The following is a 72,089-nucleotide window of genomic DNA, read 5'->3' as shown; positions in this document are numbered from 1 at the left end:
TTTAATTTCAGAGTTTACCCGGGTCCACTCGCTGCAGCACTGGACTCCAGACTGGGGGTCTGTCCTTCGCATGGCTCTCTACCAACTGCCGAGCACCTGCAGGGGTTTTGCAAGTCAAGATCCTGACAGACTGTGTATACAGGAGCTAATAGGGCCTTGATGGGCTTCCTGTGGACTAGGGATGTGGAAGTGAGATGTCATGGGTGTGTGGTGCTGAGTCTTCCACCTCTCAGGGTAGATGTGTGGTGTTTTCAGACCTAGAGGCACCTCCTCAGGATCTTGCTGTGCCACAGCTTGGCCCATCTGAGCTTTGATGACACGTGGTTAGTGACTGACCCTCTGCCACAGGTGCACAGTACAGGGTACAGACTGTCCTGTAGTGCATCCTTATGCGATGCACATGGTTCATTTCCTGACTTTTCAACCTGTATATTTTGGTCTAACCCTTGTTATGGCACGATCAGCAATACTAGTTCTGGGTGTGGGTGGGTGGAGCCAATAGAGGACGTGGGTGGAGTCAGTGGGTGGAGCCATGATGGGTGGGTGTGGCCTCCTTAAAAAATTTGAGCACCTGCACTTAATATTTTACAAATTAAGCACTGGCAATAACGTAGAACATAACAAAGAGCATTAAGTAAAGTAGAATTATACAACTATAGAAAAAACATGATAAAAATATGCAACATATTACCTATTAACCTACAATTTTATATTTTTTATTTTTGTGCATAAAGAAAAGGAAAGAAAAGAAAAGAGAGAGACTGAAAAAAAAGAAAGAAAAGAACAAGAGTGAGAAAACCATATAAGCCTTACTGTACAAAAGATATATAACTGACCACCAATATAACTCAGTAAAAGAAATCATATAAACAAGGTTACATAATAACAAGTAAAATGTATAATTCATGGAGTCTGGAAGGTAGTACTTGCATTCAATAAATGGTCAGGTTTACAATATAATTATGTAGAAAGAGGCAGCCAAAATAAGTTCTCCTTAATTAAAGTTGTTTTGTAAAAGCAGCGCATGCTCTATCAAGTCTGTGGTGATGAATGGTAATTTTCACCATCTAGTAGAATTGACCATATTTGCAACCTTCCAACCAGATGTAATAATTTCTATAGGAATGGGGATGAGTAAGTCCACAAATTTACCCATTCTATGATTGCCATTCTGTGTTTGAAAAGAGCTGCCTAAGAAGATATGTAGGATATCAATAGAAAGAGTAATGGAACAAATTGTTGAAATTTTTGTCCAAACTTTCAGCCAAAGGGTTAAATTGATGAACAATAAAAAATATGTATAAGAATGCCATTGCTGTTTAAGAAGTCCAGCATTTATTATCTATCGTGTGGCTGTATTTGAGAAGGGAAGTAGGAGTTAGAAATAACACAAGGTTTGTGTACTGCTAGCCATGCAAGAAGTGTAATGAACTTTTGAGCAAATAATATTCCAGGTTTGCAGTGGAAAGGAACAATTTAAAAAGGATTTCCACGTTAGTTCCACTTTAGATTTGGAGCAGGTGGGAGGTGTGTGTTCAAGGTGTTTATATATACTAGAAGCCTTGACAGCAAGGGTAAAAATGGATATTTCATGGAATGTGTTAGGAATGGAAGTAAGTGTATTTGGAAGAGTAGACATGTATTGTGAAATAGTCATCTTCAATAACTCATATTTGATTGTGGAGAAGGAGTTGAGACTCTATTTATATTGAATTTAAATCGAGGAAATGTAAACATTGCCCCGCAATAGCTGTTTACCTTGAATTATATCTTTGCTTAATCCTTGCAGAAAATTATCTGGCTAAAGAATTTAATATTTTTGTCGTACCATATAAAGGATTCTAGAAATGTCTGTAGTGGTAACAATCATGAACGTCATTCGAAGGTAGTTAGGAGTCGCAGCTGAGGCCTCTAGCTTGTTCCCTGCTACTCCTGCCACTTCCTTTGCAACCCTTGGCCTCAGAGGGGGATAATTCTGCCTTTATTGGGGCCAGGGGTCACAAAGTAAGTGCCAGGAGTAGCAGGGTGCAAGCTAGAGGTCTCAGCTGCGACCCCTGACTATCTCCAAATGACGTCCATGGTGCCAATGACTGGGTGAAAAGGGATGTGCAAGGTGGATTTAATTATTGATAGTAGGAAATGAAAATGATTTTGGAGGGTAGGAAGTATGAACCGCAGTCTTAAAACAAAAAGGTGAAATCAATGAATCTTTCAATTTACACCATTCAGTGATAGGAGTATCCTTATCCCTGTCCAGATAAGGCAAGATGTGTTTCAAAACAAAAGTGGAGTGATACTTCTGAAAGTCTGGAAAATGTTCCCCACCCAAGTCTTTTTATCTACACAATGTATGAAATTAAATATGTGCTTTCTGTCCATTCCATAAAAAGTTGCAGACCAGACTGTTAAGAGTGTTAGAAAATGTCTGCGGAGGTTGTATGGGTAGCATTGATAAATAGAAATTAATGAAGTTTGATACAATTCTGTAAAGCAATTTAAGATTACACCATCTATAAAATACTTCATACCATTTTTATTTGTAATGGTATAAATTTTAGTTTACTGGTCTTCAAGTAATTGACTAGAATTTTACTAGCTTTTTGTGTGCCCCACTGTAATATTTAGCATTTATTTTTAGCAGTCCGCCAGATGCATCTTTAACCAATCTTTTATTAAACTCCTGCTTGGCCTGAATAACATGTTTTAATGCAGTATCCCTGTTGGTAGTGTATGTTCAAGTTGTGCAGTAGGTTGAAATCAGCACAGTCCTTAAGGCCAACAATTTTAGGACTATGTATTTTAAGAGATTTTAGCATATCAGAGCCTTCGGCACCCTCAGGAATTCCCTGAATATGTTAGTTGTTGCGTCTATTGCAATTTTCCAAATCTGCTGTTTGTTATTTGAGAAGAGAGATTTCTTTGGAAATCACCTCAATCTTATTCGATATATATCCTGGACATCAATTAGTCGCTGATCCACCTCATTTACCCTGGATTCGAGGTTTGACCATTTCTCTTCAATCCTCTGATGCATGGTATTTGTTTCCATTACAAAATGTTTTGAGTGTCTTATTTTGTCCATTATGCAAAGATAGAGGAGATTTTGCCAGTGAGGAAGGGTCTTTCTTTTGTCTTTTATTAATATTACTTGTAGAATCTTTATGTGAAAATGGCATTGCCATTGCCTTTCGATTGGAAGAGGTAGATATGCTGCATTACGCAGCATACTTTGCCTCTTCTTGCTGCATAATTTAGTCAACTCGTCACATAATTTGGTCCTCCCCTGCTGCATAATCCAGTGGCCTGGAGTTTAACCTCATAAGGTGACTTTTACCTACTAATTGCGGTTACTAAGCACTGTTTCTGCTACCACAAGCTCAGCATGATACGTTTTTTCAGACCTAAGTACCAAGACCTACTGTTATGTTTTGTAATGTATTCCAATATAGGCCTGGGTAGTCACCCAACCTTTCACCTACATTTTCCCTGCCATTGCACTACATAACGGTTTTTGGTGCTGACCTTTTACTTAATTAGGTGCTGCATAAATGTTGTGTGGTTTTCCCAGAAAACTAGCCCGATTTATTAGTCATGAGGATTCTCAGAATCACAGCAGGATTACCATCTTCTGCATAATAACTATGTATAAGGGTCAACCCTTTCGTCATCCTCGGACGTCATGACACAGCAAGTTAGAACCCCTGAGGGTACCGCCTTCGGTATGTAAACACCATATCTTTGCTGGGGCAAGCAGAGGAGAAAAGCTTCCATGCTGACACACTGTCGCTAGACGCTGAGGTTCCTGCTCGCAGACACTCCAGCTCACAGTGGTCTGACATCCCTCGCAGGGTGTCCATCTCGAGACCAAGACGGGGTCCCACAGTCTCTCACTTCTGGTAATGGGGTTGGCTTCAGCCTAGGGGGTTTCTTGACTCTACATTAAGCATGGACGTAACATCTGTTCCGCTCGCGGATTTTGCGGATTTTTGGCAAATTTGGGATCCGCGAATTCCCGCGAATTTGCCGTAAATTCGCAAATCCGCGAGCGGAACGGATCCGGGGGGCAAAAGTTCAAGCTCAGTGTTTGTAACTATTTTAGAATGGCGCCGGCAAGTTGCCAGCGCCATTCTAAAATAGTTACTAAGTTAGCTTCAACAGGAACCACTAATAGATAAAATGAAGCAGGTGCTCGAGTTTAACTGAATTTGAGCTCCAACTCGAGCACCTGCTTTATTTTATCTATTAGTGCTTCCTGATGAAGCTAACTTACTATTTTAGAATGGCGCTGGCAGCTTGCCGGCGCCATTCTAAAATAAAAGGCAAGGAGTGGGGCAGAGGGCAGAAGGGCACAACAACGACTGTGGCAGAGTTCAGAAGGGCACAACAACGAGTGGGGCAGAGGGCAGAAGGGCAAAACAATGAGTGGGGCAGAGGGCAGAATGGCACAACAACGAGTGGGGTGGAGGGCAGAAGGGCACAACAACGAGTGGGGCAGAGGGCAGAATGGCCCAATAACGAGTGGGGCAGAGGGCAGAAGGGCACAACAACGAGTGGGGCAGAGGGCAGAATGGCACAACAACGAGTGGGGCAGAGGGCAGAAGGGCACAAAAACGAGTGGGGTAGTGGGCAGAAGAGCACAACAACAAGTGGGGCTGGGGGCAGAATGGAACAAAAACGAGTGGGGCAGAGGGCAGAATGGCACAAAATCGAGTGGGGCAGAGGGAAGAAGGGTACAAACACGAGTGGGGCATAGGGCAGAATGGCACAACAATGAGTGGGGCAGAGGGCAGAAGGGCACAACAACGAGGGGGCAGAGGGCAGAATGGCACAAAAACGAGTGGGGCAGAGGGCAGTAGGGCACAACAACGAGTGGGGCAGAGGGCAGAAGGGCACAACAACGAGTGGGGCAGAGGGAAGAATGGCACAATAACGAGTGGGGCAGAGGGCAGAAGGGCACAACAACGAGTGGGGCAGAGGGCAGAATGGCACAATAACAAGTGGGGCAGAGGGCAGAAGGGCACAACAACGAGTGGGGCAGAGGGCAGAATGGCACAACAACGAGTGGGGCAGAGGGCAGAAGGGCACAAAAACGAGTGGGGCAGAGGGCAGAAGAGCACAACAACGAGTGTGGCTGGGGGCAGAATGGCACAAAAACCAGTGGGGCAGAGGGCAGAATGGCAAAAAATCGAGTGGGGCAGAGGGAAGAAGGGCACAAACACGAGTGGGGCATAGGGCAGAATGGCACAACAACGAGTGGGGCAGAGGGCAGAAGGGCACAAAAACAAGTGGGGCAGAGGGCAGAATGACACAAAAACGAGTGGGGCAGAGGGCAGAATGGCAAAAAATCGAGTGGGGCAGAGGGAAGAAGGGCACAAACACGAGTGGGGCATAGGGCAGAATGGCACAACAACGAGTGGGGCAGAGGGCAGAAGGGCACAAAAACAAGTGGGGCAGAGGGCAGAATGACACAAAAACGAGTGGGGCAGAGGGCAGAAGGACACAACAACGAGTGGGGCAGAGGGCAGAATGGTACAACAACGAGTGGGGTAGAGGGCAGAAGGGCACAACAACGAGTGGGGCAGAGGGCAGAATGGCACAAAAACGAGTGGGGCAGAGGGCAGAAGGGCACAACAACGAGTGGGGCAGAGGGCAGAAGGGCACAAACACAAGTGGGGCAGAGGGCAGAATGGCACAACAACGAGTGGGGCAGAGGGCAGAAGGGCACACAAGGAGTGGGGCAGAGGGCAGAATGGCACAACAACGAGTGGGGCAGAGGGCAGAATGGCACAAAAGCGAGTGGGGCAGAGGGCAGAAGGGCACAAATACGAGTGGTTCAGAATGGCACAAAAACGAGTGGGGCAGAGGGCAGAAGACCACAAAAATGAGTAGGGCGGAGGGCAGAAGAGCACAAAAACGAGTGGGGCAGAGGGCAAAAGGGCACAAACACGAGTCGGGCAGAGGGCAGAAAAGCACAAAAACGAGTGGTACAGAGGGCAGAAGGGCACAAAAAATGAGAGGGTGGCAGTGATGAACCAGAGGGCGTATCGTGGTCTCGCACAAAAAAAACCAGCGAACACGCAAATTGCCCCGCGAACACGCAAAGCGCCTCGCAAACACGCAAAAATAAAAAAATCTACAAATTCGCACAAATTCGTGAATTTCGCGGATCGCGAATTCGCAAATCCGCAAATTTGCGAATTCGCAAATTTCACCCATGCTTACTCTACACCAGGGGTACTCATAGTACGGCCCGCGGGCCGGTGGCGGCCCGGCAAGCCTTCCTTGGCGGCCCGCCGGACCTTGCAGACATGTACCAATTAAAAAAAAAAATTCAAGAGTTTTAGTAAACACCGGCGGTTGATGCAGCCTGACTCGGAGAGGCTCTGCTCTAGGGGGGCTGGGAAATTCCAGCCATAGAGTGGAGCTGCAGGGGCCTCAGAAGAGGTGAAACAGAACAAAGCCTCATTAACGATTTAATGGATCTTTTAAAGAACTGTGAAGTGCTCCGGCTGTGTGCACGCCAGGCAAGCTGACTCATCCCGGGCTGCCACAGAGGAGGAGGGGGGGGGAAGAGGGGGGATTATAGTGATCAGGACAAACCCCGTGGCTGATTGAACCGAGCCACTTGGAGATCACTCTGCACAGCCTCGAGTAGCATTTGTTTTATCGACACTGAGGGGATGAAAGTCTGAATCAGCCCAGCCTTATTTGGAATCTCTGCCCTCCGGATTACACCTGATCTCTGCTGCAGTGGTCCAGCCAGCTCTCGTGCACCCTCTACATTAGGGAGTCACTAATAATGTGCTGCAGATTTTGGGAAGGCTGGGGAAGGTGGTTCGATGTGTGCAGCAAATAGCTCTTGCTTTTCGTGATATATCTAATAGAATTAATACACCTTGCCTAGACAGAGATAGGGAGACAGAGATGGAGAGAGAGGGCGAGGGAGGGAGAGACAGAGGGAGGGAGAGTCAGGGGAGGTTGAGGGAGTGAGAGAGTCAGGGGAGGGCGAGGGAGGGAGTGAGAGAGAGAGGGGGAGAGTCAGGGGAGGGTGAGACAGAGGGAGGGAGAGACAGGGGAGGTTGAGGAAGGGAGAGTGAGGGCGAGAGAGGGAGAGTCAGGGAAGGGAGACAGAGGAAGAGCCAGGGGGTGAGGGAGGTAGAGAGAGGGAGAGTCAGGGGAGGGAGAGAGAGGGAGAGTCAGGGGAGAGGGAGGGAGGGAGGGAGAGCCAGGGCAGGGTGAGGGAGAGGGAAAGTGAGAGTCAGAGGAGGGCGAGGGATGGAGAGACAGAGGGAGGGAGTGTGAGGGGAGGGAGGTAGAGAGAGGGAGAGTCAGGGGAGAGGGAGGGAGGGAGGGAGGGAGAGCCAGAGCAGGGTGAGGGAGAGGGAGAGTGAGAGTCAGAGGAGGGCGAGGGAGGGAGAGACAGAGGGAGGGAGAGTGAGGGGAGGGCGAGGGAGGGAGGGAGAGGGAGAGACAGAGGGAGGGAGTGTGAGGGGAGAGAGGGAGAGTGAGGGGAGGGAGGTAGAGAGAGGGAGAGTCAGGGGAGGTAGAGAGAGGGAGAGTCAGAAGAGAGGGAGGGAGGGAGGGAGAGGCAGGGTGAGGGAGAGGGAGAGTGAGAGTCAGGGGAGGGCGAGGGAGGGAGAGACAGAGGGAGGGAGAGTGAGGGGAGGGCGAGGGAGGGAGAGACAGAGGGAGGGAGTGTGAGGGGAGGGCGAGGGAGGGAGAGACAGAGGGAGGGAGTGTGGGGGAGGGAGGAAGAGAGTCAGGGGAGGGAGAGGGAGGGAGAGAGAGAGAGTCAGGTGAGGGCGAGGGAGAGAGGGAGAGAGGGTGAGTCAGGGGAAGGCGAGGGAGGGAAAGAGAGTCTGGGAGGGAGAGAGAGGGAGAGACAGGGGAGGGGAGGGAGGCAGAGGCATAAGGAGGGAGGGAGACAAAGGGAGGGAGGGAGAAAGAGGGTGAGGGAGAGAGAGAAGAAGACAGGGAGAGAGAGGGAGGGAGACAGTTAGAGAAAGGGAGGGAGACAGTTAGAGAAAGGGAGAGAAAGGGAGACGGAGAGAGGGAGGGAGACAAAGAAAGGGAGGGAGACCAAGAGAGGGAGGGATACAGAGAGAGGGAGGGAGACAGAGAGAGGGAGGGAGATGGAGGGAGGGAGGGAGATGGAGGGAGGGAGGGAGGGAGGGAGGAAGTGGGAGGGAGTGAAGGAGACAGAGAGAGAGGGAGAGAAAAAGAGAGGGAGGGAGAAAAAGAGAGGGATGGAGAGAAAGAGAGGGAAAGAGACAGAGAGGGGAGGTAGAGAAAGAGAGAGGGAGGAAGACAGAGAGAGGGAGGGAGGGAGACAGAGATAGGGAGGGAGGGAGACAGAGAGAGGGAGGGAGACAGAGACGGAGGGAGGGAGACAGAGAGGGAGGGAGGGAGACAGAGAGAGGGAGGAAGACAGAGAGAGGGAAGGAGACAGAGAGAAGGAGGGAGACAGAGAGAGGGAGGGAGACAGAGAGAGTGAGGGAGACAGAGAGAGTGAGGGAGACAGAGTGAGGGAGACAGAGAGAGTGAGGGAGACAGAGGGAGTGAGGGAGATGAGAGAGGGAGGGACGGAGAGAGAGAGAGAGTGAGAGGGAGGTAGAGAAATAGAGAGAGGGAGGGAGGAAGAGAAAGAGAGAGAGGGAGGGAGACAGAGAGAGAGATATGTGTGTATGCTCGGTCTGGTGGCTCAGTGGACAAAGACATCCGCTGCCAGGGCCTGTGTTCAACCTCATGGTCACAGTTTTTTTTTTGTCTCTAGCCCCGCCCCCTCTCTCACTGACCACGCCCCACCGGTGCGGCCCTCGGCCACAAACTACACTGTAAATTTGGCCCCTTAGAGAAAGTTTGTGAGTACCCATGCTCTACACCTACATACATACATGCTAGGTGCACTTAGGTACATTTAGTTAGGGTTGCATGGTAGGAGTACCCATTTTTATTGTCATGTATTTATATACCTGCCTGTATTCATTGTTTTAACTCTATGGTAGGAATCTACCATCCATTTACTCTGTTGGTGCTTATAATCGTTTATATCTGTTTCAGTCTTATGGTTGTTTCAGCACACCTATTTTACACTAGAATGATGCCGGTTCAATAAATACTTATTGAAAACGTCCCCACCGTTTAATCCGTGTATTTCTCTGAAACAAAGTAAGCACACATGACTGAGTGAAAAGTACTGTACTGTTTCCATGATCCCTGATGGGACAGAGTTGTCATGTTCGATAGTTGCCAAGAACTATTCTAATTGGTAAGAGGAGTGTACAGTGGCACTGTGAGCTATCTGGTATACAGGCAAACATACCCGGTTGGGGTGTCTGGAATCAGTCTGGACACCAATCCCATAGTTATGTCATGTTATGTTATGTTATGTTAATAGGGTCTTTTATAGCGCTCGGCTACTCAAAAGAGTGTCCCGGCGCTTTATTGACAGCCTGAAAAGACAAACACAACACATATATTTTAAAAGAGAGACTGAAACAACAGAGAAGAAAAGTCTAGCGGGCAAAAAGCCAAGTTTTGAGGCTCTTCCTGAAGGTCGGCAGGTTTGAAGTACTACGCAATGACAAAGGCAGGGAGTTCCAAAGCTGTGAAGCCCGGGATATAAAAGAGCGGCCTCCAATACGGGCCTTTCTCACTCGAGGCACAGTAGCGAGAAACAGCTAATCGGATCTCAAGGATCGTGATGGACGATAGAAAACAAGCCTCCTCTGAACGTATTTAGCCCCTGCGGCATAAAGAGTCTTGTGTGCCAGAGTTAGAGTTTTAAAAACTATCCGCTTCCGGATAGGCAGCCAATGAAGGGACTGCAGCACGCCAGAGACTCTGACTCGCCTATGCAGGCCAAAAATAGCCCTCGCTGCCGCATTCTGGACCACCTGCATCCGTTGCAGGAGATATTCCGGCAGGCCAAGATAAAGGACGTTAGAATAGTCCAGTCTTGAACCGATCAAGGCCTGTACCGTAGTCCTCCTGTGGTCCTCAGATAGCATAGGGAGAAACTTCCTAAGCATACAAAGGAGACCAAAACAGGTGCCAGTGAGGGCAAGGACCTGAGATTTTAAGGTTAGGCCGTTGTCTATTTTGATCCCCAAATTCTTAGCCAGCTGAGACGAGCACTTCGGCGGAGACATGTCAGCGGGCCACCATACCCGCCAGTCTGTGTTGTCTAAATGCGCAGCTCCGATATAGATTAATAGGAACTATACGACATGGCGCCGCCAACGTTAATGGTCAAATCTGAGTAGTTCAGTTGTGCTTTTCTCAGAGACCTCTACACACATTTACCCAGAGACGTCTGGAGTGGGAAAGGAAAAATCATCTGCAGCTGAGTAGGCATATCCTATGTATTGGCTTCATTCAAGCTTGAAGGATAAATAGTTCTCTGTTGTGCATAAAACCTAATCTCAGTATCCTTGTAATGAAGCCCATTTTCCTTAAATGAAAACCGGATGCATTTCAAAAATAAAAATGAAAAGCTACCTTTTCCTTTTTTAAGTGCAGGTAGTTGTCTATGGTACCACTGCCTGCTCTTAACAAATGTTGACGCCTTCCGGTTTGCGAATGGGTTACCACCAACATGAAGTTGGTGGTAACTGCGAATGTTTTGCAACCGCATTTCCAGTCGCAAAACATTCTTCCATACCAGTGCAACTTGCTATTAGGAACGGACACCCTAAACACGCCCTCTCCTAATATAGACTCTGCAAAATAAGGTTGGTACATGCCAAAAAGCATTTTGCCGGTCGCAAACGGCCGAGCGGTCAAATGCTTCTTACATCTGGCCCATAATGAGGTAGGTCAATCTGCGACCCACTGTGAATCGCAAACTGTGTTAAACACACATTTGTACATGGGTGTTTATGATTACCAAATACTGAATCGTAAAAATTTGCAATTCGGTAACCGCAATCCATATCCTACATACATCTGGCCCATAGCCACAAGGTAACATGTTTGTAAAAGGTAAAATGTTGGAAAAAGATATTTAACAAGTAAGTATTTAAATAATTAACCTAAACAATACAGAAATACATAGATAAATAAATACCTTAATTGCTTAATACAGTAATTAATTATTAGCAAAGTGGAGGGTATTGCACTGTGCTGTGGGGTACGGAGGCGCCTCACTCCACCACCTTCATTCACTCAAGCACGGATTCACTCATTCATGCATTAATGCCCTTCTGCGTTTCTGGCCCCTGCTTCCCGGCTTCGAGGTGCATTTCCGATCGCCCCTGACTGCTGCCACTGTGCGCCAATCTGTGCTCTGCTCCCAAGCCGCGGAAACCTTTGACACCGTGTCTTTTAATTAAAATGACATTAGATGTAATCAGCCGGAAGGAGAGGAGCTGCGGCGGCGGGGCGGGTTTGATTGCACTCGGGCTCCCAAGCCACTGAAACTGTGCCTGGCACAGCACCTGCCAAGCTGCCCCCGAAAACTCTTAGCTGCAGAGACTGGTGCATGGGGTGGGAGGGGGTGGGGGTGTTCTTGCCACTGCACGCTCATAGAAATGTATTTGGGCAACTAATTTGTTAAAAATATAGGGCACGATTTAAAAACAGGATTCCCCGGTGTTGACTTTTCATGGAAAAGGTCTTTATACTTGATTCTCAAAGAGTGAAACAGGTGTAAAGGCATGATGTACATGACTGCGTAAAGTATTACCCCTGAGGAGACCATGGGGCTGTATTACAAATCGGGTGCAGTGACCCTGTTTGCGCGCGGCACACCAGGGAGAGTGCACCCTACTACTGACATTGGGGTGTCCCCAGGGCAGCCCTGAGGTTGTGCTGCCCTGTGGGTATCTCAGTGGTGAAACTTAAGACTGATTGAAGCAGCCGGTCCGCCTTTCACAATGCAGGCGGGATCCGGCCTGCACTTTGAAGTGGACAGTGAGTGACTGTACCCACCTGCAGAGGGATATCTGGATGGGGGGTGTATGTGACCCCATTTCACACCCTGAGAGCTGAGCTGCGGGGGTATCAGTGTATGCCCCCTCTTTGTGGCGCAGTCAGTGCGACTCCCGGAGGCCTTTTCATCTCTGCGCTGACATCCATAATATGGCATGGGCGCAGAGACAGAGTGTTTCTCGTTTGTGTGGGGCCACGCCCCCATGTGAATGAGGGAATACCCTTTTAGTATAGGGACTGCCCTACATCTGCCCCGGCGCTATCTATAGTACAGAAGGGTATGCGCAAACGTCTGTGCCTCCTCCTGCACTGCCAAAGTTCCCTGGGGCGGAGAAAGAGGGCACATTGCCTATTGTGGCCCAAGGGCATTTTAATAGAGCCCATGAGGCCAGAGAGCCTGTTTTGTTATGGAGGTAACACCATATCTGACAAAAAAAAAAGTCCTGTCCTCCCACCTCTGCCTTCCCTTCTCCAGTTTAAAAATGCGTATGGCGCTGTCCCATTAGAAGAACCGCGCTGTCCCTGCCATCAAGAAGTAACCCACTTGGGGGCATAACACAGGCCACCACAGGCCACTGCAACCACTACGATGCGGGGACTGGGGGCCACAATTCCAGATGCACCGTTTGATCTAAGGCCTATGAATGAATGAATGAAGGAACATTTATAAAGCGCGTGGTTACCCAGGGGCATCCCAGTGCTAATAGCTATAAGATACAAGAGTGTTAGGGGCCCCTAAGGGGAGGGGCATCATGTTGTGTTATGCCAAATGATTCTGGACGGGTCACCCAATATGGTGGCAGTTTGTACCATTATTTACAGTGAACCTCTGTTATTCCAGATCCATAGAGGTCTCCCACTGAAAACCCTTTAAAGGACCCTCTCGTACAGAGAGCAAAGGGCATTTCTAGCGTGGGTACCATAAATCCATCTAGGCCTGGGCATACATTTTGAGTACCCACTTTGGTAAGAGCAGTTGAACCACATTGTAGGGTATGGCAAACCAGCCACCTGACAGTAACAAATTGATGTCGGTGGCAAAGATTTCTGCATCCAGGACTTCACCAAGGCACATAAAATGTGGGATCTTTATACTATCTGTGACATCATTGAGTGTGCCTGAGGCAGGTCCCACCAGGAGCACCCTCAGTGGAAAAAGACAACCCTCTGTGTCTGGGTTCTCGATATTGGACTGATTGTACCCTGCGGAATGACCCCACCATACCAAGGGCCACTGGAAGTGTGCAGCAGGGGAGGACCAAATTATGTGGCAGGTTTGAGTAAACTATGTGGAAAAAAGGCAGATTTTGCGGCGTATGTGCCACTTTTTACGATAGTATTATTTCATTATTTTGCATTTTCACACTTGCTAACACTGGTCATTGGTTGCATTTCATTAGTGCCAGATAAACACCCAAATCTACCAGTAAGCAACAGAAAGTTCGCCAGTCAAACTTTGCAAAGGGCCTTCCACTGCGCAGCAACAATTATCACTGCGTTTTAGTAACTTTTGAACTCTTTCAGGTAGAAACAATTTTTTTTTGTTAAAATCTGCAGATTATGCAGCTGATGAAGGATTATGTGCACAACATATTGCCTGCACTATATCAGCCTGATACATCGCAAGGTAAGTATGGTGTAAGTGAATGTGGAGCCCAGAATAGTAACTACGGGGGTGATTACGATGCCATCTCGAAGCACTTGTCCTACCGACATATTGCGATGGCGGGCGGTGTACTGGCAGACGCAAAGTCGGTCTGCCACGGGTCCACCACAGGCAATCGTTATGATTGCCTGGCGGACCGACCAAGCATCTTTAAAATGGTCGGGTGCCTAGCCGGCACTGCCCGCAGGATTAGGATGTTGCATCCCCCAGCCTGTGATTGGCAGTTCAACCGCCGATCACAGGCTGGCGGGAATGTACTTTGGGGGCCCGTAGTTGGCCCCCTCTTCAGCAGGGGCACTCAAGTTTAGTACTTGGGGGGCACCTATGGTGTCCCCCAACCTTTCCCTGCACCTTGTGGCAGGCACCGCGGGGTGCCTGCCAGGTAGTGCAGGGAAATGCAAAACTTGCATTTTTACCATTGCGGCAGGTGCTGCAGCTAGCCATATAGATGGACGGTCCCAAGCCCCGGGACGATGGCGGACGGACTGAAGTACCATCATAATCAGCCCCTAAGTACCTAGCGGGATGGTGTAGTAATAGGAGATGCAGTAGATGGTATGTTTTTGAAGGTCGATATTACACTACCTCGACAGTGCCATACAACCACAGTCAACCAGTGTGGTGGAGGCTTCCTGACTCCACCACACCAGCAGATAAGCAGCAAATCCAACATTTTCAGCTTGAGTGACACTAGTTGGGATTGTCAGCGTGTGCTAAAAAAGGCAGCCAACTAAATGCCAAGCAAATATGGTTAAAAACGCAGTCGGCCCTTGGCAGTGTTTCCCAAACATTTGCAGAAGCGTATCTGACACTTTTCAAGTCATCTAGGTTACAGCTGGGAGATCTAGGTGGAGTGCACTAAGGGGAGGCCAGTGAAAGGCAAATATTTTAGAGTATAAAGAAATAAGAAAAATGTCATTATTCAGCTAACTCAATCTTAGCTTAGACATGAATCCCCTGCAGGGTGTGGAACAGAGAGGAAAGTGAGTTTTATCCCTAAATACATGTTAGTTACACATTGTCAAGCTTATGTTATGAATGTGTTAGTTGAAAAGTTTGCAGAAATAGATAAATGGGGGTCGAATCCCCCCTGCCCCAGCGCCTTGAGACCCTCATGGGTGAGTAGTGTGCTTCACAAATCCCTGGTTGGCTGATTGAATGAATGTACCTGCTGTAGAGCACCGTCTTCAATCTGTAGGTTAGGGGTCTGTGTTTGGTGCAATACAACACATTTTTTTATTGTGTTTGTTGCAGATATATATGAAGATGAAAAGTTCAGATTCTGGTAAAGTATATCAGGTAATGATGTCAGCGGTGGCTCTTCTGCTATGGCGGAGGAGCGCCGCCACAGCTGCCGCAAAACTCAAAAAAATAAAACGATAATAACAAAGGTTCATCATCGTTTTATTTTTAGCACGAACGAGTCTTGGGGTGGGGCAAATGATGGGCGGCTGGGGGGGCAACACTGCTGTCAGTGCGCATGTCAGTTTGGCCGGCCATCTCAGGACGAGAGCAGCCTCAGGATTGGCCGTAGGGGAGCCTAGGATGCTGTGCAGTGCAGCAGCAGAAGTGCACCGAGTCGGCAATGCAGCGAGAGGCAGGTAAGTGGTTTTACTTTTATTCATTTTTTTCCTCACCCCCTCATAGTATAATTTTATGCAACCTTCAGTGGATGTGGCAAAGAGAGGGATAATGGCCACAAGCTGGGTATCCTGGGCAGGTTGTATGACGTTACCCCACATGCATTTACCCTGCATGTTTTTATCCTGCAGTTTTTAATCAGCCAAATCTTATACAATGCAGGGCTTTACAACGCACTCCGTTACAACTCATTCCCCATTACAACGCAATTACTATTCTAACTCTCGGGAGGCATTACTTTGGAGAATGCGTTGTAACAGTTTGTAGTGTAAAGCAGAGGCGCAACTAGATCCAAATTTCGGGGGGGGCTAAGAAAAAATTTCAGGGGGGGCTGAACCTTTAATCAGTAGGCAGAGTGGAGCTGCAGGGGCTCTTAGAAGGGGTGAAATAACTGCAAGGCCTAATTAACATTCAAATGGTCTTTTAAAGACCTGTGAAACGTTCGGGTGTGGCTCTGTGTGTGTCCAGGACATGTCTCATCCCGGGCTGCCACAAAAGACGGGGGGGGGGGGAAGACTGAAGCCCGGTGAGTCTAATGGGTGTTGCGCGCCTGGTGTAAAGCCCTGCATAGTAAAAGGTTTTGCGGAGTAAAACATGCATGGTAAAGACATGCATAATAAGAAATGCGGGGTAAAGGATGTTTCGCTCCTGGGCATGATTACTTACCAAAATACTGGATCAACAGTCTCATTGGAAGCAGCCAAGCATTGCTAGCACCAAACCCAGAACAATTCTGCAGTGAAGATGCCCCATTGATGATGACAAAATAGAAGGTTAACAGCTGAAAGAATATCAGTCAAAAAGAATCAAAATTATTTGTAAAATGTTATCTTCTTCTATCGAGTCAGACAGAAACTCATAGAAAGATAAATGCTATCTGTGTCTAATGATGCTTCTGCGTGTAAGAATTGCCATTGTCTTGGCCTATACATAGCCACGGAAGGACAGAAGGACAGAAGCGGGGGAGGGATTCAGTAAGATGTGCCTTTGATAAGGAACAGAAGTTAAGACATGACAGCACTTTCTGGAAATGTTAAACAATATCAAATTCCCTAAAAACGTATGGACCTTGGATCACACTAGAGCAGTTGGCTGTGAACTGTTCTATTTTACTACCAGCTAGCCAGGCTCCAGGAGGAGCACGGTGACAGCATTTCCAGTTTTGCCAGGAGGCTGGCTCCTACACCCCTGAACTCTTCTGGACCATGAGCTAAATTGTGGATGGCTCTCTGTCCTTGCACTAAGGCTTGGACGTCAGAGTGCCCTTATATAGGCCTCTCCTCAGCCATTGGTGATGTCTGTGCTGTGGCAGTAGATTCCCAAGTTTGGACAACTCATCTGCAGTTCCCATTGGTGAATGTAGATCTTACTAGGAGAATGAGCAGTCTAGAGCTGACGGTGCGGATCCAGAAGTTGCGGAGGGTGGGCAGTCTGGAGCTGATGGTGTGGATCCAGAGGTTGAGGAGTGTGGGCAGTCTGGAGCTGACGGTGCGGATCCATTGGTTGCGGATGGTGGGCAGGCAGAAGCTGCCGTGTACCTCCATTGGTTGCTGAGGGTGGGCTGTCTGGAGATGACGGTGAGGATCAAGAGGTCCAGAGCATGTGGAGGGTAGGCAGTCTGAAGCTGATGGTGCGGATCCAGAGGTTGCAGAGGGTGGGCAGTCTGGAGATGACAGTGAGGATCCAGAGGTTGCGGAGGGTGGGCAGTCTGGAGCTGACGGTGCGGGTTCAGAGGTTGAGGAGGGTGGGCAGACAGAAGCTGCCGGTGCACCTCCATTTGTTTTAAAGGGTGGGCTGTCCGGAGCTGCCGGTGCACCTCCATTGGCTGCAGAGGGTGGGCTGTCCGGAGCTGCCGGTGCACCTCCATTGGCTGCAGAGGGTGGGCTGTCTGGAGCTGCCGGTGCACCTCCATTGGATGCAGAGGGTGGGCAGACAGAAGCTGCCGGTCCACCTCCATTGGTTGCAGAGGGTGAGCAGTCTGGAGCTGATGGTGAGGATCCAGAGGTCCAGAGGATGTGGAGGGTGGGCAGTCTGAAGCTGATGGTGCGGATCCAGAGGTTGCAGAGGGTGGGCAGTCTGGAGCTGACGGTGCGGCTTCAGAGGTTGAGGAGGGTGGGCGGTCTGGAGCTGATGGAGCAGATCCAGAGGTTGCGGAGGGTGGGCGGTCTGGAGCTGATGGTGCGGATCCAGAGTTTGAGGAGGGTGGGCTGTCTGGAGCTGACCGTGCGGGTCCAGAGGTTGAGAAGGGTGGGCGGTCTAGATCTGACGGTGCGGATCCACAGGTTGAGGAGGATGGTTGGTCTGGAGCTGATGGTGCGGATCCAGAGGTTGAGGAGGGTGGGCGGTCTGGAGCTGACGGTGCGGATCCAGAGGTTGAGGAGGGTGGGCAGTCTGGAGCGGATGGTGCAGAGACAGAGGTTGAGGAGGGTGGGCAGTCTGGATCTGCTGTGCACCTCCACTGGATGTGGAGGGTGGGTAGTCTGGAGCTGCGGGTGCACATCCTTTGGTTGCAGAGGGTGGGCAGTCCAGAGCTGCCGGTGCACCTCCATTGGTTGCAGAGGGTGGGCAGTCTGGAGCTGCCGGTGCAGGGCTGGGCAATGTTGCTGCTTTCAATCCCAGACCCTACAGCTTCTGTGAGAGGCAAATTTTCTTAGCCCCATAATGTTGAGGTCCAGAGTTTTCAGAGCTGATAATTTCAGGCCCTTACACAATTACAATTTCGACTTTATTTGACCCGGACTTGCCACTTAAGGTGAAATAGCACAACTCATAATAAGGACAATATTAGCATGCCTGGGCATACACGCGGTTCTATATGGGGTCATTCTTTCTCCTGTATATCCCATGTGATGCTGCTGCCTCTGGCATCGCTTCTCCCCCTTTCACGCCTTTCATTGTTTGTCATGAGCTAAAGGCACCTAAAACAATACAAGCCTAGATTGAACACCACAATCCGCCATATTCTTCTCCTGACACCTCTCCTCGTACGTGCTTCAAGGCCACCAGGTGTGCTGCCTCCTTTTCCCTTTGCATCACACGGGCCCAACAAGCTTACCAACATTTAATCACCTGTCCTCCCTCATTCTCGCCTTTCCCTCATCCCTCGCGCTGGTATCTCCATGGACGCCATCTTGGTTCGTCTCCTGCTGCCTGCTTTGTGTAAGTGCAACGCAGAGGCCTTGTCAAGGAGGCAGCGTACACGGAAACAAACTGCAGGTGGAGCTCTGTCCCCAAACATGTCACACTGGGGGGGTGCAGCCTAAAGCTGCCCCCAGATCTCCAGTCCCGGTGACCCCGCCAACCCCTGGAAGAACCCGCCAATCGAAGCGAAGAGCTGGTCGTCTGTCTGCTGCTTCCCTTCTCCGAGGCGGCCCGGGTCTGAGCAGAGCTGCAATGGTGTTAAATTTGATGTGGGAATTGGCAGAGAACTCGGCGGTGTTAAGGAGTCTGCCGAGACAGCGGGGAAAGAGGGGTGCATTCACATTCTCATAGTGAAGCCCTCCTGTCAGCGTGCAGGGGGCGGGGCTTATGTGGCAGGATAACCTTCATTCACATGCCTGAGTGTTCAAGTGATTAGATAAGCGGGTGCCCTGGGCCCGGGTGCTAGCAAGGAAAATGGACCCCCTTACCGCTGGATAGCAAGTAAAATACAACAGACATACAATCTCAGGTGGTCCCTAGAGCCACTGGGCCCCGGTGCCACTGCACCCGCTGCACCACTGGTAGCTACGCCCCGGACTCACATCCCCCAGAAGCAGCAAAGCTCGCCCCAGCACAGAAAGTGATGTACAGATAGGCACACGCGCTCTTCACATGCCTGGTGAAGCCCAGTGCTCCACTCAGAAGCTCACACCCGCATCTTGTGCGTCGATGCGATCACAGGTTGTCTTCCTGATGTGGCAAGGCCCGCATTCCATTCTCCTCCCGAGGAAACTCGGTCTGCTCACCCGGTGAACAAATACTCCTTATTTTGAAACCCAAGCATTGCATAGAAATTACAAAAAAAGTTAATAATTCTTGATAAAGTAAATTAAAACAGCATTGTCCTAAAGAAGAAATGTTTTTTTTTTAGACAAACTATTCTGTTAGTTGCAATGATGTAGTCTTGGGACCACTGTGTAATGGAACATGCTCTGATCTCAGGAGGAAATAAAGATCAGAGGCGTTCCCACCAGTGGAATTAGCTCTACTTGGTTTGGTGCAGAAAACTCCACCTGTGGGATTACCTCTACCTCCTGTGGTGCAAGAAACCCCAGCTGTGGAATTACCTCTCTCTCCTTTGGTGCAGGAAATCCCACCGGTGGAACTCTACCTCTTTGGTGCAGGAAACGCCATCGCTGGAATTACCTCTTGATCCTTTGGTGCAGGAACCCCCACGGTTGGAGTTACCTCTACCTCCTTAGGTGCAGGAACCCTACCAGTAGTATTACCTCTACATCCTTTGGTGGAAGAAATCCCACATGTGAAATGACCTCTACCTTCTTTGGTGCTGAAAACCCCCTTGATGGAATTGCTTCTACCTCCTTTGGTGCAAGAAACTCCACCTGTGGAATTATCTCTACCTCCTTTGGTGCAGGAAACCCCACTGATGGAGTTACCTCTACCTCCTTTGGTGCAGGAAATCCCACAGTTGGAATATCTTCTACCTCCTTTGGTGAAGGAAACCCTACTGAAGGAACTACCTCTACCTCTTTTGGTGCAAGAAACCCCACCTGTGGAATTACCTCTCGATCCTTTGGTGCAGTAAATCCCACAGGTGAAGTTACCTCTACCTCTTTGGTGCAGGAAACCCCATCGCTGGAATTACCTCTTTCTCCTTTGGTGCAAGAAATCCCACCTGTGGAATTACCTCTACCTTTTTGGTGCAGGAAATCCCACCGGTGGAGTTACCTCTATCTCCTTTGCTGCAGGAAACCCCATCGCTGGAATTACCTCTTTCTCCTTTGGTGCAAGAAATCCCACCTGTGGAATTACCTCTTCCTTTTTGGTGCAGGAAATCCCACCGGTGGAGTTACCTCTCTCTTCTTTGGTGCAGGATTCCCCACCGTTGGAATTACCTCTACCTCCTTTGGTGCAGGAAATCCCACCAGTGGAATAACCTCTCGCTCCTTTGGTAAAGGAAACCTCACTGGTGGAATTACCTCTACCTCTTTTGGTGCAAGAAAACCTCACCTGTGGAATTACCTCTACCTCCCTTGGTGCAAGAAAACCTCACCTGTGGAATTACCTCTACCTCCCTTGGTGCAAGAAATCCCAACTGTGGAGTTACCTCTATCTCCTTTGCTGCAAGAAACCCCATCGCTGGAATTACCTCTCTCTTCTTTGGTGCAGGATTCCCCACCGTTGGAATTACCTCTACCTCCTTTGGTGCAGGAAATCCCACCAGTGGAATAACCTCTCGCTCCTTTGGTAAAGGAAACCTCACTGGTGGAATTACCTCTACCTCTTTTGGTGCAAGAAAACCTCACCTGTGGAATTACCTCTACCTCCCTTGGTGCAAGAAATCCCAACTGTGGAATTACCTCTACCTCCTTTGGTGCAGGAAATCCCAACAGTAGAATAACCACTACCCCCTTTGGTAAAGGAACCCCCACTGGTGGAATTACCTCTACCTCCTTTGGTGCAGGAAACCCCACCGATGAAGTTACCTCTACCTCCTTTGGTGCACGAAATCCCAACTGTGGAATTACCTCTACCTCCCTGGGTGCAAGAAATCCTAACTGTGGAATTACCTCTACCTCCTTTGGTGCAGGAAATCCCAACAGTGGAATGACAACTACCCCCTTTGGTAAAGGAAACCTCACTGGTGGAATTACCTCTACCTCCCTTGGTGCAGGAAACCCCACCAATGGAGTTACCCCTACCTCCTTTGGGGCAGGAAATCCCACAGGTGGAATTTCCTCTACCTCCTTTGGCGCAGGAAACCCCACCGATGGAACTACCTCTACCTCCTTTGGAGCAGAAATCCCCACCGGTGTATTCCCCAACAGATTACAGCTCTAAAATGATGATGTTGACTCATCCAATGAACGCAGAGGGACTGATGGGGTTTTGATGAAAGCTTGGTTATTAATTATTGTATTTTACACCCATGTGTAAGGATTGTATAGCCTTTCACCTTGATTCTGCTCAACGGTATAGATCGTGCTATTGGAAAGTAGTTATTTTTAAAGTATTTTAATGCAAATTATTTTATACATTTCATTGTGCAAACTTGAATTGTGTCTAATCATTACACACCAAGGACATACGAAAGCGAATAAAGGGAATCAACAACTCACACATGCTTTATCTTGTATTCACCATTTTTGAAGTATTACATACAATTACTTGTTTGCCGCTTGGAACTTACCTGAAGCGACATTAGCAGACTAATGTTTAATGAGTTCCAAACAGTAATGAGAAACATGTTGTGGACAATGTGGCCTTCCTACAAATCTCCTTTAAGGCAGCTCCTGCCACCCTAACACATAAAGTGGCTTCTGATTTTGTGGCGCGACCCTGAATCGCATCTAAGATTTCACACCCTGCTGACAGGCATGCCTGGGACATTACCTGTGTAATCCACCTACTCGGGGTTGGTGTTGCTACATTTTGCCTTGATTTAGCACCCCATGGGATGCCAACAAACAATTTGAGTTCCTGATTACTTTGTCATTTGAATGTGTACTTACAGTGCTCTCCCAATGTCCAATTGCAACAGGATTTTATAATCTGTATCCTCTGTAGCAAATGGTAAACTTATCTTTTGTATCAAGTTAACATTTTTAAGGATTTTGGTCTAATGAATAGGATCTGAGCACATCCTGGTCTGTCAGGAATTTCACTTATGGGTAAGTAAGTAAAATCTTTATTCGGTTTCATTTTTACAAAGAGAACCATAAAAGTGTACAAACATTTTATAAAATTTAACAATACAGATTAAAATTCAGTTTGGTAAGAGATCATAATTGACTTATCAAATAATGTTAGAGGTTGTTATTTTCAAGGTTTAGCCTATGCTTAAAAATGCATTTTAAGAAGGTGCGAACAACTTTACACACGTAAGCCGAATTTAAGAATTGTAGCCATAACATAGCAGGGCGACATCTTCTAAAATGTAAAGATCAAAGCAGAGGAATTAACCAAAGTTTGCGATGAACAGAATAGAATTTACAAAACAAAACAGTGTGCATTGTTGACTGTTCTGATAGTTTGTCGCAAGGGCAAAGAGTTAAACATTCATCCCAGCTGTTTCTTTTAGGGAATGCTACTACCCTGTGGAAAATGTTCAACCTAAATCTCGTTAATAAGAAACGTTCAAACTGCGAGTTTACATATGTTAGATTGGGTTCCATTTCCAGGGTGGACATAACTGCTATGGAATGCTGTACTGATTGTTTCCTGATCTCCACAGAAATAGCTCAGCGCTTTTACCTTTAGTTCTTTTTTTGTTATTTCGGCGATAGTTTCAGGATTGTAATAATACTCCGGCATTCCCAGGTCTGCAAGAAGTTTCTTTACATATGTAAGCCAGGCTATTTTTTCGGCCCTGTCTAGAGTCATACAGTCCATGATTATAGCTTTGGTAAGTGTGTTTTTTGTTGAGACCCATATTCTGCGCCAAAAAAGTACTGGTTCAACTTTAGCCAGATCTTCAATGTGTGGGAGTCCCAGTTCTGCATGACAAGCATAGGTGGAGACTCTTTTTGGGACCGCGAGCAAGAGTCTCAGAAAAATGTTTTCTGCTACCTGCAGGGCGTTTATATTTTGGTGTCCCCATAGGCCCGCCCCGTATAGAGCGATGGAATGGCACTTGGCTCTATATATCTTAAGTAGTTCTACCGGAGGTTTTTTCCCCAGTTTTTGGGCAAATTTCATTAGGGCAGCGATAGAGCGCAGTAGTTGGTGTTTGCGCGCTTCTATGGCTGCTCTCCAGGTGAGCCTCTCATCTATCACAATCCCTAAATAAGGGTACTGGGAGGTGGTTTCCAGCTTTTCACTATTTAGGAAGATAGCTTTTCCCTGTTTCCTGGCTTGTCCCGCCACCATCACATACGTTTTTTTTATATTTATGTGGAGGTCTAGGTCGCTCATAAATTTAGCGTAGGTGTTCAGGGATTTTTGGAGCTCTCGTGGGGTGCGTGCTAAAAGCACGGCGTCATCCGCGTACAGGAGCGCGGGCACCAGTCTCTTGTTCACTCGGGGCAGGTCCAAACCCCCCCTCAACATTTCCGCCTCAAGACCATTTGTGTAGAGGGAGAAGAGGAAGGGGGCGAGGACGCACCCCTGCCTGACCCCACGCTCCACAGAAAATGGTTCCGACAATTCGCCCCTTGCTCCGAAATGCACCCTGGAGGAGGCGTTCGAGTAGAGTTCCCTAAGAAAAGTCACCAAGGCCTCGTCTATTCCCATATCAGACAGCAACACCCACAGTTTTGCATGGGATACGCAGTCGAAAGCCGCGGAAAGGTCGACATAAACCATGTAGACCTTCCCGCGTTTTGCCGACACGTATTTTCCCAGCAAAAGGGCCAGGTTCAGGGCTTGTTCCGTTGTTCCAAGTCCCTCTCGGAAGCCGTACTGGACGTCCGAGAGGGCCCCGGTATCCTCTGCCCACTCCTGCAGACGCTGGAGTATTACTCTTCCCAGTACTTTCCCCAGTGAGTCGAGAAGGGAAATAGGCCGATAACAAGTCACCTCCTCTCTATTGCCCTTTTTAAAGATGGGTACTAGTATAGATTGTGTCCAAGAGTTAAATAAACCTTGATGCATTGTTGCATTGAAGACCCTAGTTATGATGGGCGCCCACAGGTCTATTTTGAATTTAAAGAAATCGACCGGGACCCCATCAGGGCCTGGCGCTTTTCCACTCTTGCTAGCGTTAACTGCCATGATAACTTCATATAATTGGATTTCCAATGGGATTGGGTATACTTCATCCTGAATTAGGGAGTGTCTTCTATCTATAGGGACTACAGGCTGGGTTTGTCCAAAGATCTTAGCAAAATGATTGACCCAGGTGTGTCCCTCAATGGCCGCATCTATGCTAGGATGTTCGTCTGTGTCGTTCAGGAACGGTGCTTTTACCACTTTCCAAAACAGATCACTGTCTCTATTGAGTGAACTTTCGTGCAGCTGATCCCATAGGGCCTTTTTTAGTTCCTCTTTACGCGCTCTACACGCTAGCCTGTATTGTTTCCTCAGGATCCTAATCTCCTCCTGGTTTCTTGTTGTTTTTGACAGGGCTCTCTTTAATTGTTTATGGGCAGCCGTACAACCTGGACTAAACCAACCCTTTTTCTTTATTTGCTTAGACCCTTTCTGTTCCTTGGTAAGGCATTCATTTACTTTAGCTAATATTTTTTTAAAGTGGAATATTACATTCTCATCACTAGCCTCGAGGTCTAAGCAGTTAAATATAGCAAATTCTGCTTCGGTTACCACTTTATGTGTCAGCTCAATTGGGTCGATCTTTCCCCACCCCAGGGTGCAGCCGTTTGTTTTTGTGAGCTGTAAATTATTTTGGGCAAGGGTAGACATTATAGTCTGGACTATTGGCTGAGCTTGGTCTAAGGTTAGATCAAAAACTAAGGCAGAGTGGTCGCTCAGGGTGTTAATTTCAGTTTTAAAATTTGCAGTCCTATTTACTAGGGATGCTGTCGTAAGAATGTAGTCGACAGTTGTTTCATGGCCCCTGCCAAGGTAGGTGGGATCCAGTTTCCCGGTTAAGGGGTCAATTTGATTTAGTAAAAGTAGATCCAGCCTCAACAGTGTTTCATTTAATAGATCACCCACCACTGAATGACTAAAGTGGATTATCTGGCCTTCTGAGTCACCTCCGATCCCGCAGACATCGCAATTTGACATCGTACACGGATGGGGATTAAAGTCACCTCCCTGTACGATGCTTGCGGGTTCCAGCCCTGGTCTTAGTCTCGCGCCACTAGATAATTTCTTGCAAAGGGCGCCCAGCATTTTTAGTCTGTCATTTTCCCCTGTATTATCATATAGATTAACAAGAATTACTGTCCTCTTTGTCTTGAAAACCAGCTTTAAAATTTGGAAGTTGGGTTCTGAGCTAAGTACAGTCTCTTCCAAGCCTGGTATAGTATTAGATATGTAAATTGCTAGCCCTCCTTTGGCTCTTCCATGCGTTTCTGCGATCCCTACCGAGGAATAGGTTTTGTATCCTACAAGGTGCATTTCTTTCGTAAGCCATGTTTCCTGAAGGGCCACTACTTGACAGTCTTTGACAAAATCTAATAAAGTTCCATCCACCATTTTTTCACGGAGGCCCGCAACATTCCAGAACATTATCTGGATATTTTCTATTCTCCTGGTGAGGATCTGTCCTTTATTTAGTCCATCTTCTGTTTGTCTTGTGACCATATCTGGCTCTGGAATAGGTTCCCTATTTGTTCTGATGGGCCTCACATTTGTTTCGGTCTGTATGCTAGAGACTTTCTGCTCCCTCGGACTTGTTCCATGCAATTGGGTAGGTTGAGGTTGGCTTACGTTACTACAGGTTTCAATTGGAGTATCTAAAACTGTAACAACCAAGGGGATATTCTCTTTTGTCATGAAGGGTTCTGCGGGTGAAGATTGGTTGCTGGCAAGTCAATCTATTCCGTCTAAGCCGCTCAGGGCTGAGAAGGGGTTGAATGTAGGTATGTTATAACCTGAGGGGATCAGATGGTAATTGTTGTTAAACGGGTTATTTTGATAGGGATGGTGATAGGGTGGGTGTTGTTGTTGATTTAGAAACTGATTCTGGGTGAATTGATAGCCTAGTTCTCCCCACTCAGGGCGCTACCTACTAATGCGATGGTGAGGTGGCTTATTAATTAATTCCCTTGGGTAGAAGTAGCTAACGTAGTGTGTTGTGATGTTGTCCCCTCCTGTAATCTCATACCAATCACCTATAGTTCTTACTGCCCTGTGATCCTTGAAATTGATGATTATGACGTCCCTTCTTTTGTCTTTCGGCCTGGAACCCACCCAAACAGCCCGCCTGACCGACAGAATTACCCCGTTAACGTGAGCAGGGAGGGGTCTATTCTGCTTCAACCAATAGATGGTTTTATTTTTTAGCGCGTGGTATGATTCTCTATCCCCTTCTGCTAGTTCTGGAACTCCTGCCATTACAATTGTGTAAGGTGCAGATTCAGGAGGTAAATCAACTATCCTACGTCTGGGTCTATATGGGCGCTGTGATAACTGTTCGCCCAACTCGGTAGTTGGTATTGGGGTCGTTGGGGGGTTAGAGGTGGTGTTAGATGCGGGGAGGGTTCTTTCTGTAGGGTTCTTCCCTGTCGTGTTTTTGCCCTCTACGGTTGGTTTTGCCCCATCTTTTACCTGATTACTGTTCGATGGTTTTGGGCTATCTTTTTTTGTTGTTTCTTTTAAGGTTTTTGCTACCCCTTTTTTCCCTTGTGTGGTTCCTGGTTTCAGGGACGCACTACTGGTCGATGGTTGGGCCAGTAGAGGTGCGTTTTGGCCTGTAGGGTTATATGCTGGGTGTTTGTGTGGTTGTGAGGATAATTTGAGAATGGCCGCAGTATTTTCTTCTAGTTGTTTACCCAGTTTTTCTAAATGGGAGCTCATTAGTCTTGTTCTCTCCAGAAGGGGGAGCATGAGAGCCTTCACTATTACCTCTATTCTGCAGAGAAGTTCCGCCTCCATTTCAGGAAGTAATCCTGTCGTGGTGCGGGTATTCTGCGCCGTGGTGGTAAGGAGGAGGGGTGTTGGCGGAGGAGGGGTTGTGTTCAGAGTAGTGATTGTATTGGAAACAGTAGGGGAAGATTGTCGCTTTCGTTTCTTGGTGTGATTGTTTGTTTGATCTAAGGGAGGTGGGGGGGAAATGGAGAGATTTGGGGAGCTAGATAGTCTAGATGCATTGGGACTGACTAGAATTATTTCAGGGACCGGTTCTTGTTCTGTTTCTAGTTCGTTTCTAAGTGGGTGAGTGATTGTATCCCTTGCATCGTTTCCCAAAAATGAGAGTGAGTTAATGTTAGAGGAGGGAATAATGGAGGACTGAGAATCAGAGTCCATCAAATGTGGAGAGCGGGCATTCCCAATCAGACCTAAGGAGGAACGCTTACCGGTTAACAAGTCCATCGATACGCGCTTTTCAGTGTCTGCTATTTCTTTTTCTAGGACAATTGTGACTCTTTAAAAAAATTGATCGATGGTTCCTGTTACTGGTCCCCTCGATGTGTTTACAGTGATATTCCTGGGTTTTGCATGGTCCGAAGGCATGATTGTTCAGGGATCTATTTGACAAGAGGCAATATCTAATCCGGCTTGAGGTTAGTAGATTTAATAGAGAAATCCTTGGAGCTAGTAGCAGAGGAAGGGAAAGTCGGTTACCAAGGGTTAGGCGTTAAGGGGGTGGCCCGTCCCGTCCTTGTTCGACCTTGGACGGCCTTAGACGGCCTGCCCTTTGCCCGGGCTTCGCCCCGGGCGCTCCCGCGCAGCGTTGCGCTATGTCACTAATAAGGCGGTGTGAGGCGAGGGCGGGGCAGGCAGGGAGAGCGACCCAGGTGTTGCGGGTCTCGACCTCACGCAGGGACTCCTGGGAGATTGAGTCCCTGCGGGTCAGCTCGCAGCCCTGCGGCTCCCAAACGATGGCTCACAAGTGCAGGTAACGCAGCGGGACCCGCGCAGCGGGTCCGGCAAGGAGCTGGTGAAAATCCTCGCGTTACCTCCTTTCAGGGCCGAGGCTCTTCCAGTGACTCCCACAAACGGCAATACAGCTTTCTGATGGTCCCAGCGAGGGTTGGTGCAGCAGGTCCTTATCTGCTGAGGCGAGGGCGGGGCAGGCAGGGAGAGCGACCCAGGTGTTGCGGGTCTCGACCTCACGCAGGGACTCCTGGGAGATTGAGTCCTTGCGGGTCAGCTCGCAGCCCTGCGGCTCCCAAACGATGGCTCACAGATGCAGGCAACGCAGCGGGACCCGCGCAGCGGGACCCGCGCAGCGGGTCCGGCAAGGAGCTGGTGAAAATCCTCGCGTTACCTCCTTTCAGGGCAGAGGCTCTTCCAGTGACTCCCACAAACGGCAATACAGCTTTCTGATGGTCCCCATGGGTAGTTTATTATAGCCTTATAGCCCGCCGTAGAGGGCTATACCAGCTATTAAAGGCCCTCTCCAGCGTTAAAGGTCCCGAGCCGAAGGCGAGGGCCTTTAACAAGGGAGAGGGACTTTAATAGCGGTATAGCCCATCTACGAAGGGCTATAAGGCTATTAGAACATTCTGTCACTAGAGGACAGAATGTTCTAACAAAAAAACAAAAGCCTTTTGGAAGCGTGAGGGGATTGGAATCCCCTCAGGCTCCCTGAAGCCTTTGTTCCCAGCCAGAGCTGTGAACAAAGAAACATTGGAATGTTGGAGCTCCAGGCTTATACCAGCCATTATAAGCCCGGAACACTCCATTGTTTTCAATGGAGCTCCCAACATTCCAATGTTCTAATACTAATTAACTCAGTCCTTAACCTTCTAGCGTTTAATGCCACCAAATAAAGCCACTTGAGATGAGACCTATGAAATATTTACTGTTCCTGTGGCTCAAAAGTTTCTCCTTGTAAGAGTTTCAGGACAACTGACAGATCCCATTTTGCCACTGGAGCTGGCAGTGGTTTCAATGGAAATATTGAAGTGCAGGTCCTCACTCTTGACAGTACCTGTTTGCTCCTGAGAAGTGCTGGTATTCTCCCATTAAATGTATGGCAGCGGTGCTGAGAAGTGTAAGTACTCTTCCTCTCCATATGAAAGGAGTGCAGGTACTCAGTACCGGACAGTACCTGTCCATTTAAAGCACTAGGAGTTCTGGTTTTCATGGGCTGAAGCGTTTCAAAAGCTTGGAAGCCGGAGGAACACTTTTAGAGTTGCCAGCTACCAGTTCCCCAAAGGCTCTGATCACAGTCCATGGAGCCAATAACGTTCCTGGAGTTAAAACTAACAAGCATGCATCTCTTAAAAACTCCAGAATCCGTATCTGATCATGTGATTTAGGTTCTTTTTTTTGTTGTTGTTGATTTTATTGAAATAGTATAGAAAAACTAAAGAAAAATCAAGGCAAAGAAGAAACAGTCAATATGAGACAATCAAATAAATTGTCAAAAAGGGAAAGGGGAGTGGAGATCATATAGCATATGATGATATATGTACCAATAAGCAAATAACTGTTATAAATGACAAAGCAAGCAGAAAAAAGAAACAATTACATTGGTAAAATGGAAAAAGAAATTCAAGGTGGTTTGCGTACCTCAGTAGAATGAGCATCATGAGTGACGGAGGAAGGGGCAGAAGAGGATAGGTAGTACACTAAAGGGAGCCAGAGAAGGTCCCGCTTTATGGCTAGAGAGACAGGGGAAACAAAATTAGTGTCCAACCTATGAAGAAAGCATATTGCATTCCACCACGATCTGAAGGAGACAGAGGCAGCTTGTTTCCAATTGGAAGTGATATGGTGAAAAGCAATGGCCAGAAAGAAATCCATGAGGAGATAATGAGTATGTACTTGGGGAAGTGTAGAGGATAGAGAGCCTAAAAATACATGAGCAGGAGAAAAGATAGTGTTGAAGTGAAACATTTTCTGAAGTTGTGTCCAGACCAAATTCCAGAATTGAGAAATGGGGGGGCATTCAAAAAGCATGTGAAATAGATTTGCAGAAGGACAAGGACATGGCCAGCAAATGGGAAAAGTGTCTGCCAAGAAAGAGGACAAAGTAGCGGGGGTAAAAAGGGTACGGTTATATATAAAGTAAAGAGTTTGAGTCGTATTAGCTGCCCTAGAGGTCTTGTGAAGTTTAAACCAGATTTTGTCCCATAATGCAATTGGCCAAACTAAAGAGAAATCCTGTTCCCATGCCAATTCAACTTTCGATTTGGACCTATCTGCAGATAATTGAATCGAGTTGTACAAGAAAGAAGCTGAAGGGGAAGAGTCCAAAACAGAAGCTAAAGGACGATGTGCAAGGGGGATGGGGTAAGAGTCTGGTAAGGATGCAAGATAAGACAGAAGAATGGGACAAAGAGTATCATATTGAGAGCGTGAACCAGAGGGCAACGAAAATTGGGACCTAAGGTCTGAGAAAGATAAAGGGAGATTGTGAGAGAGGAGTTGAGAGACCCAACGAATACCGCAAGAGTGCCAAGTTTTCCAGAAAAAGGTACGGTTACGGATCAAAAGTTGTTTATTGTGCCATATGGGTTGCTCGTGTGCCGAAGAAATACATGGATAAGAAGAGGAAAGATACGGATAAAGGAGTTTGCGCGAATGAGAGAGAACAGGATGACGAAAATGAGACAGAGGGGAAGTAAAGGATAAGAATTCACGAAACTCGAAAGGAGAAAGGAAAGAAGATTCAAGTGCTAGCCAAAGGAGAGGATGGAAAGGGAGATCCGTGGAAAGCCAACGAGCCGATTGTTTGAGAGAAAAGGCACGGTGATAGGCTTTGAAGTAAGGGAAACGAACTCCAGAATGTGATTTAGGTTCTAATCCAATTGTTTTACACAAACTCCCAAAAGAAGACCAAAGTCTCAAATTGACGCACAGTTGTTGAAATGTACTGTCATGCTATGTTATAAAATCAAAATAAAATTAAAAAAAAAAAAAAATTGAATTGAGAATTTCCTGGAAGTTTAAATATCTAGCAGAGCCCCTATAACACCCAGGGCTGAGTCACACACTGCACTTTATAGTAACTTTTTGTAGTACTACAATAGTATTAAAAACTTACTACAAAATGCTATTCACAAACTGCACTTTTGTAGTAATTTACACTTTTGTAGTAACTTACACTTTTGTAGTAACTTACACATTTAACTTAAACTTTTGTAGTAATTTACACTTTGTAGTACGTCTAGCACTGCACATGGCTAACTACTAGTACTACAATACCCTCATATAGAAAATAATAGCGCTAGGGACTTAAATTAAAACACAATAAGAAATAATGGTAAGTTAGGGAGATCGGGAGGAGCCAAGATGGCGGGCTGAGCGCCGCCGAGTGAAGACGTGTATGTGTGGGTCTGCATCGGTAAACTCATTACGCTGCCTTAATGAGTAAAATTTACACTTTTTTAACCTAAAGGAAGGATGAAGGAAAGGAAAGTTTAAGGTGCCCATGCACTCACTGTGAAAAACGGCAGGCGACTGGCTGGAGATCGGAGTTTTCGGCGGGGGCTGATGCGCTTGGGGAAGGGAGAAAGTGAAAGAAACGAAGCGCTCGCATACCCGTACCTACCTACCGAGAGGAACGGCTGGAGTCCGGTTGAAGACCGGATCTTGGCGGGGGCCGATGCTCTGGAAACTGCTGCAGCAGGGAGGCAGGAAATTGCTTCACTCCTGGATTCACGTAGCGAGCTGCACTCGCTTATCGCCGCTCTCTATCCTCACAGCCGGCTGGGCGTTCCCAGCCCCGATACAGCAGAGTGCACACCTGAGGTCTTCCCTGGTTACACGGCCAAGGCAGCTGAAACGGACAGAAACAGTGGAAACGACTACGGCACATGAATCAATCTCAATGCGCCAGACCAGATCCAGGAAGACTGCTTCGACAGTAAAAAAAGCACTTTCAGGTACTATGACTGCAGTGGCTGCAGGGGTAACGGTGGTGGGGGATAAAAATGAGATTAATAACTCTGTTAAATTTAAACAGCACTCAGAACATTTAAAACCTGCGGATACAAAGGGAGGTGCTAGTGCCAGTAGTGAAGTAAATGTTGATTCAGATATAACAGAGATACAATTAACAGACAAATTAACAGACAAACAAAAGAGGAGTGGCAATGACAAAGGTGAAAAAAACGGGGATAAATCCAATGGGATATTGGTAGATAAAGAACTTGCTGTACCAATAGTGCCTATAGTGCCCACAGTGCCATGTAACAAAAACGGAGAGACTCTGTTAGAAAAAACTACTCCGGAGGCAATTAAAGATAATGGGCTTGCTACAGAGACACGCGGTGGCAAGAAAGGATCAGATAAACTTCCCATGGATAAGGGGCCTACAAGTTCAGCATTGAAAGAAGCCAGTGAGATAAAACTGGTTAGGACAAATGAAATTGGTAAAAATATGGAGGCTGCAGCAGAGAGAGACTTAATAAATAGCCCACTGCACACAGTACAAGACCAACCAGGAGGCTCTGCACACCTTAAGGTTAACACCACGGCACCAGCACTGACTGACAAGATCAATTCAAAGGAGAAAGAGAAGGAGAAAGAGGGTGTGATTGAGTCTGAGGCTAAATCAGATGAAGATTCAAATGTTGACTACGAGGAGTTATCGGAACCTGAAGAAGAAGGGTTTAATGAGGCCTCCAAAGCGATAGTTAACAAAAAACTGCTATCGAGGAAAACCAAGAGAAAGGTCAAGACTAAACAAAAAATCCTCCTACTAAAAACAACAGGGAAAGAAATGGCAGAAAGCAAAAAAACTCGGTTAATAGATGACAGCCCTCTGAGAAGATGGATAGAGGCTAAAGGTGGGGTTAAGAACATGGCCCTAAGACTTTCAGGGGCAAGCCCTGACGAGCTGAAAGGTCAACTTAGTAAAATACAAGAAGACAATCTAAGTAATGACTTAAGTTTAAAACTGAACAAGCCTAGGGATCTATTAACTGACTCTAGCTCGAGTGCACTTCCCCTGAACCAAGAGGTATCTGGTAACATGGTTATAATCTCGGAGGACGGAAATGGTGACTTAAGTACTGAGATTTACTCAGGGATTTCTAGAGCTTCACCTAACGTTATTTCAGATACCTCGCTGTCTCATACCATACTAAACGATGCTGTGAAATCCAGTGAGGAGCAAGATCTTGAACTCTCAATTCTTAATTCTGAAGCGATGAATGAAACTATAGTATCCAGTTTGAGGAAAACTCCAACGCAGCTAGAACATAACTTTAATGCTAAACCAAGAGAAAATGTGGAACACGATTCTTTGGTTGATGTGTCCGATGAGACAAACTTTGGAGAAGCAGTACCTGATCCATCTACTACACAAACTAGTAAATCCTCGCTACAGAGCGCTTCTGACACTTCAGATCCTATACCTCCGAAAGTTATTTCAATGGAGGCAATTATGCAGATTCTGATAGAACAGAGAGTAGAGATACAACAACAATACTCTCAACTAAGAGAAGACAATACTAAAATACAAGGAACTATGATGGAGATATGTCAGAATCTAGGAGGAGTAACAAAAGAAATAGAAGACATCAAATCACGAATAGTAGAGGTGGAGGAAGATGTGAACCAAACTACATCAATTGTCAGACAAAATACTTCAAGAGTGTCCCTTCTGGAAGCTAAAGTGGAAGACTTGGAAAATAGGGCCCGGAGACAAAACCTTAGACTTTTCGGAATACCTGAAGGAATTGAGGGGTCAGATCCGAGAGCCTTTATGGTTAAACTTTTTCAAAGGGCCTTCCTGGACCTCACGGATTGGGATTGGGACTCCCAACTCCAGAGAGTACATAGACTTCCTCTAGTCCAAAGAAACACTAATAGCAAATTTCCGAGACCCTTTTTGATTTATTTTGGTAACTTTCTTTTGAGACAAGCAGTAGCATTAAAAGCAAAACCTAATAACCCTGTTACCGTTGATAACTTCACTTTTTTTGTGAAGTCAGACTTAACTAAGGCCACTATGGATAAACGGTGGGAACTTCGGAAGCTGATCGATGCCTTTAAAAATTTAGGATGTTTGGCCTATCTTCAAGAGCCTGCTCGCCTTAAGGTTATTCGTGATGGGCAAGTGGCTTTCTTCACTGATCCTCTATCTGCGGAACAATGTCTGGAAAAATTTTCCCGGGACAATGAAAAAAGAAACCAAAAAGAAAAAGAAAATTAGTGTTGCACTCTTTTGTAAAAATCTAAAGGGACAGGTTTATATATATTGATATGTTTATACTTCTTCTCCCTCTTTTTCTCTTTTTCTTTTTCTTTCTCTTTTTCTTTTTCTTTCTCTTTTTCTTCTTATTTTAGGTGGCTTTTTTGGGTTTGAATTAAATATAGACACAATAAGACACAATTAGGCATGAATTAAATATGGTTAGAGCAGCCACTCATGCATGTTTCTTCACTGCGCTGCCACGCTAGCGGCAGCAACGCTAGAGGGGAGCTCCCCCCCAAGAAACGGGTCGCAGCAAGGGAGGGGGTGGGGTTGCCACAAGGGCACGGGTGGCAACGGGTGTCGTGGGGGGGGTGGTGATAAAAGTAAAAAATATGATTGCAAGATTTGACGCTTTATTTTTGCTTAGGAAAAGTAGAAACGAAAAGGTAACGAAGGTAAAACATATCGAGGAAAAGGAGAACAACATATTTAAGATCAATATCAAATAAATGCTTAAGCTAAGAATCCTATGTTGGAATGTAGATGGCCTAAACAGTAAAAGTAAAAGAAAATTAGTACAGGAAGAGATTAAATTGTATAACCCTAATATAGTGCTGCTGACAGAAACTCATATAAAATATCAAGACAGAAAGGTGTTAACCCAACTAGGCTATGAATTGGTTATTTGTACCTCTTTAAATGAGACCATAAGGGGGGTCGCTATTTTAAAACAAAAAACACTCCCATTAGAGATAATTAAAACTGCCTCTGATATTAGAGGTAGATGGGTAATAGCACAGATGCAAGGAGTGAAGGTTAAGCTGGTACTTTGTGTGGTATATGGCCCAAATATTGATAAGCCTAAAATTTATGAAGACCTAAGCTTAGAACTATTAGAGTGGGAAGGGGAAACTATGATTGCTGGAGATTTTAACTGTGTTATGAACTATAAAATAGACTCTACGGGGCCAATGAACTTTAAAAGAATGTATAAAGTAAGAGCTGCAATTTTAGAGCTTGCAAGATTAAACAACATTAGAGATTTATGGCGGTCCAAACATCCTAGGGTGCCCGGCTTTACTTACTATTCTGCTCCGCACAGGTCATGCTCTAGGATTGACATGGTATGGGCCTCGCAACAAATCTTAGAAAATTGTGCAATTGAAATCTGTCCCAAAGTCACATCGGATCATAACCCTCTTCTTTTGGATGTTAATATTGAAAATCAGAATGTAAAACCACGAAAGTTCACTTTTCCTAGACATTTGCTAGTTGATCAAACATTTATTTCACTAATTAAAAAACACATACAAGAGTTTATTGAGTTAAATGTTAATACAGCTAGTATCAATACGGTATGGGATGCTTGTAAGTGTAGCATTAGAGGGTGTGTCCAGCAATATGTATACAGGCTCAATGCAGAAAATTATAATAAGAATAAAGATATGACATCTAAATTGTTGGTCCTGGAAACACAATTGGCTGAAGCGACTTTGCAATCAAAAAGCGATATTGAGGTGCTTAGAGCACAATTGGCGGAACTGCAAGCTGGACTCAGAAAAGTGTTGAGAGAAAGATATGCAGCTAAACTACATAAATACAAGTTAAATCAATATGAAGGTGGTGACTGTATCGGAAAAATATTGGCTTTTAAAACTGCAGATAGAAAAGCAAAAACTAGAATAAAGGAAATAATTGGATCAGATTCAGTGATATATGGACAAGAGGATCAAATATTAAATCAATTTGTTAAATTTTATCAACATTTATATACCCCAGAGGAGCCATCGAATGAAACAGAGGTTGTAAAATATCTAGATCAATACCTAGGACCATCGCGAGCATTAAATCACGAAGTAATTCAACAATTAAACTCTGATATTACTACTGAGGAGATTAAATTGGCTATCGACCATTTACCATTAGGTAAGGCGGTAGGTGAAGATTGCATACCAGGTGAACTTTATAAACTGTGCTATCAAGAGCTGGCTCCATTACTACAAAAAGTTATTAACACAATTATTGTCTCTAAACAATCACCATCTTCATGGAAACTTGCTAAAATCATATTTTTTCTGAAGAAGGGAAAACCGGAAAAAGAGTGTGGTTCATATCGGCCCATATCTCTACTCAACTCTGATGTGAAAATTTTATCAAAAATGTTAGCTAATCGGCTAGCGCCCCATATGCCGGATATTGTTAATCCCCAACAACATGGCTTTGTGATTGGTAGAGATACCACATTGCATGTTAATACTTCCATAACTGCTCTGGATGTAGCTGAAACTACTAACACCCCACTCGGTATGATAATGTTAGATGCTGAAAAAGCATTTGACCGAGTGGGGTGGGAATATCTGTGGACAGTATTAATTAAAATGGGTATAAATGGTTCTTATCTAGTTTGGGTTAAATCTCTCTATGATGATCCACGGGCCGTGATCAGCTATGGAGGTATAGATTCTGACAACTTCAAGATTGCAAGAGGTACAAGACAGGGATGCCCTCTTTCCCCATTATTATTTGCCTTATCTCTAGAACCTTTTTTAAATGCTTTAAATGATCAAATCAATATAATTCCAGCTCAACATGGGGATATAACCCTTAAATTAACTGCCTTTGCGGATGATATCGCAATATATACATCGGATGTTTGTAAAGCTATGCCCGCAATTATAGAAGAAGCACATAAGTATGGGAAAATCTCCGGGTATAAATTAAATGTTAACAAAACCCAAATTATACTCAACTATACTCCGGTTACATGTAGTTACAAAACCTGTAAGGAAGCCGTATACTTAGGTATTAAGCTTACTGCTAAAGTGGAGAAAATTGTGGAAATAAACTATGGGTCATTCCTTAAAGAAACGGCTGCGAGTTTTAAAAAATGGCATAAGATACCTTTGAGTTTGTTAGGGAGATTAAACCTGATAAAGATGAAAATCTTACCCAAGTTACTTTATTTGTGCAGAGCTATACCGCTTCAACCAAATAAGCTTTTTTTTAGAAAATTGGATGGCATCTGTAGTAGCTTTATCTGGGGGTATAAAAAAGCACGAAGGGCGGTAAAATTTTTGACACTTCCAATCTCTAAAGGGGGACTTACCTTACCGGATTTTAATCGTTATTTTTTAGCTACTTTTATTTTACGCACTAGGAGCCTATTAAAAAATACTCCCTCTTTATTTTTTCATCAATATATGTTGGGGGCAGATGCTAATCAATTTCTACTATGGGTCCATGATCCAAACTATTTCAAAAGAGTAAAATTCAAGACTGAAAAACATGCCATACGAATTTGGGATAAAATTCTGTACATTAGTAATAGTTCATTTTACAATACTGAACTTAGATTATGGAACAATCCGGGCCTTCCTGACATATTTTCGGACGGTTTGGATAATCGATGGATTAGACAGGATATAATCATATTAGGAGATCTTTATTGTACTACTGGGTTGAGGGACTTCGAGAATTTAAAAATTACAAACGGGCTTACGGATGACATGCATTTTAAATATAGACAACTAAGAGATTTTTTCTGTAATAAACTGAAAATAACGGAAGTCAAACAATCTGATATTATTGAAGGTATTTACTCAGAAAAAACTAAATCATTAATCAGGTTGGGATATCAATGGCTTATTAAGGAGAAGGGCGAAAACACAACTCAAATCGCAGCCAAATGGTCTCGTAGATTAAATCAAAACATAAATTCAGTACAGATTGGAAATGCCCTAACTCATTTAAGTGAAATAGTTCACTCGTCTAAGTTGAAAATGCAACTATATAGGACAATCACGGAATTGTATTATACGCCGCAAAGAATATCCAGCTGGGCACATGGTAACTCGTTGACAGAGAAATCTAGGTGTGCTAAATGTAACACTGTTGCGGCTGGAATTGAACACATGTTATTCTCATGTCCTGCACTTTCCAATTTCTGGAATCGTATATCTTACCATTTTCAAGTTAACCAGATAAATTCATCGGATCTCACGGTACAAATGGTTTTATTAGACATCCAAGACAAGAACTATCCCAATAAGGATCTCTTAACGATTTTGCTAGCATGTGCTAGATTAACAATAGCTAGGGTCTGGATTTCTAAAGAACCCCCTAATGTTGCGGATTGGTTAGCATTGGTTTATGAAATTAGAACTATGGAATTTGCTTTAGCTAAACTTAGGGGTCCTAAAGCTCTTCGGAGAAAAGAAAAGATATGGAAGCACTTTTTTGAAGGCCAAGATGCGTGATTTAGTTTAGTTTTGTCTATCTGCTCTAGTAGTTTATTACTGTAATAGTAGAGCTAATGTGAAATATAGGTTTAATAATTAATTATACGTTGTTGCCATTCCTCAATTTTTGTTGCTGCTCATATTAATTGTATTTGTATGTTAAGTATCGAATTGAATTGTAATGAATCATATCATTTCTTGCAATCAATAAAAATGTTCAAAAAACAAAAAAAAAAAAAAAAAAGAAATAATGGTAAGTTAAATTAGATTATAAATAGTTGAAAAATATATATAAATTAAGGTTAGAAATATTCAAAAATAGTACATATTTATTTAGTAATTATAAAATATTCAATACCCTATTTTAAATGTAAAACATAATGTAACATTCAATTTCACTAAAAATAATGACATTAATTTAAATCATACACATCAATTTTAATAATTATTAATGACTATAAAAATATTTTTGTCTTCAGGTAGGAATGTATTTTTCAATTTAAATTTCAGGAAAATATTGTTATTTTAATATAGTTCTATTAATTAAAGTTTTAACTCAAAATTAATATAATTGTGCTGTAGTATATTTTTCTATTTTGTTCTTTATTTAAAGTAAATGTATTCAATTTGTTTGCAATAATATTTAATATAAAAATATATGAATATTTATTTGCAAGTCAAATCATTTGTTTACATTTTTCCCTCTTTGCGCTCGAGCCTGGGACCTGCTGCCACTAGCCTTTGCAAAGCACAAGCAAGCTTTAGTGCATCTATGCAATTAGACTTGTGTTTCTTTTCATGACTGTTTGGTTATTAATTGATGTATTTTCAGATGTAACAATCGAATAGCTCTTCACATTAATTCTACTTAATGTCTGATATTGCACTCCCTAAAAGGAGTTATTTTAAAGTGCTTTCCTGTGCTTTTTGTACAAACTTGAATGGTGTTTGGCCAAAACCGGCGAGTGGCAGGTGACCACATTGGGAGAATTAGTGGTTTAAGAGGACACACTCTTGTCTGAGAGCTGCCGCTGGTAGGATGCGCCACGCCCCGGTTCACTGTATATCAAGTTATCATCAGCTTATATGCACAGTTATCATCAGCTTATATGCACAGTTAAACTGGTGTATTTTCTTCATGGCTGATTCTTAAGCTAACCCACAAGAAGAACTGAGAGCAAAAACATGGTAAACAGATCAGGGTACATCCATCCTCCTGACAGCAAACACATAAAGTACCACATCTTTAGTAGGAACAATATGAGGTATCTATGTAATAGAAATCCTCAGTCAGGAAGTAAATACTTCCCACAAAATTGGTTGTGAGATTTTTCTTAAAAGGGATGAAGGAGGTCGCCCACTGAGGTGGCATGCTTCATTATAAGGTGCGTCTGGTGGGCTCCACCTGGAGCTCTTTGGGTGATTGTTTTTTTGGGGATTTAAGGAGTTCCTTTCTTTTTGGGGTACCTTACTAAGTTGGGACCCTCAATAATATATTACATGTGCCCATGGAGACTATTCAGATGAATTAGAGCCTCCAAGTTACATCATAACCCAGTTACACAAATGTCTTGTACAATGCAGAGCCTTTGTGTATAAGTCATTAACATGTTTCTACTCATATAACAAGCCCCATATGGGTCCTAGACATCCATCAGGATGATGTTCCTTCAATTTGGCCACTTAATTGGTCCTTAAGATTCCCTAGGTCTATTCTCTGTCAAAGGTCAGTCAAGTAGCTAGGGAAAAACACAAAAAATAAAGGTTTTCTTTACGCTTTTCTTATTAGTTTCACAGAGTGGTCAAATGCAATAGAGAGGAAAAATCATACCATTATCCAACATCTTACATTCCAGGGATGGTGTCACAATAACATCAATTAAGTGACCGAGCACATGTGATCACAGCAAATGCATACTATTGTGCCGTAAAAACACAGGATCCAACACACTGCCAGGAGGCCCCACCAATAGTAAAGGAGATTGTCCGAATCAATCCTAAGAATTTGCCACCAACGGTAGAATGAGATGTTTCCACCTAGCTCCATTTGAACGGATTCAAAAACAACCCTTCGTTTCTGTATGTTAATCCCTACCTCTGTGGTGGGCACCGGAGGCTTTCTTTGAGCAAATCTGGCAAGCAGTGCCCGCCCAGAGGGATCCACCACCATTTGTAGAAGTTGAGGCTAACGTAGTGCACCAGGGCAATATTGTGTCATCCCGCCTGCATTCATCTTGTGATTACGCGTGTGTGACTTGTGCTTTTCTCTTGAGTGCTGCATATTCAAATGTGAGGCTGTTTTTTTTAGCAGGCAAATCGTAGGCCATGTTGGGTGTAACGTTCCATCGTAATACCCAGCAATATATATTTGTAATGTGTGTGTGTTTAATCTTATTACAAATGCAATGGTGTGCAAATCTGTTTATGGTGCAATAGCAGCGGATACATCAATAAGTAATAGAGCATATCTGGGTTGTATTCTGCAACAAGTGGTTCAACAGTTGATATTTGATTTACGATATAACTTAATATTATGGTGGAGTGGTGTGGCTCACTGGTTAGAGGCGGCAGACCCGGAAGCAGAGAACGGCCTGGGACCAGGGTCCAATTCCCGACGCGGCAGGGTCGTGGACCAGGGTCAGTGGACTCGATAATTCTCGCCTCGGTGCCTACTCTAACCAGGGATCACACTCGGCAACTCTGGGCATTAGCTTGCCTCATCTCTACAACGGCCCCCCATAAACGCCGGGGATGCCTGGTTTCACCTTGGAGATACCCAGTAGGGACCATCTCACGGGGATAGCCAGGACGGGTTCCCCAGCGGTCTACAGCGCCACGATGCCTCAGGGCAGCAGTGCGCTTTACAAGACCACATACTTTACATTACATACATTATTACTAAAAACTGATACCAACAACAATCATGGGCCACTCATAATGGTGACATTTGTCCGTCCATCCCAGAGGCGACTTTTGGGGAAATAGCAGCTCTGACCACCCACCTCTGTTCAGATCTATATAAGGTCAAACTGAGGCACGATTCTATGTATTGTCCTTTTAATCTCATCCTGTGTGTGTCTTGTCTATTCTTACTGTGAGGCAGATGTTCTACCTTGTATGAGTCATATATGATGGAGACATTATTTACGACTGAATCATTGTCCATTATTTTATATTAATATATTTTATATAATATAATATACATTATAATATATTTTATAACGTCCATTATTTTATAGTTTTCTTATTTGTGGGTTTATTTATAAAGTGCGCATATGCTCAGAAGATTCTCTTGGCGCTCAACCACCTGTATTACAGAATGATGATATATATGGATTTAAATTGTGAAAAGCTAGGTTTGAATGCTTTCCAAAGGGGTATAAGTGTGAACTGAGCTCTGATTTCATGTGTTATTTGGTTCCGGAGATTAGCTCCTTGGTGCTTAAATAATCTGTCGCGACATTTTGATTATTTAAAGCGGGGTGTTTCCAAAAGGTTTTGGGGGAGGTACACGAAATCAACAGGACTGAGTGTTTTTTAAATGTTCTGGTTAAAAATAGGGGGCAGTGCCCTGGAAGACTTTAAACGTGACCCATTCATCTATAAATTAAATATGTTTTCACATTAGGAGCCAGTGAAACTACTTGAAATGATCCCAGACAGGGTCGAATTGTTCGAGGTTGAATATGACCCTAACTACTACTTTCTAATTTTTTTCGTGGCCCCTTGAGTGAATATGGGGGTAAGCCAAGATAGATCGAGGTACCAGAGTCTAATCTTGCTTCAACAAAAGCATCGACCACCTTAATCTTCAGAGGGAAAGTGAGAAAGGAAAAAAAATGCAAGGGAAGAATATAAAACAGACATTGTTTTTTATAGAATATCAATTTGTTTGTCAAGATTTAACCTGGAGTCGATGATGACTCACAAGTTATAAATGATACTTTTTCAGATTTACTTTGATTATATTTAGGGAATTTTGTTCCATCCATGAGGCCACTACTGAAAGCGTGGTTTGAACCCTGAGATTAGGATAGTTGGGGTTCATTAGACTGATCACGATTTGTATATCACCTGCATATAGGTTCGAAATCACTTTGAACCCCTTGACAAAGGCTGATGATAAAGATTGAAGAGCTGAGGCCAAAGGGAATACTTTTGTAGGACTCCCCAGTGAAGTAGTGTGGTGGATGAAAGCCCAATCTGAAGCCATCACAACGTTACGCCGAATTTCTAACTGAGTGAACTGGTAGGCATACAGAGCCCTTGTCCTGAGAACAGTCTGTAGAAAAGTTACTGAGCACTCTAGGGCTGATTTACAATAAACTAACGCAGCGCTGTGCAGCAAGTCATGTTGCTGTGCTGCGTTGGTTTGGAAGCACAGGGATGCAACATATTTACAACAATATGTTGCATCTCTGTGCTTCCACCTGCACTGGCGCACAAACTGCTGCCCTGCACCAGCACAGGCACCTTTGCACCATGGTACAAGGATGCCTGCGTCACGCGGATGATTGTTTATGTCCTGGAAGGATTCCCTTCCTGCACATAAACAATCAGCAATGGAGTTATACAAATTCTATGTGACATAGAACTTGTAAAAGGTCATTGATTTAAATGACAGTTTATGTACAGGACACCTTCTTGTACATAGACAATCATTAGAGGTCATTTCCTCGTTCTATATGTGCTACAGAATGCAGGATGCATAGAAAGAGGAAAAAACTGGGAGAAATTAATACATTTTTCCTCGTTGCGCCTCCCTACGCCTTCCCTGGGGAGGCGTAGTATTCAGACGCATTTCCTGATTTACGATATCTTGTAAATCTGGAAATGTGTGGTTCTGGTGTTGCGTGGGAACCCCCACAACAACACCCATGAAACACCCCATTCACGCAAAGTGCTGCATGTAAAGGGGATACATTTACAAGCACAGGAAAAGCCACGCAGGTTGGCTTTTCCTGTCCTTGTAAATATGGGGCAGAGAAATGTGCTGCCGGAGCGTCACAAAAAGTGAAGCACTGGCAGTGCAAGGGTTTGTAAATCTGCCCCTCTGTTCTTAATGTAGTTTCGTCTTATTACCGTTTTCAAACCAACGGTAAAGGAGGAATGTAGTGTTGCCATGTATCCCTGTGGGACGCCCACGGGTTAGGGGATTGAGAACGTTACCCCAAGGACGTGAATGTGTTGGTTTGGTCTTAGGCTTGTGTCCGACCCTAAGTAAAACGTTAGAAAACGGGCTTGGTTAGTAAGAAGACCACCAAAGTGCACACCATGGGACAGATTTGCAAGACCCCTGCGCCACCAGTACGTCACTTTTTGTGGCACACTAGAGGCGCATTTCACATCTCCATATTTACAAGGAGAGGAAAAGCCATCCTGCGTGACTATTCCTCTCCTTGTAAATATGGCCCCTTCACACGCAGGAAGGGGCGTTCCACTGTTGGTGTTACCACGCAACACCCATGGAACGAGACACATTTCCAGATTTACGAGCTATCGTAAATCTGGAAATGCGTGTCAATACTACACCTCCGGCGTAGCGAGGCGCAACGAGGAGAAGCTTCCCCTTCCTGCACAAAAACAATCTCCCCATGACGCAGGCATCCTTGCACCATGGCGCAAGGGTGACTGCGCCAGTGCATGGCTGCAGTTTGTGCGCCAGCTCAGAGGAGAGCACAGGAAAGCGACACATTATTGGAAATATGTCGCATTCCTGTGCCTCTGAAGTGCTGCAGCATGGCCCAGCCAAAGGGCTTGCGGCACTTCCTTGTAGATCTGCCCCCATGTCTGTCGTCTCCATTAATTGCCGTTCATGTGATGCTGCGCCATTACAGTCCCCAATTCCATTTCCGGGACCACCCGAGCTGTAACGTGTGTCAATGCACGTGGGCATTTCTTGAGGAGCGTCCATATTTTCCAGAAACATTTAAACTATTAAGACTTTTTCTCCTGTTACCAACTTCAAACAAGGGGGTTTTGGGGGGCAACCGAGCCTCGAGGTCTGCCCCCCCCCCCCCTTCCCCCTGCTCCCGGGCAGATTGGGAGGAGGAGGGGGGGCGAGATGGCGGCAGCCTGTTGTGCCATTTTGGGCTGCTTTGGGATAGCCCAAAAGCAGCCCAAGTTCAAAATGAAGCCCAAAGGTTTATAGGGGGTTTCATCGCCTGCCCAGCCACCATTTTAGGTTTTGGCTTAGGTTTTGGTGACAACAATACGGTTGTCAGTCTGGTTTGCCCCCCTTCTGCCTCCCAAATGGAATGTGCCTGTGGATGGAAAGCCCTCTCCCCGCTGTCACTTTAGTGCCATTCTCTGTTGGGCCGGCGCAGCAGCGCGAAGTGTTTATTTTGTGTAAGTGCTTCGGTGTCCTCTGGCAGCGCACTTTGTCGCTGTCATCCTGCTCTGAACCCTTTCTGCTCGGTTGGGGATGCCGTGACGCAAGGCTGTATCCACGCGGGCCTCCGAGGAACAGAGCCCAGCCCCCCTCCTCGGGCCCAGATTGAGGTGCTTCACAGGTGAGAAGAAAGAAACCAGCCCCACTCATCTATATGGCGTCCTAATGGCGGAGGTCACGTGATCATTGTCCTGCGGGAATCGGTCGGAAGCAGCCCCTGCACTTAACACCACTGCCGGCCATACACCCGCGCGCGAGAGGGCCACCAGAGTAGATACTCTGATAGGGGGAAACACTACAGCGACTTTGTACATGTCTCCACAGAGGTGCTGCTGTGTAATCTGTGCTAAATGCTTAAAGAGTCTCTAACCTGCTGAAGTTTTACTCTTTGAAACTCAGATGCAGGAATATGTTGAGGATATTTATTTGACAGTTTTTTTTTTATAGCGTTCAGTTAATTGAAAACGTATGTGGGCGCTTTCTATTTCACCAACTTCTGCAAAATTAACATAGATACTGGACTATGAACAAAAAACATGGTGAATATGGAATGTTGTAAGAGAGGACAAAGGGACCCTGTCCTTAAGCAGTGGTGGTAGCCTCCTGAACCTTTTAAAGGATGCAGGCGCGCGTGAGTGGGACCAGGGGCCTAGTTTGGTCAGTAAGATTGGGGGGCGTGTAACGTTCAGATTTCCCATATCTGCAACCTGAAAAAAACTCTCACCTGTGTGAGGAGGGGGCGTGGCCTTGGAGAGGAAGGGCTTGTGCCGAGAAGTACCTAATAGGCACGTTTGAACCAGCCACGGTCCGTGGAGGGAGTTTCGGTGGGGCGGAGAGGCGGGGCGGGGGAGGGGCAGGGTAGGGGGGTGCTTAAAACTGGAGTATGGCTAATTGAAGGTAAGTAAACAATTTAATAAATAAAACGAATTTCGTAGCGCACCCTGCATCGCATTTTGCGATGCACCCTGTTTTTAGCACCCCCCGCCCCACCTCTCCGCCTCACCGAAACTCCCTCCACGGCCGTGGCTGGTTTGAACCCCACCCTACCCCCAAGCGCCTTCATTCCCCCCCCCCCCAAAAATGCTTGCAGAGTGATGCTGGTGCCAATGTCCTTGGGTGTTTGCACATGGGGTGACGTGTGAAGGCAGCCGATATCGTTTGTCACACTGTGGCATCATGGGAGTTGGCAGGTATGGATTTTCAAACAATCATGCTGGCATAGCTTCTTAAAATACATTATGATTAAGGCTCCCTGTTTTCCGTTTTCACTGATTTTTACTGATAAATACAGACAGAAAAAAATGTCTTTTCTGTCTACATTTATTTTTAAAAGTGGATAAATACAGAAAATTGTGTTTCTTTTAAGTGACTCTCCATGCTGCCTTTCGTGAATTATAGGTCTGCAGATAGACAGCATGGGAAATTAAAAAACAGGATGGAATTCTTTAAACAAGGGCATATGTCAACCATCATTTATGGTATAATGCTAGTATTTACCAGTGGATGGGTTGTTATGTAAAATTTGACAGCTTAACCCCTTGGTCGCAGCACAAATTTCACGGTGGCGCAGGGGGGTGGGGGGCGAGCACGACGCTGCTGTGCTCGTGACGGAACCACGCCGTCATGAGTCACGGCGGCATGTGCTCATGACGGCGTGGTTCCATCACAGCCCCGCCCGCTCATTAATTCGCCCGCACAGGCGGCATTAATGCCACGTGGGCGGAGCGGCAGCTGCATGACGGAACTACGCCGTCATGAGCACATGCCGCCCGTGGTTCATGACGGCGTGGTTCCATCATAAGCAGGCAAGAGGTTAAAAAGCTAAAACATGAAAGACATCAAAGTATGAGTTCACGTCTATCAGTTAAATAAATATGGAAATGCACAGTTTTTCAAATTCATTTATACACAAAGCACAAAATAAATATGGATAAATGAAGATAATTTTGCCAAAAAGTAAACATGGATAAATACAGACGGAAATGTTAAAAAAATCAATACCATAAAACTGGGAGCCCTAATTATGATAACCATGACACAAGTGGAGGATGCAGTGGAAAAGGAGAGGTGCGTGGATTGTTAGGGGTTCTTAAAATAAAATAGTTTTCAAACATACCTAGTTATGTTGTTTTAGTAATATCAACACCAAGTGGACTGATTTACATGTCCTAAGTATCTTTGTATTAATTATAAATTGTGATAAGATAATATTATTGGTAACCTTTTCTTGTGATAAGAGGCAATTCTACCTATGGATTAATTTGTAGCTGAGGGTTGGATGAGAAAAGGGAACTTCTGTTGTTTTCAGGTATATATCCCGTCCCGCTTCTCAATATTGGGGGTGGCTCCTTGTGGTGTTTTACATATCTTGTTAAAACACATTACGATAACCATGACACAAGTGGAGGGTGCAGTGGAAAGGGAGAGGAGCGCGGATTGTTCGTGGTTCTTAAAATACAATCGTTTTTAAACTTAGCTAGTTTTCAGGCAGAGACTAGGGCAAGAGAGTGTGTGTGTGTTTTTGTCAGTGTGGGCATGTAAAAATCCAGGGTGAAATCCGACAGGCACTTCACCATACTCAACTGAACACACGTACCCAACTATTTATTAATTACAGAATATATTTTTTCGGAGATTGTAATACACCAACCCATCCCTCAGAAGCTACAGTGGGACATCCGATACCTCTCACCTCTAAACGAGGCTTTTAGAACCCAATTCACGAAGGGACCCGCCCACAAGAATGTAATTTGCTCTTGTTGTGCAATTGCTTAATTCTGAGCAAATTTCTGACTTTTATGGGACTCAGGAATACACCTGAGACTATTTCATGAAGGGGTACAGGGCTCACAGTATGAACAACTGTATTTTTGCGACAGAGGGGTCCACGGTTCATGTATATAACTCATAATTTCTCTGAGTTAAGTGTTGAACTTTCTACATGCGGGGAACAGAGATAGGCAATCTCATCTCTGCTCATTGTTTCTGATGGTGAAATTCAGAGTTATATGTGTACTTCAGATGCCTTAGACAGAAAAATCTGTGCCGGAGCAGCTCTTAATGATACAGCCCCTGGGAGTATATGTTTGTCAATGATTTCCTCGCGAACATAACATGCATAGCAACTACAAATATGGTATTCCACCTGGGGCAAATTATATATGTGTAAAGGTATGTTAATAACTACAGAGCAATAAGGCCTCTTTATGGTCTTAGACCTTTTATTGGCTTTTATATCAAACATCAGTTTTTATAAACTTGACAGGTTATGTGGTTACTATTTTTATTCTCTTTTAACAGCATTCAATCAATCAATCAATCATCATTTACAGAGTGCAGCAAATCACCCATGAGGGTCTTGAGGCACTGGAGCTCTTCACTGCTGCGTGAAAGTGATTAACCAAACAACCATGTCTTTGGCTCTCTTCTGAATTGCTGGAGTGACGGTGTGGTCCTGAGGTACAGCAGGAGCATGTTCCAAGCCTTGGCTGCCAAGTATGAGATGGAGCGCCCTCTGCTGTTGGCTCAACGGATCTGTGGGGTGTCTGCGATGGAGAGGGAAGCTGAACGGAGGTGTTTGGGTGGTTGGTGAAAGGTTAGGCGTTTTCAGATGTATATTGGTGCTTCGCTGTGCAAGGCCTTGTAGGCGTGGGTCGCTTCTTGAAGTGGCATCTCTTCTGAATCAGGAGGCAGTGAAGTTTCTTGATATGGGGTGTAATGTGGGTTCCTTTGGGGGGGGGGGGGGTTGTGTATGAGTCTTGCCTCTGAGTTTTGTATTGTTTGGAGTCTCTTTGGAGGCGAACAGAGAATCCTACATAGAGCATGGTTCCGTAGTCCAGTCTGCAGGTAAAGAGGGCCTGCATGATGGTCCTTCTGGTGTTGACTGGAAGCCACCTGAAGATCTTGCAGAGCATGCGAAGGGTGTGGAGGAAAGCAGAAGAGACTGAATTAATTTGTTTCTGCATAGATATCTGGATATCCAGGATGATGCCAAGATTGTAGGCTTGGTCTGTTGGGAGTGTACCGAACTCCGCGGGCCACCATGAGTCATTCCAAGGCAAGGTGTTGTTCCAAAAGATGAGGAATTCCCTTTTTTCTGAGTTGAGTTTGGGACAGTTGCCCCTCATCCAGTCCACGACGTTCATCATGCATCTTGGAAGTTAGCTTTTGTGTTGGAGAAATCTTTGGACAGAGAGAGGATGAGCTGGGTATAGTCAGCATAGGAGATATGTTAAGTGTGTGTGATTTGACGTGTCCACCAGGGGGCCATGTAGGTGTTGAAGAGGGCCGGGCTGAGGAACATATCTTGGGGGACTCCGCAGATGATCTTCTTGGGCTCTAAGCTGAATGGTGGGAAATGGATCCTTTGGGTTCTTCCTGTGAGGTACGAGGCAATCCATCTGAGGGTGTTTCCTTTCATCCCAATGTGGTGGATCTGTTGGTCAGGATGTGGTGGGAGACTGTGTCAAATGGGGCGGACTGTTCCAGGAGTGCTGCTGCTTCCTCACGGGCGAGTTGGGCTCTGATGTTGTTGGTGGCTGCAATCAGGGCTGTTTCTGTGCTGTGGTTAGCTCGAAATCCGAATTGGGAGGGGTCAAGGATGTTGCAGTCTTCTGGGTGTTTGGTGAGCCACTAGTTGGTTGCTTTCTCAAGGACATTTGCTGGGTAGGGGAGCAGTGAGATGGGCTGGTAGTTCTTCAAATCGGCAGGGCCAGCGAATGACATTTTCAGTGGGGGCCTCACTTCACCATGTTTTCAGTTCCCAGGGAAGGAGGCAAATGTGATGGAGGTGTTCAGGACCTTCCTGAGCTTGTCGCCGATTGCTTTGCATTCCAAGGTTGAAGGCGTGGTGGGAGCATAGGTCTGTGGATGCCCCAGAGTGCACAGAGTTCATGATGGAAATGGTGTTTTGTGTGGTGAGGAGGTTCCAGTGGGTGAGAAGGTGTACGGCATTAGTGGTCATGGGTTTGAGCTGGTTGATGCTGTCTGTGGTAGAGGGTTGGCAGTTGAAGTTTTCGTAGATTGCAGAGATCTTGTCGTGGAAGAAGTCCGCAAATTTGTTGCACAGTTCCTGGGAAGGAGTGATGTCGTTCTCGGCGGTTGCGGGATTGGTGAACTCCTTCACTATGGTGAAGAGTTCTTTGCTATGGTTTGCACTGGCTTCGATGCGGTCTGCTAGGGCGTACTTTTTGGTTTCTTTCAGGAGGCGGTGGTACTGGTTGAAAGCAGTGCTGTAGGCGATGCGGTCTTCTGTTTGTTTACTGATGCGCCACTTCCTTTCAAGTTGTTGGCAGTTACATTTGGTGGAGTGTCGTCCCTCGGTGAACCAGCTAGCTCTTTGGCTTTGTTTTTTGGCCTTGGTTGTCTTGGCTAGGGCGATGGTGTTGATGCACTTTGTGAACCACTGGGCAAAGTTCTTTGCCACTTGGTCAGGGGCTTGGGTAGAAATTTTTTTCCGGTGGGCTTCGCCACTAGAGCGCACCAACTACCAGCAGGCATGTGGGAGCAGAAGGAGCAAATCGGTGATATATATATTTTGGGGAAATGCTCCGAATCAAGAGAATCTGCAGCACTGATGCTGAATGTGCGGCTGCACAGGAAGCTTGCAGATTACGTTTCCTTGACAGAGGTTATTCCAATGTTAGTCTAATCAAAGCTATCCAGCGATCGAATTCAGTAAGCAGACAGGAGGCCTTGGTTCCCAGGGTAAGAGACATCATTGCAGATAACCGTCCAGGGGGAGAGGATATAATTACTTGCCCACGAGTTATTCTAACTTTCAATCGTCAACATGGGGCTATAAGGAAAATATTATATAAGAACTGGAATCTGGTTCAAAGTGATCTAGTAATTTTACACAAAATCAATAGCAAACCAGAACTTACTTTCCGCAGATCTCCCTCCATGGCTAAGGCATTAGTCAGCAGTACCTTGGAGCCTATGGCCTCCACCACTTGGGGGGCACTCAAAAAGGGCTTCAAGACCTGTCCACAATGTAAAGCCTGCCGCTTCGGCAGCAGCAGGACCCATTTTAAAAGCCCTTTTCGTGAACATCCTACAGCCATCTCCAAGTGGCTAACCTGCAAATCTGAGTACGTCATTTAGGTGTTGGAGTGTCCGTGTGGACTACAGTATGTAGGCAGTACAAAACTGCCCACCCACAAACGGATACTCCAACACATACGTGCAATTTCGGGCCACGACCAAAACTATCCGGTTGCCAGGCATTTTCAGGAGAAACATCAAGGCATACCTGATCAGCCCCGGTATTTTTTAATTGATGCTGTGGAGGTCTCAAGAAGGAGAGGGGACCGTGAGGCCAAACTCCGTCTGCTTGAGACCAGATATATACTGGAGCTTAATATGAAGAACCCAATGGGTTAAATGACAGGGAAGATCTTTATACCTGCATTTAAACAGTTTTCTCGATATGCCCCTGTAACCTGTCCGGATAGTCACACATTGTTTCCATAACATTGAAATAGTCAAATGAATCTTAAACATATTTTTGTAAAATGTGTTGTTTCTTTTGTGTATATTTTTAAATAATCTAAAAAAACCATTTCTATACAAAAATTGTTTCACTAAGAATTAGCTGTTTTACACGTGCACTTTATACTGTAAATATTTAATTATCACTTGTTTTGCACCAGATATGATTCAGCAGGCATTGTGGCAGGCCCACTTGGGCTCTATTTAGACCAATTGACATTGTCTTTCAATAGGACAAAAAGGATTCAGCACTTTGCATTTAAAAACAAAACTTTTTTTAACATCTTTTTTCAGCGTTGTACTCCAGTGCTGATAAATATGGAACTGTTTATATGCACAACATGGTTATTTAAATGTAAATATATAATCTTTTTGATACGCTTTTTACATAGATATAATTAATTGTCATGTATTAATTGTTGTTTAGTATCAATTCCATTGTTCCATGATTTGTAAATATATGTAATCTGAACAAGATATTAGGATCCTCTCAGGATATTTATGTGTCTTGAGGGAACTTTTTCAAACAGTTCACAGATATCTTTTGGTAATCTACCATGTGCACGCAAACGACGCTGTTAATCTATGCAGTAGTATTTTTTCCTTGTCTTTTAATGAATTAAGATGCACTGTCACTTTAAAAGCCTTGCTCTGTGACGAGCAGTTTGTCATGTGATCAAGCCTTCTCGAAGGCGAAACGCGTCATGGCGGCAGCGCTGGCTCTATTTGAATAAACACCGCTTGCACCAGCACTTTTTTGGGTCGACTCCTCGTCATTTTTGGAACTAACTGATGCTCTCTGTGTGATAAGTGACGATCTTCGTGAATATATATAAATATATATATCCAACAAAGTTGCTCTCGCAGTGAGGACACATGCACAAAGTTTAATTAACCTTCTTTATTTCAACATGAAATTCGCACCATCTTCGCCATACGGGTTTCGGAAGATTGTTTCCCTTCATCTGTGGTGTGGTGCATCTGAAGGAGAGAAGAATGCGCATTCAATTATTCAGGTGATTCTTAAAAGTGTTTGTCCCGCCCCACTGGAAGTACCAACTGTGTAGCAGCAAAACCTATGAGGAAGGGCGGGGTCCGAAACGCGTCAGGTTGTGCCTGCAACCTTCCCTGACCCTACAAACGCCGACAGTGAGTGCACCTCGTAGTGGCAACTTGTGGACTTTGATATATATATATATATATATATATATATATATATATATATATATATATATATATATATATATATATATATATATGGAAAGCAATACCATCATGCTGATGGAAGAGGACAAACCGCGCCCACTAAGGGCGTCCACCATTCAAATCAAATAAAAAGTTGTTTTGAAAACAGGGTGAACGCAATGCCTAATTCCTTTTTACAGACCCCATGATAAAGAGGCGGAGCTGCCTCGAAACGCGTTGGGTGCATGGTACTATTTTGAAGAGAACTGGAGGTGCAGATCTACTAGGGGCAAAAAGAGCCGGAAGGCAGGAGGGTCCAGTGTGCCTTTCGGAAGCGCAGGAGCGCATTGCTTTTCATATATATATATATATATATATATATATATATATATATATATATATATATATATATATATATATCTGCAATACCTCGCAGCGGCGACATTTATTTCCCAAACAGCTTGTCACAACGCGTTTCGGCCATCCCTGCGGCCTTGATCACATGACAATGCAATGTAGACAGCCCATTATAAAGTGCAAGTGCGTCACATGTTGCAATAGACATAGAGAAAATACTATCTGTATGAATGCATTCAGAGAAATCTATTTTACCAATACGATCTGTATAAATACATTTAGATATTTATAATTTTCACCAATGACAGTTATTCGTATAAAAAAACATAATTACATTGGGACAAATTATGGCATATTTAGTTAGCATTTTTTTCTGCCATTCCTTATATCCGCATAAATGCAGGATTGGTCCCTAAAAAACTCTTATTCATCTGAGGTCCCTGCAACATCAACTTAATCATCAATTAACACGTGCTCACCTAAACGTGAAAAGAAGAAATTTGACCTAAATATAAAAGTGTTCTAATAATTCCTAAAAGAGAAAAAGTGTGCCAAAAAAGTAAAATATAATATATGGGAATAAAGAGGAAATGTGCGCAAAAGATCTGAGTTTCACTTAACACATTTAGACAGTTCCTGACTATAAAGAAATCATAAATTAATGTAGCAATTCAATTTCATTGCCTGTCTGGATGGTGTCTTGTAATTCCAACAAGTCATAGAAGGTTCCTCTTCAAAAGATCCACTAAAGTGACTTGGTGCTACAGTACTATACATCTAAAGTGACTCATGCTTAAATTAACGAAGTAAAATACCTTAATTATTCATTGATGTTCAAATTCATTGAATGTTTCAATTTCATTCATCGACCAGTAAACAAATTTAACAAGTTTTAGGGACAAGGGTGTCTTGATGCCATACTACAATTAAGAAATCATATATATATATATATATATATATATATATATATATATATATATATATATATATATATATATATATATATATATATATATATATATATATATATATATATATATATATATATATATATATACACACAAATAATTTATTATATGTATTTGGTAAAAACTTATAGACGGACCTATTATAAAAAGATATCGGTGACATGTTAAAATAAGCTGACTAAAAGACATGTAGATAAAACCTACCCTAATGTCTTAAAAACAGCCAAAAAATAGCCATGGCACAATGTTACTGTTTTACTGCTGCGGACCTGATGGTCTTAATCTCATTATTGTAAATATATAAATATATACAAAATATATATATATTATAAAATATATATATTTTTAACCAAGTCCAGTTCCAATCCAACAACCACAAAAGCGGCACACCTGATGGCAGCAATTTTGTTTATTGTGCAAAACAACATGTTTCGGCCACAGCCCGTGTCAATGCCCACATAGCAAAGGACCCTGAATGTATTACATTTCCCAGCTTTCAGGGGTGGAATGTTTTTCTAAGGACTCCGAGTACACATGTACAAGATGTTTATAAATGTTTTTTGCTTCTTTAGAAACAAAAAATGTTTTAGCCCCAAATATAGAAGTATTTAGGGCCAGATGTATGACCATAGTGACTTGCGACTCGAAAATTGCGACAAATTGCGAGTCGCAATTTGGGAGTCGCAAATCACAATGTACAACAGTGTCTGAGACACCGTTTTCGATTTTCAATGGGGCCCCAAATTGAATGCCTCATGAATATTAATGAGGCACTCGCAATCTGCTGCCCCATTTGGAATGGCTGTCCCTCCCAGGTATGGTATTCTGCTGGGTTTAGCAGACCTCCATGCCTGGGACTGCTTTTAAATAATGCAGTTAAACAAAAATGCAGCCCGTTTACCTGAAAGGAAAACGGGATGCATTTAAAAACAGAACAATTAAATGTTTTCATTTCATTTTTTAAGGGCGGGTAGTGGCCCCGGGACCCCTGCCAGCCCCCAAAACATATTTTCACCCGCAGTCAGAAAGGGGAACGGGTCCCCTGGGGACCACTTTGAGAAGGGTGGTAAACTGCGAATGTTTTGCGACTGCAATTGCGGTCGCAAAACAGTCATACATAGGGCTCAGACTCGCCATTAGCAAGGGACGCCCTTGGAACGCTCCTTCATAATAGCAAGTCGCTAATCCTATTTAGCGTGTCGCAAATAAAATGCAATTGGATAAATAGAGTTAGTACATGGCCCTTTTGTATTTTGCATGCGCAAACGGGTTGCAAACCCGTTTGCGCATGCAAAATAGGGTTGTATATCTGGCCCACAAAATTCAATTCCATTTGTCAAATATTGATTTTCTGAGAGCATTACTGCATATACCAAATGAACTAACAGGCGCATCCTTAAATTAGCTAACCTTAGTTTTACCTTCTCATAGGCTGGTTGTATCTAAATAAAACACTAATTTCAGGGACTGTCTCACCAGGCTTAATTGGAAGCCTCTTTTTAGCGATTGTTTTAGCAGTTTCTATCCCTCTATCAAAGCCTGCTATATCTCCTAGACCTTCCCATGCTCTGTTCATTGACGTTGTGGTAATTTGGGAATTTATACAGCATGACTATTTTATTTAGCACATTGCAAGCTTAATGGCATGGATGTCGTTTATATGAACTTGTGGAGGTTGGGGGATGGGTTATGATAAACTCTAGGAATCCATAAACAAGAAAAGAGGTGAAGAATTCCTAAGGAGAGATTGCTATTTGGAAGATGCTTAGATTGAGTCATCCCCTTTCACAGAGTGTCTTTATTAGAACAGACTAGAGGTTATGGTCAGTAACAGTATCTCATGAGAGAACAATGTCTGAAGCATGTTGCTTATGCTAGGGCTCTGTTTGCAGTCTAAATAGGCACTACAGGGACAGAAATGGAGCTACTATGTGCATACCGGTATGACTCTCTTGATCTGCTGCCAGATAAACATGTCTGACAGAATAAACATTGAATAATGTAAGGAAATGCCTCTTTTTGCATGATCACCCCTACACCTACTGATGCTGCTGGTTTTACAACTCCGAGAGTGCACTGAGGCCTGCTAATCAGACCTCTGTACCAGTCTTCTAATCTATTATGAAAGATATGTTGAATTGGCTAACCCCAATTGGCATACACTTGCTTACTTACAAATACCTAGTATATGGTACCCAGGGCATGTAAGACAGAGTGTCCACCCAGGGCTGCAGTACTGGTTGTGCCCCCCCCTGTGTGTGTGACAAAGTACGAAATGGCTCCCAGCCTGCCACTGCATCCTGGAAGACCAGTTTTAAAAGTGCTAATTTGACTTTGCCATTTAATCCAATGGTAAAGTCCCCACTTCCCTAAACAATGTATGTAAGTCTCCCCTAAAGAAGGCAGGGAGCTGTATATTATTAAGTAGAATATATAGCTTTAATATGTCCTCTTAGCAAAATCCCCAAATTGTTATTATTGTTGTGGAAAAGTTAGTAGCCCCATTGGCTAACACAGTGTTATTGGCTGACCCGTTGGGTACTTCGAGGTATCAAGTTTGTCATGGCAATAAACCCGACTTGATGCCCAAGTCAGATTAAATGTTACTTTTGAGGAAAGGTAACTGTTAGAAAGTTGACACTCTGTTGCCCAGTTTGTCTAGTGGCCTCACACAACTGTTGACCATCATACAGTCTTCTGCCCTCCTGAGGATGAAGTGTACGACTCCCAACCACAGGAACAACAGAATCCTGCTACAGGGAGAGGTGTTACCACACCCTTGCAGGAAGCAATTCAGGGTGTTTGCCCAAAGGGTGAGCTTCCTAACATCCAGGAAGCTCCTAACATCAAGGAAGGGTTCAGACATCTTGGGAGTGGGCTGAATTACGCACTCTGGAATTGCTAGATGCCACACATAGCTGGAAGTCATCACGGGGCGGGACCGCTTCATCGCCCAGGGGCACTTTCTGGGCATAAAAATGGTACCCCTGGTACCCTGAACCTCAGATCAGTATGGAACTGGAGAAAGAACCAAAGAAGGACTGCCTTGCTGACCCCTGGACCTAGTTAAGAAAGGCTACACCATCTGCTGGACTGCACCTGCCACACATTGGGCTAGCGAAAAGAGGACTGTGCCTTTTGCTCCTGGTTTGAGGAAAAGTTGCTCTCAAGCCCCAGAACAAAGAAGTGACTCTGAGGGTCAGTCAGCTGACCCACTCACTGGAACCAGCACCCGGACCATCAAAGCCGAAGTAGCCCAACTCAGCAAATAAGTAAGATTGATCCTCGACAGCCAAAAGTTGCACTTGAGTCTGCCGGACCCTGGAGTGTCATCTGGGTCCAGATTGATCACTCAACAGGGACACTAGCCACCGCCAAAGGATACCTCCGGACTTGTTGTGACTGGATACCAGTAGCTCAGCAGTAGGTGGCTTCTGCTGCCTCAAAGAGGGCTTCGAGAGATCCCAACCTCTGTGGTCGAAGCCGCTCCAACTGGTCCGTGGACTGAGGAGTAACCGCAAGGAAACCCCTGTCAATCGCACAGCACCCAGAGCATCCTTGGGCATCCTCCACCTCGTGCATACTCAGCATAAGGACCACTCCATTAACGTCTATGGTGATTGTGATGTAAATTTCAGGAAGGACTGGAGATCAGGCAAATGTCCGAATACTCCTTAGTGCCCCCCCAACCTTCTCCCTGTTAGATTTCAATCAATCAATCAATCAAAGACATTTATAGAGCGCACTACTTTCCCGGAGGGTCTCAAGGCGCTTGGGGGGGGGGGGGGTGCTGCTACTGCTCGAACAGCCAGGTCTTGAGCTTCTTCCTGAAGGAGAGGTGGTCTTGGGTCAGGCGCAGGTCGGGAGGGAGGGAGTTCCAGGTCTTGGCGGCCAGGTAGGAGGACCTTCCTCCTGTTGTCGTTCTTCGGATGCGGGGGACGGCGGCGAGGGCGTGACTGGCTGATCGGAGATGGCGTTTGGGAGCGTAGAAGTTGATGCGGTTGTTGAGGTAGCTCGGGCCTTGATCGTGTAGGGCTTTGTGTGCGTGGGTGAGGAGATGGAAGGTGATTCTTTTGTTGACGGGGAGCCAATGCAAGTCTCTCAGATGTCCGGAGATGTGGCTGTGTCGTGGGATGTCGAGGATGAGTCTGGCTGAGGTGTTCTGGATCCGCTGGAGTCTCTTCTGGAGCTTGGCGGTGGTTCCGGCGTAGAGGGCGTTGCCGTAGTCCAGTCGGCTGGTGACGAGGGCCTGGGTGACCGTCTTCCTGGTCTCGGTGGGGATCCACCGGAAGATCTTCCGTAGCATGCGCAGGATGTTGAAGCACGACGCGGAGACGGCGTTGACTTGTCTGGTCATGGAGAGGGAGGAGTCCAGGATGAAGCCCAGGTTGCGTGCGTGGTCTGTCGGTTTGGGTGCGGTGCCCAGGACGGGGGGCCACCAGGAGTCGTCCCAGGCGGAGGGCGAGGAGCCCAGGATGAGGACTTCCGTCTTGTCATAGTTCAGTTTCAGGCGGCTGGTCGTCATCCACTCGGCTACGTCTTTCATCCCTTCGTGAAGGTTGGCTCTGGCGGCGGCGGGGTCGTTGGTCAGGGAGAGGATCAGCTGGGTGTCGTCAGCGTAGGAGATGATGTTGAGGTTGTGTTGGCGTGCGATGGCCGCGAGGGGGCTCATGTAGACGTTGAAGAGGGTGGGGCTCAGCGAGGATCCTTGAGGGACGCCGCAGATGACTTCGGTGGCCTCTGACTTGTACGGTGGTAGACGGAATCTCTGTGTTCTTCCGTCGAGGAAGGAGATGATCCATTCCAGTGCCTTCTCCTGGATTCCGACGTTGCTGAGGCGCTGCACTAGGGTGCGGTGGCAGACAGTGTCGAATGCCGCGGAGAGGTCTAGGAGGATGAGGCCCGCTGTTTCTCCGTTGTCCATCAGGGCTCGGATGTCATCGGTGGCAGCGATGAGGGCGGTCTCGGTGCTGTGGTTGGCTCGGAAGCCAGACTGTGAGGGGTCGAGGGATCCATTCGTCTCGAGGAAGGCGGCCAGCTGTTTGTTGACGGTCTTCTCGATGACTTTAGCTGGAAACGGGAGGAGCGAGATGGGGCGGTAATTCTTGAGTTCGGTGGGGTCCGCTGTAGGTTTCTTTAGTAGGGCGCTGAGTTCGGCGTGCTTCCAGCTCTCCGGGAAGGTGGCGGTGTCGAAGGAGGTGTTGATGATGTCCCGCAGGTGGGGTGCGATGACAGCGTCGGCCTTGTTGAAGACGTGGTGAGGGCAGGGGTCGGTCGGAGATCCGAAGTGGATGGAGTTCATCATGCGGACGGTGTCTTCGGTGCTTATCGGAGTCCAGGCGCGGAGGGTGGTGGTGGGGGGCGGTGGTTCGGTCGTGGCGTGCGTCGGTTGAGTGCTGAAGCTGTTGTGTATGTCCGCGATCTTGTTGTGGAAGTAGGAGGCGAGGGAGTTGCAGAGGTCTTGCGATGGGGTGATGTCGTTGTTTCCGGCGTTGGGGTTGGAGAGCTCTTTCACGATGTTGAAGAGTTCCTTGCAGTTGTGTGCGTTGTTGTCCAGCCGGTCCTTGAATGCAGTTTTCTTGGTGGCGCGGATCAGTTGGTGGTGCTTCCGGGTGGCAAGCTTGAGGGTGGTCATGTTGTCCGGTGTTGGTTCCCTTCTCCAGGCTTTCTCGAGGGCTCGGCAGTTCTTCTTGGAGCTCTTGAGTTCGTCGGTGAACCATGGGGCCTTCTTGCTGCCGGGTCTGCTGGGCGGGGTCCTCAGTGGGGCGAGTTCATCCGCGCAGTTGCTGATCCACTTCGTGAGGTTGTCGGCGGCCTGGCTGGGGTTCGCTGAGCTGGCGGGAGGGTGCTGGCTCAGGGAAGCGGCGAGCTGGTCGGCTGTGATCTTGTTCCAGCTTCTTCGAGCAACCTGTTGCTGGTGGTGGTGGATCGTCGTTCTTCTGAAGGTGAAGTGGACGCAGCTGTGGTCCGTCCAGTGGAGTCCAGTGGCGTGGCTGAAGGCGATGTCTTTGCTGGATGAGAAGACGGCGTCGAGTGTGTGTCCGGCGAGGTGGGTGGGGATGGACACCAGCTGCTTGAGTCCGAGGTTGGCGAGGTTGTCGAGCAGGGTGATGGTGTTGCGGTCGTTGTTGTTCTCCAGGTGGAAGTTGATGTCCCCCAGGAGGATGTAGTCAGCGGAGGGGAGGGCATGCGGGCTGACGAAGTCGGCGATGTCCTCGCTGAATTGTGTACGTGGTCCCGGGGGTCGGTAGATCAGGGTGCCTATGAGGGTGGTCTTCGGGTCGGTGCGGATCTGGAAGTGTAGGTGTTCGGCGGTAGTCAGTGTGTCGTCGGTGTTGGTCGTGATGTGGATGGTGTCCCTGTGAATGATGGCGATGCCTCCTCCAGTCTGGATGTCACGATCTCTCCGGGTGATCTTGTATCCCTCTGGGATGGCGATGGCGATGTCGGGCGCTGAGGAGTCGTTCATCCAGGTTTCCGTGAGGAAGGCAACGTCAGGAGCTGTGGTGTCGAGGAGGTTCCAGAGTTCGATGGCGTGTCTGTGGACGAAGCGGGTGTTGAGCAGGATGCACTTGAGGTGGTTGCTGCTGGTGTTCGGCTTGGCGGGTGCTGGTGCGAGGCAGGTCCGGATGCAGGTGAACTTGCAGGCGTGGCAGCTGAAGGGTCCGTGGGTGCGTCTCGGGGTGGCTCCGTAGCATCCCGGGACTCGGCCGGTGTTGAGCGCGTTGAGGGTGGCGGCGGTGTACGTCCGGCGGGTGGGCTGGGGTCCTCGGGGGCCAGGGGTTCGAGCGCTGGGCGCGGTCCAGGCGCGGACGAGCTTACCTTTGGCGCACCTTTGGCGCGCTTAGGGCGCGCCCGCTGCGCGTGCACGCTGCGCGTTGGCCACTCTGCCATATGAGGAGAGTGGAGGGGGGCGGAGCGAGGGAGGGGCCGCTGGGAGGGGGAGCGGGGTGGCGAATGGGGATGGCGAGCGAGGGAAGGGGGCGGGGCCGCAGGGGGGCAGCGGTGAGGAGGTGGCAGGAAACGCGGCCAGGGCTGGGTGAGGAGGGGGGAGCACTGGGGGCTAGGGAAAAAACGGCGGGGAAAGAAAAAACACAACGGCGGCGAGGCAAGCAGGTGGCAGGGGGCACAGGAGGTCCGTGGAAAGCGGATCTGGCAGAGGGCACAGCTCAGGGCAGAGGCGGCACCAGTGGACGGGCTCACTCACGAGGAGTGTGCTCGGGGGGTGACCTGCCCGGAGGGATTTGGAGAGATTTGGTCACCATAGTTGGGCTGGAGTAGCCAAACACAACTCTATCACATTTTTCAAACATTTCCAAACTTTACAGTTAACAATACTTGTTTGCAGCTTTCACTAAAAGTCCTGAAATTTACAATTATTTTAAAAATCTATATCTCCTGAACCCTCTGGTGGATTTTGTTCTTCTTGGACTCTAAAAATTCATAAAAATATAGTCCATTTCTACAAATTGGTGTTCGATTTCTGGTCATGTTTGAGCTAGTAGGTTTTCAAATGGGCCTGACTGGACTCATCCTAAGACAGGTTTTTGTGATTGTATTACACACTAAAGTCGCACAATCATACCATAAAATATACCCCAAATACTCACAAATATTGACACTTAAAAGATGTTTAGAAATTTTTTCAAATCATAAACCTGTAATTTTTTGATCTGAAGCCCTTTTTTCATGATTAAAAAGAAACACAGGAGCACTCTTTAGCAAATACATTTATTATGTATAATCCTTCATTGCATAACTTCATGATTGTTATTAACAGATGCCTCAGTACATTTCAAGCCATTCTGGCCATTCTCCGGGGGGTAATGAATATCAATAGCCATTTAAACGTATTCTGAAATCAAGAAATCAAACAAACTAAGGGCTTTATTTAGAGTTTGTCAGATAGTATTTGTCAAAATGTGGTGGATAGCCCATCCTCTGTGTTATACGTGCTGTAGAATATAATGCATTTTTAATACAGCGTATTGGATTTCCTTCATGTTTGTGATGGAGTATCATGTCCGCCAAATTTTAAATAAGGCCCTAAATGTCAGTCATTATAGAACCACAGTACGGTCCTTCTCTTCAACTTTCAGTGCAGACAGTATGTATCAAGGTAGATTACTTTTAGCTGATTCATCATTCTTCCTAATTAGATTTGTGTTGTGGGGCAGCACACCTTTCCTACTGCAATTCCTCTTGCGTTCCAGTGACAGTGACACATAGGCAATAGGATTTGCTCCCATGTGAGAGTTTGAAAACGTTTATCTCATTCAAGTGCAATGAATGTCCATGGTGTATTTTCAGTTTCCATTAGTTGTGGGAAAGCAAGTTACAAGTGTGAATAGTCCCCAGAAGATACATCTGGCCAATACATTTTTTCTTGGACTAGCATCAGTTGCATTGTTGCATAACATCAGCAACAAGGTCCTTTGCTATGTGAGAATTTCAAACTTTGCATATAAGATATATGTAGTGTACTTCACAAATCACAAACTGAATTGTCTCTTGTTGACACACCAGGTGCCACGTTAAGGCTACTGTTAGCTGCTGACTTATTGCACCTTCAGAAAAGGCCACAAGAGAGCAGCAGATTGCAACAAATGGCCTTAACATAGCCCGATTGCTAGGAGAAAGGGTGTGGCCCAAACAGCAAGACTGTGTGTGCTAACTTTAGAATACAGTCTCTGCTCATAGTGTCTCAACCAAATCCTACATTCAGGGCCTCATTTATGGCACTTTACCTAGGGCAGGAATGCACCATATTTAAGTAATACTATGCATTCCTGTCCTTTCTGCCTGCACTGACGCTGTTTTGCAGCCTAGCGCAAACCTAGGCACCCTTGCACCATGGTGCAAGTGAGCCTCCGTTGCAAGCAGGATTGTTTTTGTGCAGGAAAGGGGACCTTCTGGCACAAGAACATTCCTAAGAGGCGTTTTCCTCTTTCTATCTGTACTGCCGAATGTAGCAAACATAAAATGAGGGGAAAAGAAGGAGAAATAAACATATTTCTCCTCGCTACGCCTCATCTCGGGAGGAGTATGGATCTGATGCTTCCCCAGGTTTACATCAGTTTGTAAATAAAGGACAGTGCCAAATTCCATGGTTGTTGCGTGGGAAAACCCTTTGCAACGCCCAAGAAATACCTCCGGGGCAAAGAGTAAGGCAATGCAGCAATTTGCGCTGCATCGCCTTACTCATGATTTATGAGGCCACTCAAAGCCACGCAGGGTAGCTTTGCGTGGTTATATAAATCTTTATGAGAGCCCTGCTTCATGCATGTACAGCTTTACGTGGCGCATTAGTGACACAACGCTCTCTTAAATAAGCCCAGAGTGTGTATACAGTTTCTGTCCTTGTGGTGCTTCAAATATATAAGAATCTTAACGTCAGTGTTTGTAGCAGTGCCTCCTCCGCTTTGGTGGAGGAGTGTCACCCCACCGCCAGCAGCCAAAAAAAAGGGAAAATAAAACAATAATAAAGACTTGTTTATTATCCTTTTTTTTTTGCTTTCGGAGCCAAGGCTTGGGGGCTGAGCCAGGGGATGACAGGTACTAGAGAAAGTGGTTGCACGTCTCAGAACGGTCAAACCATCATGCGCACTGGAGCTCTCACCAACCCGAACAGCGGTGCCGGGTTGGAGAGTGCAGGCACAGGTTCCCAGTCTAAATAGGAGGGCAAATTGAGGGTGCCCAGGCCAATCCTGACGCTGCTCTCATGCATGGAATCAGTATCAGGATTGGCTGCAGTTGAGTCTGGGATCCTTTGGTTGCAGTGGAGAGGAGTGCGATTTGACGATGCGGTGATGCGACAGGTAAGTGTTTTTTTGTTTTTTCTTTGTCCAGCCATCCTGCTAGGACATTTATAAAATTCTGTAAACAAATGGTTATGCTATGTCCATGTTTCTCTGAAGTGTTTATACTAGTTCAATGTTTATCGGCGCTCATGTCTGAGTTCCATGTCGTTTCACCTTTTTATTTTCATGGTAATACTGTTAGTATTTCCTTTGTTTAATTTGCAGTTTCCACTGAGCATCTATCTCAATGAAACACAATGTTGGACAAAATTCACTCATACGTTGTGCATACTTAGCCCTCTTATAAGTATATTAATTATTTTCCATTCCTACAAGAGAATTATATTTGTATAATACTAATTTAATTACTGTGATCCAAAATTGTACTATTATTATTATTACTTGGCATGTCCCATTTTTCTATCGCGTTTGCATTTATGGAATATGCACCCATCCCATTGTTCTTATCAAAGGTAACGATATCAGTTTAGCTTGTCCAAATGGTTGATTGTTAGAAATGGGGGTCTCTAGTTGGCTTAGGTAGGTACCTTTGTCCAAATAGGGACCCTTCCTTCTAGTCAGGATAAGGGAGTTAGACTCCTAAAACAACCCCTGCTCCCCCTTCTGGTAAATTGGCAAGAGCAGTCAGGCTTATCTTAGAGGCAGTGTGTAGAGCATTTGTACATAACCAACAGTAATACAGTGAAGGGGCCGGCGTCCACAGGCAGCAGTTCCGGAGGTTGGTGAATGAGTCGTCGGGCCCTTGAAGTCACACGCGTTACAGATCAAACTCCTCGTGGTTGAAGTCAGGAGTGCCGGCGTCAGCATGCATTGGAGCTGCGGTGCGAAGTGCAGCAGTGCGGCATGCGGTGCCCTCAGGCCACGGTGCAGGCAGCGGCTCGGTGATGGTCATCCAGCGGCATCGGTGAGACCTGGGCTGCGGTGCGAAGTGATGTGGTGCTCGTCGCAGTGCTGGCAGGTCATGGGGCAAGCAGCTGCGTCGTCATTGCTGAAGCGCTGTCGTCGGCTGACAAACTGGAGTCGATGGTGTTGGTGGGCCAAGGCTGCAGTGCAAGATAAGGACAGTGCGTCGTGTAACTTAAGAGTGGTGCCCTCAAACCACGGTGCAAGCAGCATTGTCGGCGTGGAGTCACATCATTGGGGATACCAGGGCAACGGCGTCAATCGAGGCGGTGCATTGTGCGGTGCTCACAGGTCGTGGTGCAAGCAGCGACTCAGTGGCAGCATCGGTGAGATAAGGCTTGTGGTGCAAAGTGCGGCGGTGCCCCTGTGGTGCCTTCAGAACACAGAGTCGGTAGCGGCGTAGCAGATGGTGTCAGGTTGCTTTTTCTTCTGTTGCAGCATGTTAGACCTGTCAGCCCTTTGAGTGGTCCCTCCTATTATTTATTTATTTTTGTCTCCTTTCTGCCTCCTAAGTTTTCTATTTTTATGTCCACTGGAATTTTTGGTGTTGTCCTTGGAGGTTAGGTGCTACCTTGCCCCTCTTATTTTTGAGGTCCAGCTGTCCACACAAAATGCTGGATACATTGACACACAAAATGGTGGCAGGTAACTGCCGCATTTTTTTACCTCAGGGACTGGGCCATAGACTAAAGTGAGGGATCTAGAACCTTCTGGACCCCTCTAGTCCCACTGGACCCAAAGCTATAAATAGTGGAATGTTGGGCGACCATTTTGTAGAAGCTGGAGTCAACTGAAGAGAGAGGAGTTGGAGTCCAGGCGGTGGAGTCAGGAGGTTGATGCACGGTGTGGGGCTGACTTCCTTCTGAGGCTGCTACTCCCCTGGTGATACGGCCCCTCAATCCATTGACCTGACCCTGCCCACCTTTGCTGAAGAGGAATTGGGAGAATACTGAGCAGGCCTGCCAACAGAGGACAGTGGGAGGTACTACAGTGTACGGACCAGACAGTAGGGGTGAGTGAGGCAGAGAGCTGATATCGCCACCCCAGCGAGATGAATACGTCCCGCGCTGGCCTGTTGTGTGACCCTGACTCTGAGGTGTGCCCACTCCAAGCACGCCCTGAGAGCGGCCCTGTAACGTTATCCCCGCTGGCCTCTAGAATACAGAATCGGGAGGCTGTATTATTTCCCATTCTACCACAAGCGTTAAAATCGTCAGAGGCCTCTCTTTGTTTGACCGCCCCCTTTATCGCGATTTCCCTCCTCCAGAGAAGTTGCCCTGCTGCTGTGAGAACCGGAGTGGTGGGATTGGGGGAGGCGCTGCGCAACAGTGACAGAACCAGCGGCGACTTACCGAGGGCAGCAGAGTGTATCAGGACCGCAGGGAACTTCATTCCGAGTGCTGTAGTGCCGAGTTAATTGAGGTCCCTGCCCCGTTGACGTCTGTGAGGTTTGGTGCCGGGTGAGAGGCGGAGCGGAGCCCCAGGAAGAAAGAAGGCGTGAACCGGCAAGGTCAGGAGGGGAGGAGTCGGGCAAAGGAAGGCGTGAGGAAAGGGAGTAGCGCCGGAGCTGAGGCGTGAGTGACAGAGAGATTTGCCTACGAATTACCTCCTGTATGTCAGTCCGACCTAATTGGAAATATTTTCCCAGCAAGTTCGTTGGCCCTTCGGTCCTCTGCTAAATACAGGACCGGCTTTGGGGTCTGTTAAACGCTGGTGTGTTAGAGCGACTGGCTGGGAGAGATCAGCCTGTCTCCCTCGAAGCTTCCTAGAGATTCTCACAGGTGATAGAAGTGACCCTAAAACCCCACAGACTTCAGCTGGGACATCTCCGGAGAAGTAAGGAAGGTCAGGGGTTGGGGCGGTATATGACGCAGCAACCTTCTGGGGGAATTTCAACGAACTGCATATCGTGCCTGTGGTTAATTAAGAGTTTTCTATCTGTGATGCTTACTGAGAGAGTGTATCCTACGCAGGCATTAATGGTTATCCATGAGGAATGAGTAATACAACTAAGGAGATAATAAGTCTGTAATTCCCTAATGTTGCAACGCACAAAGGGGGAGAAAAGATCTGTAAGTGAAAACATTTCCCAGGTAAACAAATGAACTAGCTGAGTTTTTCTTTATCCTAGAGAGAGTCAACAACTCACAACATACGTTTACTAATTGTGGGCTGTAATGAAATGTTATTGATCTGGGAATGAAATGCTTCTCTAGATCATGACACAAGAACCAAGACAGTTAGAAGGAAATGTATATGAAGTCATTGGTCTATTTGTAAACTGAAAATTAAGAACGAGTAACTTGTTTTGTTAAAATTGTGTCCTGATGCATAGTTATGGTTACAAATACTTTGCATGAAAATTAAAGAGATGTTGAAGTAAATGCAACGTGAATCAAACTGAAAAGAACATAAAGAATTCTATATTTTCATATTAAGGTGTGGTGTCATTTTTAGTGGATGAGCACGGGGCTACTGTGAAAGGTGAAGCAAGCATAACACTTTTGCTTTGGAGATAGGTCTTGTCACTCAGTGCCAGGCTACCCTACGTGGACTAGTGGTACCAGGTCTAACACAGCACAAAACACACTGTCCCCAGTATCTTGGCTGTTCCTGAGACTTCTTGAACAGGGGGCAAGCTCGACCTCAAGCCCTTGGACAAACTCACCAGGTCTAACACAGCACAAAACACACTGTCCCCAGTATCTTGGCTGTTCCTGAGACTTCTTGAACAGGGGGCAAGCTCGACCTCAAGCCCTTGGACAAACTCAATAAAGAAGTTGCAGAAAGTTCAGTTCAGGCCTTTTACTGCCCAAGACAGAAGCAGCCACTGCAGACCAACACAGCAAAGCACTCAGCAAAGTGGTAGTTTCTCCTCACAGCCTCTCCAGCTCTACTTCTTGGCAGTCGGTGACCCCAGCCAATGGAAATAAGGGGTGGGAATTCAAGCCCTTTTCTAAAACTCCTCATTAGCAATAAATCTCGCCGAGCAAGCTGAGCATGTGTGCAACAACGCTAGGCGAGACCTAAAAAGGATTTCTGTGACAAAACCAGTAACCCACTAAACTATATACTTTATATGCACTTCTGTGATCTGCATAGTGTGCGTTCTTAGCAGCAGGTATATTAACCCTCTGCTCTACATTATGATGGGTTTAGGAAGCTGGCTCTCTTTATAGTGCACTAAAATGAAGTATACTGTACAGAGAGTCCACTGGACCCAGATTGGCACTTGGGTGGCAGACAAATAGAACTAGCAGCTGACTACAAGTATCAAGGCGTCAGCATCGACAATGAAGGACCCTTCGCTCGACAGAAAGAAGAAATTAGAAGGAAAGGGCTGGCATTAGCAATAACACTGGAAAATGTAACATCAAAACTGACTGGGCCCTCACTAAGCCCTCTCCTGAAGGTAGCACAGGCCAGAATTATCCCTCCAATAACCTACGCCAGCTAATCAATGCGTGGAAGAGACTCCAAATTATTGGACAGAATCCTGTTCAGTCTCTGAAACTATACCACACCAACTCAAATAAGGCTGGAGTTCGGTCTATTAAAAAAATCCTTGGCATCAACATCATCTGCTGGAACAAGATCAGATCCACCACCTCAAACACCTTAAACCAAATCTTATGGCAAGAACTTCAGCAGAGGGACATATCTACAGCAAAAAGCTATCTTCAGGAATTTTTGGCAACCACATGCTCTCTGGAACACACAGATCCACCATATAACCTTTAAGAAATTGGTTTGGAAATGTTGAAGCAACTATCACTGGTGGGGGACAAAGCTGCCTTCTCAGCTAGGGCTCATGCCCGAATGACTCTGAATAATTATAAAAAGCTTGCACCCCAAAAATACTTCAATCCGGGCTACCCCAAATCAGTAAAAACAAAATTATTGAGGCATCGTTTGGGTCTACTCCTGTGCGCCCAGAACCTTCCACCCTGGCTGAAGGCGCTGACCCTAACTTCCTGCAGTTTGTGTGACAATGGAATAGAAGACATTTTGCTACAACTCAGCACCCGAAACGGGATGCTGCAGGAAAGGAGACTGTTGCTAAAGGCCCTGTTCAATCAGAGGGGAATTCGCTCCCAAGAGGCTAGAGATGCTGGCCTGCTTTGGTCCTGGGGGCCCACAATTGAACTGCAGACTTGTAAGATTTCTTATACTAGCTGAATAAAAAATGCCACTGGCCTTCGACCAGAGATAAAGCCAGGCCATTAGTTGAAGAGACACTAGGAATCGATTGCTGGGAGATTAGAAATCGAACCTACCCAAGCACTAAATCCAAAGCCCAATAGCAGCCACACATACTTGAGAACTCAGCACCTACTACCCAATAAGTATGAAGATGCCGTCAAGGCAGAGTTGGGAAGGTAACCTGAGATTAGCACTTTAAATACTCCTGAGCACTTTTTGCACATTGTGTAACTGCAACTAATCCAGTATTAGCCCCACTGCAAAACTCTGGCAATGCTGCTCTTTTTAATTACATTTAAGCAACTACTAGATGTTTTTATGACGATCTGTTTATTGTGTGTTCTTACGGTTTTATAGGATTCTTTTTGTATTGCAATGGTTTTCCGAAACTATGGAAGTGAAAGTAAACTTCAACCTGGGATTGGGAGAGAGGCAAAAGTAGATATTACTGACACTGTATTTGCTGTAGTGCTAAGCATTTGTTGTACTCACAGAGGCAATAAATGGGATGCGCTCAAAAATAAATCTGAGACCAATTTGCAAAAATAACACTGATTTTTATACAACTTTGCAGACCAAGAACTTCATTCTAAGGTAAGTAGTTTTTAAGATATGAGTTTTAAAAGTTCGCAAAATAACTCACTCTTGTGCTCACTCACCATAGAAGTCTATGGGAAAAAATAGAAAAATGATGAAGTTGGATCTCAAGATTCACCTTCTGGATTTAGATAAGTAGCAAGGCCAGGTTCAATGTTCCACCAGTGGTTTATCGGGAGCGTACGGGATTCGGCCGCAGCAGGGTGTTGAGGTCATTGGTAACAGGCGCACTACGGAGATGGGGCCACCAGAAAACACTCCGCACAATGGGACTTAAAGGTGAGTCCAAGGGGTCCCACTTGAAGGAGCAGGTCACAAGGGCTCAGGACAAATGGAACACAGCTGGTTCATCGGTACCCAGGCAGGGTGGGCTGGGTGCAGCAGCAGATAGGTCAGCTGGACAGCCTGTGTCAAGATGTCTTCGTGGTCAGGGGCACGCAGGTTGTAGGGACAATTCCGAGACAGCTGGGTCACTCACGAAGTGGGTCTCAGGGGTCTGGTTTTCCCTTGGTGGGTATTTGCTTCCTGAGCAGTTTGAGTCAGGATTGGACTTTTCGTCTCGGTGTAGGTTGCATGGGGTCAGGTACCCCAGATAATCATGCGGCACAGCTGTGGTAAGTCCAAACCTGTTGGGGATATATATCTGACCCCCGGAGCGGATGAACTTCTTTTTGCTTGGATGCTGCATCAGTCACAAGTGAGCAGTTGGTTGGTAAGTCGGACTCTGCAGGTTCGGTGCCTGCAGACTGCAGTTGAGTAGGTCCTCTACCCTAAGGGAGTTCTCTGGTGATTGGCAAAGGGCTGGACGTGCTCTGGTGTTCCTAGAAGCCTCACAGTGGCAGGATGAGAGAGCACACAACGATAGGTGAGTCCTGGGAGCAGCAGGCAAGGTCTTGTGTCTAAATTCTGCAGTAAGTTTTCGGTTTTCAGGTCAATAACTAGTGTTTGTCGATGTCTTCTTTGTATCCATTGAATCTAAGTTCAGGGACTGGGTATGCCACCTAAATAATACATTTAGGGGTGTTAAAGGGAGAGAAAGGCAGTAACCAATGGGCTACTTACCTTTAGGATGCCTGCACCCTCTAAGTGACCACTTCCTGTGGGAAAGGGCACTGCCTTAGCCCTGATAAGCTGATTCCTGCCATCTCAAGGTGTAGGAATTAGAACATTGGAAAAGTGAGGTCCACATCACCTACCTCATCTTAGGGGTGGTGCTGGCTGAATGTGGGCACGTCTCTCATCTAACTTATTTTCCCACCTGTACTTCCACAAAATAATAGGACAGGAGAGTAGGCATCCTCCACTATCTGGAGATATTGGGTTGCATTTCAAAGGTGGAATCGTCTTTGAAGCTTTTCACCCTGGAATGTCATTCTGGCTTGGGGGAGGTGTGAAGCGCCTTGGCCCAGTGCAAAAAGAACAGTTGATTGACAGAATGCTGGACAATTTCAAACATTCACCCCAGTACAAAGATCTGGGCCTACATCCATCGTTTTTTGCTCCCCATGCCATTCCAGTGTAAGCCCAATCACATATGCAAATCAGTCTTGACCCTGCTCCCCATTGGAACAGTCCAGCCGAACTGCCAGGTCAGGTCCTCCCTCGACCGGAAACAAGCATCCTGGGACCAGTTTCAAGTCATCACCCTTCATCAGGCAGTCTAGATTGACTCCAGTGACATGGAGAGCACAGGATCTACATCTAGGCATACCCATCCCTCTTGGGGTGACGGATGCAAAAAAAAATGTTGATGGACAGAATGGTGAACAATGTCAAACATTCAACCCATTCCAAATTAAACTCAGCTATATGCAAATCAGTCATGACTCTGCTCCCCATGGGAACAGTCCAGCCTGAACTGCCAGGCCTATTCCTCCCAGTACTGGAAAGGAGCATCGTTGGACCTGTTTCAGAGTATCACCCTTCATTACCTAGGCTAGCTTGACTCCAACCCGAACTGTACAACCAAGTCCTCCCTGGACCAGAAACAAGCATCTTGGGACCAGTTTGGCTGCACACATAGAAAGAGGAAAAAACTAAGAGAAATAAAGATATTTCCCCTTGTTCCTCCTTTGGTGTGGAGGTGTAAAATTCTGACGGATCACTGAAATAATATCGAGGGACAGAATATCGACCATCAAGTGTATCGTTGACAAAATATCGACATACAAAATATCGAGTTTCTATCTACAAACATGTAAGTACAAAAATATTGAGTTAAAAATATCGTTTACTAAAATATAGTTTTTAAAAATATTGACTTTACTAAAAACAATGTTAATTTAAATTAATATTAAACATTGATTACTAAAATATACTTAAATTAACTTATAATAATTAAATAATTAATGAAAGTAAAAAAATATATAATTAAATAATAGCCAATATTATTAACGTACAATAACAAAAGTGTAAAAATTACTATTCCCATTCCAAAGCGTGCAAGCGTAGGGAAAGCGTTGGATAGCGTAGGGGTTAAATTTACTATTCCCACTCCAGTGGGTGCAACAGTAGGGAAAGTGTTGGATAGCGTAAGGGTAAAAATGACTATTCCCACTCCAAAGAGTGCAACAGTAGGGAAAGCGTTGGATAGCGTATGGGTAAAAATTACTATTCCCACTCCAAAGAGTGCAACTGTAGGGAAAGCGTTGGATAGCGTAGGGGTTAAAATTGCTATTGCCACTCCAGTGAGTGCAACAGTAGGGAAAGGGTTGGATAGCGTAGGGGTTTAAATCACTATTCCCACTCCAGTGGGTGCAACAATAGGGAAAACGTTGGATAGCGTAGAGGTAAAATGTACTATTCCCACTCCAGTGGGTGCAACAGTAGGGAAAGCGTTGGATAGCGTGGGGGTTAAAATTACTATTCCC

Source organism: Lissotriton vulgaris, chromosome 10 (genome assembly GCF_964263255.1).
Source record: "Lissotriton vulgaris chromosome 10, aLisVul1.2, whole genome shotgun sequence".
In the NCBI taxonomy this organism is placed as follows: domain Eukaryota; kingdom Metazoa; phylum Chordata; class Amphibia; order Caudata; family Salamandridae; genus Lissotriton; species Lissotriton vulgaris.
Note: the sequence above shows the minus strand (reverse complement) of the source record.